Source organism: Amphiura filiformis, chromosome 2, assembly GCF_039555335.1.
Source record: "Amphiura filiformis chromosome 2, Afil_fr2py, whole genome shotgun sequence".
Classification (NCBI taxonomy): domain Eukaryota; kingdom Metazoa; phylum Echinodermata; class Ophiuroidea; order Amphilepidida; family Amphiuridae; genus Amphiura; species Amphiura filiformis.
In genome coordinates this window covers 51900037-51957149 of record NC_092629.1, presented here as the reverse complement: position 1 = coordinate 51957149, position 57113 = coordinate 51900037, and the positions used below count along the sequence as shown (strand labels likewise).

Below are 57113 nucleotides of genomic sequence, written 5' to 3'. Positions count from 1 at the left end.
CTTTCTTTCTTTCTTTCTTTCTTTCTTTCTTTCTTTCTTTCTTTTCTTTCTTTCTTTCTTTCTTTCCTTTCTTCTTTCTTTCATTATTTAATACGGGCCTATAATTATATTTATTTTATCTATAATTATTTATGTTTTAATTATTAATGTGTATTCATTCATTTATTCCTTTATATATTTAGTTGTTTTATTATTCATTTATTTATTTTCTATTCGTTGATTGATTTATATATTGCCATTTGTCAGGTTTATATTTTTATTCAGTTTATTCGAAGTTTTTATTACATGGTACATGCATGCATAAGGTCCAAAGGTCAAATATACAGTGGCGTAGCTGCCGGGGAACATACCAAAGGGTAGTTCGCGGCTGACGAACAATATTCCCCTGGTAAGATAAACTGTATCATTGTGTGTTTGTTTTGCAGGTTGATAGATCCTAAAGAAGTAGGCGCAATTGGAAATGATTTATTTCCGATTGAGCTTGCAAATTAGGAAATAAAAAGGTCAAATATACAGTGGCGTAGCTGCCGGGGGGCAAGGGCAATTCCCCGGCAAAATTGTCCATTTGGGCCCCCGCCCCCAAGCGCTATTTGGGCCCTCTAGCGCTATTTGGGCCCCGCACCCTAGCGCAAGGAAAAAAGAGGAAAAAGGAGAGATAGAGAGAGAGAGAGAGAGGAAGAAAGAGAGGGAGAGGAGGGGAAAAGATATAAATAAAGGAACAAATCAAAAGGTCGACGACGTATAAAACGAATTTGCTTTCTTTTGGAGGCTGGTCCCTCCGTCCGTAAAGGTGAAATATTGAGAATTCCAGACCGAAAGATCAATTTTGACCGATATTTGACCCCAAAATTATGGTTTTATAAACTGCTAAATGGAAAAAATCGATTATATAACGTCATCGAACTTTTGGTTTGTTCCCTAAATAATAGCTTATATCGAGAAATTATGATTTCTTTTATTTTTGCTTGCTTACTTTTTGGTTAAGAGATTTTTAGATCAAAGACTAATTATATCAGAACCAGAGTATTAAAATTGCTCGAGTTGTCATTCCATTGATGATTAATCAGTCAATGAATGAATATCATGCATATGAATTGTAAACGAATCCAATTTGTAATTGAATTAACGAATGAATGATTGATAGATTGGTTGATTGAGAGACTGATTAATTTGAGATTTATGAATTTATGAGCGATCAGTGACTATTTGGCTGACTGATTGAGATTTCCAGATCTAAGACCATGAAGCCCTATACCAATTGAGAGACTGATTATAAGTTGAGTGGTTGCTTGACTCGATTACTTGATTGATTGATATTTTAACACCAAGATACGGTACATTAATTGCGAGACTATAATTTGTTAATAATTTAATAATTTAATAATTGATCGATTGATCAAACGAATAATTATTGATTGATGATTGATTGATGAGTAGTTTATTGATTGACTGACTATTAATTCATCGATATATCAATCTAATCTAAGTTATTGTGATTATAAAAAGTGTGATTGATTGATTGATTGGGTGACCATATCAATTAAATGATTAATCAATCAATTCATTAAATGATTCTGATTGTTTTCTTGATTGTTTGTTGAATGCTTATTGTGCGGATGTTGGTCGAATGAACCAACGATTGAACTTGAAAAACAGTTTGCATCCATTTTTCGAAAATCGGAGCAACTTTAATTTTCACCCCTAGCATGCAAATTGATCTTGGACTTGTCGAGCCTCATAACTTGGTAACTATGTCCTACGTGCAAATATGTTACATTTGTTTGAATTCCTTAGACCCAGACAAATAATATGACATGTTTTGGTGAATTTGGAGCATCTTTATTTTTTTCCCTATATGACTATGAGCAATGAGCATGTAGGGTGTTTGAGGGTCTTTATTGAGGGTCACGGAGTTCCAATATAGCTTGGTAGACAACAGTTTTTAATTCAGCATACCCGAATTAAACAAAACAATTTTACGCGAACTTGCCACTTCATGACTTGATGCTTAAATAAGACATTTCCAAAATAGAACCAGACTAATATCATAGATGAACTCCTGGATGGGGCAGCTTTAATTAGCATGAGGCCGCATTGATATGTAAATAGCGTATTGTTATTTAAATTTGCGCCCAGACGTATTGAGGGCGACAGTCATGTTATCCAGACGGAGAATGGCTGCATATGCCGGGCATGTCAATTTGCTGAGTGAAGGCTGATAATCACCTTTCTGTATAGGTAATAAGCTAGTATATTTCGTGTACCAGTTGGTTATAACAAAAAATTAGTATCATATTAAATATATTAAATGTATAAACTTTGAAATTTACATGAATTTGAAGAGCAGAGCTTCGAAATGTAGCTAAGTCAGGTGATGTGAAATTCTGCTGCGTGACCCCCTCTGCGTGGTAGAATTATATTCATAAAACATTGAATTTAACAGATATCATGAGTAGCCAACCACGATTTATCAGCATTTAAAATATATGTTAATTAACAAAGATAAATAATAAAGAGTACAAATGGCAATTAACTAGTAAACAAGCCTCAAATATTAAAATGTTGCCACGTGATTTCCCGAACACATGATATGTTAACATGTGACCACTATTCAGATTTACCGTAAATATTTGGAGTATGCTTGCACATCATGCACATACACTGTGCATTTCTTTACTTCCGTATAAAATCAATAATTCATGCTGGGATCCAAGTAACATTGTCTGCTCAGAGCAGATTGGTATTTTATTTTACTTGAGAGCATAATAGAAATACATAAAGACGAATAAGGCGCCATGGTGGAAGGTCAGGTCGGGTATCAAAGGTTATTATAACTTAAATACTACTTGTATTTCCCACCTTGCCTCTGTCACATAATTTCCTTCATATTATTGACAGCAAGTCCTAATTTTGACTTTGCTATTGCAAAATGTCATTTCATATCAAATTAGTAGACTTTCTTTGAAAAAACATATCACTGGTGCCTGATGGGAATACCCGTCCGCCATTTCATTAAACTGGATCGTTTTCGCCTGTTTTGTGCCCAGATGTATTGGGGGCGCGCTATACTCTCATTGAACAGGCAAAGTTCGCAAAACTAACAACGTTGTTATTTGCCAAACTCAATTAACATGATCCAAGGGGTCGAACATGAATTATTCATAACGAGCTATAACGGATCGATAACTGGCCTCACTTTCTAGCTAGTAAACCAGCTGAATTTTTCATAGATTTTGCGTTGCTAATAGAACAACCGTAAATTTAGTGTCACCCCCTTGCTAATATACCCGGCTAAGGCCAAAAAAAAAAAAGGTTTGTCTCAAAGCTGACGAGAAATGCGATTTTTTTTTTTTTTTTTTTTTTATTCCCGACTTTTTTCATGGTATTTTGTAGGCACAAGAAGCTTTAAAAACGCCCGAAAATACGAAAATAATATAAAAAAAAAATATAAAAAAAAATATTGCCTACCTGGCCCTCTGTTGATCAGATTAGGTCAGTTTAGATTGTCATGTAATTTGTGAACAACTCACTGAACTGCCGGCCCGGCGTGAGTCGAAGAAAAAGTTACACAAATTTGACCATGAATTATGTTTTATAGTCAAAATATTCCACTAATTCGATTAATATAATGATATTTGGCCTAAACTTGAACTCATTTGAAATGAAATGTCAGATTTTATTGAGTTTTTACACTCATCCATGTGCTTGCAATGCTGTTGAATTCTGCACTTTGGCGATGTTGGAACTGCATTTTATTGAATTCGGCGAACTTTTATGGCATAAAGCAACATTTTTATAGTAAGTGCACTGCTTGGAAACTTTCTTAAAAAGCGAGACAGTTGGTTTAGAATCACGGCGAGAAAATTTGGAGAAAAAAGTCTGATTTTCGCCGATTTTTTTCTGGAAAAAACTAAAAAAAAATTTTTTTTGAAATAAAAAAAATTTCCGCATTTGTTTTTTGTCAAATCGTGGGATTTTACAAACGCGCGCGTCAGCTTTGAGACGAACCTTTTTTTTTTTTTTTAATATAATTATGTGAACACTGCTTTTACAAAATAATTCAACATGGTATCACGATTTAGGCCTCTATCGAAACTCATCAGCGACTTCAAAAGTGTGAAGTGTTTTGATCCATAAAATCTCAAAATCAATCGATTGAGATGATTAGCGTACTCGTCCCAGTTACATAACAGATGTGGTTAAATGATGGGGCGGGGTTACCAACCATATTTGGAGTCATTGCGTTGTCATCAACTGGGTTGGTTCAGGTCACTGCTTATGGTATTCGAGTGCGCTGCTGGGGGTAGAGATCGAATCTATAAGGACCAACGCCTGACGGCGTTGATTATTGTGCTAAATATTGCGTTGGTCCTGTATGGACTAACCGCAGGGGGTGACACTAAATTCACGGTTTTTGTTTAGCCACGTAAACCTATGGCAAATTTTGTTGGCTTGCTCTCAACAAAGTGAGGCAAGGTATTGATCGGTTATGAATAATTCGCATCAAATACTCAGCCCATGTGATTGAGGTCACCACATAAAGGTGTCGTAAGTTTAGCGAATCGAACCTGTTGAAGATAGTAAAAAGCACCCCCAAGCAAGGTTAGACCGGGCGGAAGTGGGTCAACTACTATGATCCCATCAGGCCACAGTGATTTGTTTCTGCAAGAAAGTCTTTTAATTTGATAAGGGAATGTCTTGTTGATATAGTAATGTCGAAATTGAGACTAACTATCGATAATACAAAGGAAATATACGACAAGCATAAGATATGAAATACATTGAGTCTTTAAAGTCAAAAAATCATTTGACACTTCACGTGACATCCAAAATGGCGCCCGCGGCAATAGTTTTTGCCATGTGCTTCCTCCATGTGGAAAAGTATCCCGAAAAATATCAATCTGCACTAATACACTTATTGTTGAAAAGTAGAATAGCACCGTAATTTTGACATTTAATTGTATACCGCCACTAATAATCCAAAAATCCAGATCTTTATTCATCACGTCTATTGGCTCATTTTCTTACATTGAACTATTATAGGCACATCGATGATAACCAGCGTACACCACAAGACCCCAGAAAACAAAAATCATAGGCTCACGCAGGAATAATAGACAAAGGGATAGGCATCCTAGTCTGCTGCCCTCTTTCGAAATATGTATCCTAGGTCTCACAATAGGCGGATTAGCGGCCATTTTGTCTTCGACATCACGTGTCCTTATATTTTAGTACACAAATATATAAGTTAACAGGTTTACTATTTTAAAATTATATTTTGAGTATACAATATATTCTGTGAGTAAATAGATCAAATGACGATGATTGTTTAGGTATTATATGCTTGATAGAATTAAACTGTTTGACCAGCTAGTATTCTCCTCCGCCGTCAGTGTGATTCCAGTCACTCCACGTACCGTGTTGCGAAGGTGGAGGAGTCTAAAGCTGTATTGACGAACACGCATGCGTTAAAAATATGTAGCCTAGGTCGAACAATAGCGTGACGTAGTTTCCGGCATTGTTCCTATGCACTTTCACCCTCCTGGCTCACGTCATGCTCACGTCAAGCCGTCTGAACACCTGTGTTCAATCATATAATAGATTGAATACAATACCGTTCTTTTCAAAGAGACTAATCTTACAGGTGCAAGTGATTAGCATTTCTTTGACATCTATGGTTCAATGCATCGGTAGGTCCTACCGCATGAACGTGAGTGCGGGCGATATAGTCAAAATTGTATTCATCTATTGTTATGGTAGTTAATCCGATATAAGTACGTCACTTCGCCAGCGTGCGTATAAACGTATTCTGTTAGGGAGTAGCCTACATTAAACAATAATACAATTTCAAACTTTGTGATTGGCAATAGGCCCCTACCGGTAGGCCTACATTAAAAAGTATGCATGGGTGACACCCAGGAGCGATTATAGTATTTGTTTCCTAGCTATATCATATTTTGACTGTTTCCGTTGCCATAATTTAACACGGAATAAAAGCAAAACTCACTGAAAAATAACATTTGCTGAAAAATCAACTAAGTTTAGGGAGTGTTCAGAATATTTTGGTGGGGGACAATATATTTTCGTGTTATAAATTTTAACCCCCCTATCCCCTCTTCGTGAACCCAAAACTTTGTTGACCCCCGGTCTCACAAGTTAATGGACCTAAAACTGTTATGACCCCACCGTCATATTAAGTACAAAACTATTTTGCCCCCCCCCCCCCCAACCTGTACCATTGTACATCAAACGATAAAGGAAATAATATTATTAAATAATACTAAAACTTGTATTCATGTCAGTGTTGTGAGTCGGTAAATTATCGGTTAATTTACATGGTAATTTACCGCCATCTTAATTTACCGTAGTAAAATAGGGTATTTTTTTTAAATTAAAACTTCAAATAATATTGTTTTTGTTTGTTTGTTTTAGATGACAATTACAGTTTCATGCAAAAGAGTATACTTTAAAATGTACGTTCGGCACATAGGCCTACGCGTCATGGCCTACCCTGCCTGGCAAAGCTAGTCTGGTCGGAATGTGCATAATAATTATGTAGCCGATACAAACGGAAACTACTCTGTCCCTTGATCAAACGTCTATTATATTAACGCCCTCTGGCCAGGTCAGACCATCATTTTAATAACAATATGCTATTGACATATGAATTGGACACATGCAAATTACGGAGTGTCACATCCTGATTTAATAATCCTTGCTTACCGGCTGGTTTCACACTACCACAGAAAACCTATTCTCGAGAGGGCACTCTATTCACGTGTTTTCTTTTCCAACGCTAAAAGATCACGAATGTTGGTGGTTTGCAAATGCAAAGTGTCCGCACTATCGATTGATTACGTAATTGTTATGAATAATTTATTAGGTTTTTCAATGCAATCGCCTCGACCCATTAATACATATTATCTGTATTATCAAAGTACTTGGAATAACAATCCGGTGAGTTCACTGAACTACGCCCTAATACTGATGGAGTTTTAATGGCGTTTGCGTTTCTCCTCTCCATACACAGATGAACAAATACAATAGATGAAGGTCAACACGTATGACCTCCTATGTGACATGTTATATATATATGTGATGTACAAAAACCTGAATATCATAAAGATCGGTATTCGTTTGTGCATATGAACTGCACATTTACGTTGGTAAATATTACTCATTATATATTATGACAAATATTGGTATTATGACAATACGGTATACACATTGTATATAAAACGACTAATAGATCCTACTATCATGGCGTCAGGTCAATGTTCATCATATCCCGTATGTTTCTTAAAATTCATTCATATCTTGAGACAAATTGCTGTGCCCATTTTATAGGTGCGTGTTTTTTTTTAATTTTAATTTCTTTTTAATGAAAGAATTAAGGTTTTCCACTGCACGGAGGCCACAAGGGTGATACTAATTTTAATGCTATATTTTCAAAACGAATATGTGTTCCCGGTTGGCTCTATAGCGATTTCACAGAAAAGGTATTTCTAGTACAATGCAGCGTCGGTCTCTAGCTGAGAGCGTAGCCTAAGTCATTATAGACTCCAAGAATGACTCTCCATACACAAATGAACAAACACAAGGAGGTAGTCTCCTCCGTGGCCAGCTTGATTTCGATGGAGCAAAACCAAATTGGCTGCGGAGGAGACGGGTCATTTTGCTATGCAAATGAGCCAGTGTCGTAGCCCTGCCTGCACTACAAGCAGATTGCATTAATTACCTGTGTATGTCAGCAAACATATATTGAATACAATACCGCTCTTTTCAAAATACTAATCTTACAGATCCCCTACTCCAATTTCACATCTTCCCATGCCCCACCCCCCTGACGAAATCAAATCGTTCTTACTATTTTTAATGGGGTTTTCAGAAAACATGTGTACCTTTGGCATGGATAACCTCAAATGTGTCGTTGGCCCTTGAACACGTCAAAGCAAAACCTCTTTATGTAACCTCATGGCAGTTTTTTTTAAATCATGTTCAGGGGCCATAAGTGCATAGGAGGATTTTTCTGCCCAACTTCAATAGTGTAGTAGTTACGACGTGAACATTTTGATATGCAAATACAATATTTCATCTTGACAAAACCAATTTGTTTTACTGACCTGACAGTTTCGACCATCTTGGACAATGGTCATCTTCAGAGTGATGTTTTTTCCGACTTCTGTACACCAACAGAGGGCGCTCCAGCGCTCAGAAGTGGATCGTACACATGACTAAGGTAATGGGCCCCCTCGTCTCTGTTCATGGTGTTCGGTGCTCTCCTCCTTATCCAGATTGCTTCACGAATACGGCGGGCTCCCGAATTACATTCTTTCTCGAGGACTTGGCCATCTTTCCAATTGATAACATGATTCTGTTGTACGGCAGGGTCCGGAATTGCTGATTTGTTTGTCGAGTAAAATTTATGAGCTACTTTATCTGTTTCTTTCTTAAGTTCTTTCAGTCTTGTTTTGAAGCGACGCCCAGTTTCTCCAACATAAGTACTGTCAGTACTTTTACTCGACAAACAAGGAATTCGGGAGCCCGTCGTATCCGTGAAGCAATCTGGATATAGAAGAGAGCACCGAACACCATGAACAGAGACGACGGGGCCCATTACCTTAGTCATGTGTACGATCCACTTCTGGGCGCTGGAGCGCCCTCTGTTGGTGTACAGAAGTCAGAAAAACATCACTCTGAAGATGACCATCGTCCAAGATGGTCGAAACTGTCAGGTCAGTAAAATAAATTGGTTTTGTCAAGATGAAATATTGTATTTGAGTTTCTACAAACCTAACGCACCTCTTCAAGAACATTTTGATATGATTATTATACATACAAAAATACATTCTATTCTATTTTATTAATATCATACACATAAAATATATTACTGGTAAATATAAATAGTATGTTATAATGTAAATTGAACATGGGCATTGCGTGTGTTTTATTATTTCAGAAAATATATATTTTACTCTTGACTTAAACATCATGGCATTGGGTACATTCATTAATGCAACAATACACATTGCTTTTGAAAGCAAGAGAGCAAGGCGCTTAGGCTAAAAAATTGTGTATGTCTTAATATTTGGAATAAAGGTAACTTTTATTCGATACTCGCATTGTTTAGGTATAAAACAATTGGTATTTGTACTTGAATTAACTGTGTAAATCAACCACAACTTTATGCTGTTTACTTTTGAACACTCGAAAATGACATCTTCAAAATTGCGTTTTTAAAAATCTTTTAAAAAAACATTCCGCATTTATTTTTGAAACTGTCACGGGCTTTGAGACATATTATTTTTAGCCCGAATGGTGCTGCAGCTATATTGCAACATTTCGCCCTCAAGATTTTTCTTCAAAGTTCTGATTTTTACAGGAACTAACATACTTTTTAGATAATGTACTTGTGCCAAAATCTGATGATGTAAATACACAATTTTGATACCATACATGGCATACGGGATGTCATAACACATTAACAGGACCGACCTCAATGCACGATCAATGGAGTGACACATGCGACATCAGTGCTGGAATGAATTAAATTGCGATTTTCTCCGGTGTTTTGCTCAAAATTAAATGCGGATAACTGATACATTTTGTAGAAAAGATATGCAAATCTATCTTTATAAAATCTCAAAATATGTTAAGACAGTCAATAGGAATAGAGCTTTTTAACCTCAATGTGTTGTTTTCATTTCTCATTTTTTGAGGCCCATAGCAAATACATATATTGGGCTATTCCAGAAGAAGTTGAAATCCACACAAGGGGTGCAAATTTTAATTGGGTGTCACCCATTCACACTCCATGTGGGGAAGTTATGTCTTCCATGGGGTGTGTGGATTTCAACTGGAATAACCCATTGTTTTCGCCATTGGGTCCATGGGGTCCATTGTTTTAGAAGGCAACACGTTGCCAAATACTCCATTTTTATTGGCTTATGTAATGGTATTACAGATATGGGTATGTGCGGTCAAGTCACCCTTTTCAGGCTCTCTGTCAGTTCCAAAAATCCACATTTGGGGATCATGCTGCAAACAGCTCTTTAGCCCAATTTAGGGTAAACTTTGTTAGCTTCACAGCCCTTACTTTTGTCCAATTATTTGATGATAAATAACCCATCACATCGAAACACGTCAGCTGTCGTCAAAAATGAACTTGTAGATTTCTTTACTTTGGAAAGGACTGTTTTCAAGCTTTAAAATGACACCTCTTCCATTAATATCGCATGTAGAATGGCTATTTTATGTGACAAAAACAGTTCAAATTTCTTATTATTTTCTTTATTTTTCAGGGCACATTTTCTTTATTATCTTTAAAATGTGGGTTTCCGACAACTGCCGTGTTTCGATGTGATGGGTTAGCTCGAAATTATTTTTGTTGATGAAATTTCAGTTCAGAAGTCTCTGTTTTATTTACCACACACCCAACCAAAATTAAAGTTGAGCCATACCATATATGAATAAGGCAGCTATTTTGTTATGCATGGTTGTTAACATACAAAAAAAGACTGCTGCCTTATGCATCTATTATCATGCACCATTCATCACTACTCAAAATCCACTGTCAGGCCTGATCCTTGCATTTTCTCTTGGTAGATCTTGTCAAATTTGGCATTGACTTCTACGCTGAAAAGCTCTTTCCACTGACCAACTTTGCCTGAGGAAGAAAGTGTAAATATCATTATCATAAATATCATAATTTAGAGGTTTAAACCTTTGATCACAACACAAAAATTTGCGTACCTGGGATTTTCAGTCGACACTTCGACTTTCATCAGCAGACTGGCAACCCAATTCAGAGGTCAGCGACCTTTCGGACACTTGACCCCAAAATCGGGTCGTACACTCTAGGTAGCTTGTATCGGCCCCCGTCTCTGTTCAGCGATGGCTGGTTCACTCGAAGTGTCGACTGAAAATTCCAGGTACGCAAATTTTGTGTTGTGATCAAAGGTTTAAACCTCTAAATTATGTTTACTACCAACACATATCATCAATTTAAACTTAATTTGTATTGATCTACCAGAATAATTGTTAGCATTTGGTCAAACACGTACAGTGATGATATTGGGCCATTCCAGTCGAATTGCAAACATTCTTATGGAAGACATGGCCTTATTCTCCCACAGGTATTATTAAAGAAGAAAATTGTCTTTTTCAGATGCGAGTAATCTGGTACTCACTCACTAGGATCCATAACACGTTCATCCATCACGTCACAGTTCTTTAACCCCAATACATTTGTACATTCATTGAATGACCCAAAAACTACATACAACTTGAGGTCAAATTTTGCACTACCGGTATTTAATTGAGGTTATTGAACTATGCCATTGGGATGAGGCCATTGTGTCCATAGTGACTCAGATGCTCAGAAACATTTCAATTCTTATCAGGAATCTTCATCACTCTGTTGTGGTGTTTTTAGATGTTTGATGAAACGACAACACTGTTGTTTGGTCTTTTGTTTTATAATCGATGTATGATTTGATTGTAGATCTTGTCTAGTTTGTAAGCACCCTCGTCTTTGTTCACGATGTTAGGCCCTCTACTTCTAATCCAGATTGCTTCTTTCAGCCAACGAGTTGTTTTGTCAGCTACTTGGTCTGTGATCTGTGCCTCCTCCCACCCATCAATTATGTGATTTTGAGCTGCTACATGCTCTGCGATAAACCGATAACCGGTTTGTGAATTTCTGATGTTGAAGCTTTTCTTTCGGCCTTTGCACTACTTTTCTCAGTTTCTGATTTGTGTTATGTAAGCTGTGTGCCGAACGAACGACCCAAGGGCTCTTGTAAATTGCCTCAGCAGTTTCTAGTGGGTCAAAATGGTCAAGATCGAGTTTGTATTCGCCACTTGCACGGTTCCGCCATTATGCACTATATGCGGGGAGAGCCTCGAACTGGCAGCATATATGAAAGGAAGAATTACGTAACCTTACACAGAATGTTATATGACTGGTTCAATTCCCATTCATGTATGCTGCCAGTTCGAGGCTCTCCCACATAGTGCATAATGGCGGAACCGTGCAAGTGGCGAATAGTGCAGTGGTCAAGATTCCGGATATTTCTGAGTGAGTACCAGATTACTTGGATCTGAAACTAATGAACTGTGAAAGATTGTGATGAATTTGTTTCAAGAAAAAAAAATCACAGGTATTAGTTATGATCGAGTACGATGATAGTTTTTAGGTCAATAAAATAATAGTTATAGACTGGGACTATAGTACTACTTGGAATTACTTGATGTGTATGGAGCAATTGGAGTGTGGTTTTAAATGCAGGTATACGGCGGCATCTACTATACTCAAAATATTGAACCTGCCTGTCGTAGAGGATAGTAAATACAAAAATTCCTCAGTATCGTTTATTTAGAGAATAAAGGTATTGTTTTTAGCCGCTGTCGTGCATCTATCGTCTCATATAACACGGGCGACATTATTTTAAGTAATAACGAGGCGCCAAAAATAATAAGAAACACTTCAATTCAAGTAAAAATATGATAAGTATTACACATTTTGATCAAAAAAGTAAATCCTACATTTTGCAAGGAATTATACCTAGGGCTTAAAATCGATCAGTCCCGTTGTTGCTATGCGCCTACGATTGGTTCAAATTGCGAGTACGCGTCTCGCGTCGATGCACACGCGCTGACCCGTGTGATATCGTGTCATATCACACGGGTAAGAACCAATAAGATTGCAGGAAAACAACTACAATGCAAAGAAAGTCAAGAAACTCAAAATGTCTGACCCGAGAGGGTGGCACAGGGAGGTTAGAAACCTGGCTAATATGAAGAAAGCTGATCCAACCATTCATGTTTCTGGTGTTGATACAACAAACCTTGCTGGTGTGGCAAATGCTATCAACACACACCTTGCTAGTTTTCCTAATTCTCAGGAACCTCGGGACATGAGCGAGCTCCCTTCATAGCTTCCAAGCCCTGAGCCACCTCCCCGGGTACAGACATGGGAGATATATGATGATTTGAGCAAACTCTCGGCATCAAAAGCAGGGGGCCAGATAATATTCCTCCGAAGCTATTAAAAGAGTTTGCTTATGAGTTAAGTAGGCCTGTGACGAATATTATCAATGCCTCACTGAGTCAGAGTAAGGTTCCTACCCCATCATCCCCATCCCAAAACAAACTCCTCCCTCCATCGACAAATTGCGCCCAGTGTCTCTGACGTCATGTTTGGCCAAAGTCGCAGAGGGCAGGGTTTGTAAGTGGATTACAGATCAAATTCAACCTAACATTGACAGTAGGCAGTATGGTAATCAAAAAGGTGTCTCAACCACCCACTGTTTAGTTGATGCCTACCATCATATGATATCTGGTGCTGAAAAACAGGGGAATATCAGTACCCTAGTGCTTACTGATTTCTCCAAGGCCTTTGATCTGATAAATCATAAGATTGTTGTTATCAAATTACTGAAATTAGGTGCTCCTCCCATTTTGGTACGTTCAATGGGTGGTTGATTTTCTTACAAATAGAAAACAAAGAGTCAAGTACAAAGATACATATTCAGACTGGGTCTTGCTTAATGGTGGTGTCCCTCAAGGCACCGTCATTGGCCCTCTCTCCTTCCTCGGCATGATCAATGATGCCTTGGATGTTCCAAACCACAAAGTGTGGAAGTATGTGGATGATCTTACTATTGGTGAGAACAGGGCCTATGGTGAAGCCAGCACCGTGCAAGACAGTCTGGATTCTCTGAGTACCTGGGCTGATGAAAACAAATTGAGGCTGAACCCAGCTAAGTGTCAGGCTTTACAAGTGTATTTTGGCAGGAGGTTGACCTGCATATTTCAAATCACCAACTTGCAGTTGTTGATAAAGTCAAATTACTTGGTGCCATGATCCAAAATGACTTAAAATGGGATAGCCAAGTCGATAGCATGTGCACTAAAGCAAACCGCAAAATGTTTATGATGCGCAAATTAAAAGAAGCAGGGTTCAGCCCCAGTGAGCTACTCACAGTATATAAGGGATACATGAGACCAGTATTGGAATATGCTGCCCCTCTTTGGCATGCTGGCCTTACTCAAAGTCAAGTGAACCAGGTGGAGAACATCCAGAAACGTGTTTGTAAGCACATCCAAGGCAGGGAGTACATATCTTACTCCAAATCTCTAGCAGATCTTGAGCTGGATCCACTCCGCAACCGGAGGGAAAAAATATGCAGAGATTTTGCCACAAAGACAACTACCTCTGAGAGGTTCTCCACCTGGTTCCCGCCGGCTGAGTATAGGTCTGTGGTCTGTCATGACCCTTAGAAACATGAGAAAATACAAGAACTTCAAGTGCAAAACAAAAAGATTCCAGGATAGCCCCATGCCATACATGGCTGACCTTTTAAACAAATAATTTGGTGTTTTTGAGTGCAATTGTATTATTGTATTTTTTCAACTCATTTTGCTGCCAGGTTTTTGAATATTATCTTGTCTTTGAATATTATCTTGTGTTAATTTGGTTGACCCCCCCCTGTTATCAGGTATTCAAACTTTTTAGCAGCTGGTCTGCTCAGTGCAATTTTGTCTGTGATAGCTATTTCATTTTCATTTGTATCTATTTTTTTTTCCAAATATTTAAATCCAATTTATTTTCTTGCAAGCAGCTGGTCTGCTCATTATGTATCCCCCTTCCAAATTTTGCCCCCTTTAAAACAGCTGGTCTGTTCTGTGTAATCCCCCATGGTCTAAATTTTTTGTTTGGTATTATTAATTACATGTATTTCTAATGTGCAATATTTGATGTTTTTTTATATATATTTAAATGTTTCTCGTGTGCAATTATTCTAAATGTAATTTGATGTTTTTACAATTTCTAAATGTGTCTTTAAAATGTTATTTGATGTTTTTATACTATTTAAATCAAATTGTAAAATCCATGTAATTCAGCCATTTGGCTGCAATGTGTTTTAATAAATATACTATACTATAGGAACATTCTCAAGTGTTTAAGAATGTTTAATTAAACAGTAAATCGGTATCCACATGGTCCACATGTACACCCAAATTATGTGTCCGGGGAAGTATATGTAAATAATGGGCGAGGCGCAGGACACATTATTTGCTAAATCCTTTACTTATACTAATTACTCTATTACCATAAAATAGTGCAATTCAAAGAGGAAATATCACCTTTTTTTTTGCCCAAATATTTTGGGTTGTTCATTTCAAGGTGCATCGCATATGCTTACAGCGCATATCCCAGAAATACGTAGTATCCCAGAAATACGTAGTATGCATGCGTAATGTGCTATGTGTGTGTAGAATGTTACAGCGCTTGACCCGTTATTACGACCCATTATTTTGAATAATGGGTCGTGAGGGTAATAGAATAATGAAATAATATTATTTAGTGTTAGGATAGCTATAGGGTTAGATTCGACATTTAACGAACCTTAAGGCCTTTTTGGGGCTCCCTCTACGGAGGCGTCCCACAATATAGGCATGAGTTTGTGAGTAGCTTCTAATTTCACTCTTACTAGATTTACTCCGCAATTGTTTTGCTAAAATTATGCCTTGCTCAGAAATAAAACCACAATATGCTTGGATTTTATTTTATTATTGTTTTCTGTTATGCACGGGATAAAATGGTGTGCGTATATTCTTTGTTTAAAACACAAAATTAATGGATTTGTAAAAACACCAAATAATCCGTGACCTTTGTACCTTTGTAAGGCTTTTAAACTGGTTTAAAAACCAGTTTACCGCCTCTTAGAACCCGATAGACGGTGACCAACACCATGGACCACAATAGCCTAATCTCAATGGCATAGTCCAATAACCTCAATTAAACAATCATAGTGCAAAATTTGACCTAAGTTGCAGAGTATGAGTTTTTGTACCCAAAGTTTCAAAGTCATTCAATGAATGTACAAATGTATTGGGGTTAAACCGATGGCCTTTGTTTGTTAATTACCATAAAATCCATATAGTGGTTATTGTCAAACTACAGTTGCCAAACTTACAATATGGTGACCCAATAATATGATTTTTATTTGTGGATGAATTTTGCTGTAATCAACGGAATCTGGCGAATGATTCCATTTCAGTCCAGATTGATACCAAACACATTAAAAGTTGGTACATTTTGATGAAAATGTGATATTTTCTTTTGAAATAATGCTGGGCTTTTCTTCTTACCAACAAGAAATGATCACCACCACTACATATGCATTATTTTTGTGATGTCCTTCAAGATAAATTGGCTATCAGAAACAGAGATAAGGTTGTTTATTCTACCAGAAGAATTTAGGCAGATATGAAATATGTTCGAAGTTTTATAATACTAGTCAACAGTCGTTATCAGGTGTTAATTCTAATGATATACATTTTGCAGACATGCTGGATCAGGAATAGATCCATTGTCCATAGGGGAAGTCTTATAGATAATATTATATCCTGAATTTAAATGCTATGAATGATATAATTAAGATCTTAGACATCAATATTGTCTTTTCAACAGAAACAAGAACTACCTTTAAACAAGAATTTGTCTTTAAATAAAATTCCTTTAAAAGGGAAAGCCAGCTTCAATGGAGAAGAGATCTTGTAATTAGTTTGGGTGGAAGGCATTTTAGGATCACTCTTTTTATGATCCATCATGTTTCATGACAGTCCACCAAACCATCAATGATGAGAACATGCACACAGAAACAGCAAACCAAACATTAACTCCCTATAACTTCCTGTCAACTCTTTAATTAATTACTCCAAATTGTTTTTTGTCTTTTTGTCTTTTCTGCCTTTTAGGCTACCCTAAGCTCATTATTAATATAAAGAAACACTGCAGTTTTTAGTTAATTGGCTAAAAACTGCCATCCTATACTTGCCTTATACATGCACATTAATTTTATATTAATTTTTATATTAATTCGCAATTTATACTTAAATATAGCACATTATAAAATGTATAAAGACTGATATTGTTCAATAGGCCTACACGTAGGCCTATATAAATTATACCCATATCAAAAATAGGCCCTGAAATTTAATCAAATTTTTCCCGTTGAAAAGACAAAACTGATGTTTAAGATCAATTATTTCATAATGACATTTTGAATCATTTTTATCCATAAAACGATACAGGATATAGGATATTTTTAAGAGTTCACAGGTTTGCTGTTTCTGTGTGCATGTTCTCATCATTGATGGTTTGGTGGACTGTCATGAAACATGATGGATTATAAAAAGAGTGATCCTAAAATGCCTTCCACCAAGACTTCTTCTGCATTGAAGCTGGCTTTCCCTTTTAAAGGGAATTTTTTATTTTACTATGACTTTAACATCCATAATCAAGAAATGTCTTTAAAAAAGACAATGCCTCCAAGATACCAGTGGGCACCTTTTGTTATTAGTTAAGGAGACACTTATAATGCTAGCTTTAAGGTAACGCTATTGGATATAGATTTTTGTCTGATTGAAATATGTGAGTCCATTCTCTCCTGATTACAAGACTGAAAATTTTATTTTAATAGGATATTCGGTTACCAAAATATATGGCCTGTCAAAATGGCGCGAAACCAAGAAGTTGGCAACAAATTTCTTTTATTTTTGATATGCAATGATGTCAGGTAGGCCTTATTTTCTAATTATATATGCAAGAATTGTACAAAGTAGAATGTTCAGATCGGCTACAAAATAAGATATAAAACCCATGAATGTTTTTCCATGCAAATTTCCATTTGCATAATTAATTAGGGCCCTAATCAACTTTTCTAATAAGTGGCCCAAATTAATTATGCAAATTGAAATTTGCCAAAACGCAACCGTAATTTTGTAGTAGGCCTAGGTCTACAGTGTGTGTTCTACCCATGTACCATGCCTCAGTAGGCCTACTATAGCTCTTTTAATTGTATCTGAAATCTTTACTTTGCATAATTCATACATGTAATTAGAAAATCATCTGAAAACTAGACTTGAAAAAAATAAAAAAAATAAAAAGAAAGTTGTTGCCAATTTTTTGTTTTGGGTTCGCACCATTTTGACAGGCCATATCTCAAGAACCGAATGTAATCTACAGGGCATAAGCTTTAACATATTATTTAAATAGAAAGAAAATCTAAATTTGTGCATTAGCCAATAGGGCCACGGTCACCTAAAGCCATCTAGCAATTCTGATGTATGAAATAAGACCTTCAAACTTTCAGATATGAAGAGTTCCAGATGCAGGCAGCCGTTTCTGTTTTTTAAATGCATATATGCCCAAGTTGTATCAAGAGTCATTTCTCGTGGATTTTTTGACTGAAAATTACGATTGTAACGTTTCAGATTTTTTTAATGCTTGTTTATTATATTTTGTATTCAGGACTAAAATAATATTAATATTATTATATTTAGGGGGTCTTTTTATAGGTCATTACTCTTTTGTATGTGTAATTGAATAAAAAATCAAAAACATTATTGTTTTGTTTTGTTTCCTTCATTTGTGCTTTGTCTTGCATCGAAAGGGCCAATATCAACACCTTGTTTGTAAGAAGTATTGTGTGGGGAAAGATGATTCTTGCATTTTATTTTATTTTATCTTAACAAACAAAAAGCAAATTTCTCAGTCAAAGTCTTGAAACGGTCATGGGTATGCATGCAAAAATATTGCAACAGTACTCAGTAGAACATAAAACACAACCACGCATGGGAATTGGGGAAGCAAATACTTTAAAACGAATTATTCCGAATTATATCAACGCAATAAAATTGCAATACTTTAGTACATGTATTTGAACAGCAATGCCCGGGCAGCAATGAAGCCGGCCATAGGCGCGGCTAGGCGTATCATACCATACATTGCAGTTCAAATGCATCGGATCATGATTGTGGCCTAGTCGAGCCTAGCATGCATGCCAGTCGGTCTGCTGACTCGCCGTGGCACAAAAATACCTCCAATTTTGCACAAAACAATCCATGATGTCAAATTATCACATCCAAAGTGTCGCCATGAACGTTAGCTTCAACTTCTCCAGCCAAAGTTTTTGCATTAATAATCAGGTTTCATGTAATCATGAAATTAAACCTTGTTTGAGGTGTATTCCCATTGCCACAGCATAACGGTTTTCCAACTTGTCTTCAACGATAAAGCTGCTGATCACACCGAAGGCATTGAGGTGGTGTGGCTGCTGATGAGCGCTGAGGTTACAACCTATAATTAAAGACCGAATTAAAAAAGACTAGTTTGCGTCTGACGTCATGACAAAGGCGCGCCGTGATTGGTTGCTGACCTGCGCAGTATGGCATTTTTGGTCTGGTTTACAGGACGGCATACACAAGCTAGTCTTTTTAATTCGGTCTTCAATTATACAACATATGAGTTTGAAAATATTCTAATGCATAATTCATTAACTTGATAGACCCACGCCATTGGCGCCACGTGCTAGGCGTTTCTAGAATCCCTATAGAATAAGATTAATTTTAATGCTAATTTATTGCACATGCTGAGGAAGCGTGATTACCTTTTTGAACATTCGGAAATGGCGATAGGCGAATTTATGTATGGCGCAAAGAGGTGGGGGATATATATTGGGCTCTCGATATTGGGCGGAAATTAGAGTACTTGTCAGAATATAAATTTGTACAATCGGCCTACATGCCGCGCAATGTGCGGCATTTTAGGTGTAAATTTCAAAGCATACTACCTCCTGCGGAGGCAGAAAAATGATTTTCATTCTGTTATCAATACACTCACATCTCATGCTGTGTTGGTCTCCAGGAGGTCTGCAAATGTAAATCTAAAAACGCCTGATAACAAGGATACTATAATTTTCTTTCGTTGATATGCTGTGGTAACTATTTAGGCCTGGCATATAACATTTAATGTCATATTTCCTTCAAACCATAACTCTTGAAATTCTCACTCGTTTTCATTCGTTGAAACGGCAAAACATACTTTCTTTTTCTTACAAATCAAATAGTAGGCCTTACATTATATTTTCACTATAAAAAGGTCCGCAAAGTAATTCAAACCAATGCTAGTAGGCCCCCTACCCTGTAATCTCTTTAGCAAACAGAGACGATCTCCGAATTAGATAGCCAGCTGTTAGCTGGCGAAAAGACAAGTTCACGGATCAGGTGTATAGTACATGTGCTTTGAGCTACTTTGGTCTAACATTTAATATTCATATCTAACCTACTCTGCACTTATTCGACAATAAATAAGTGATATGAGGCTTAATAATGATACCTGCGTCTTGACTCTGCAAAACAATATTTTTAAAAACCTCATTTTGCATTTAGTTTTTAAGCCCCATCGGGAGCCACCTACAGGATCTCATTTTGCATTTAAGTTTTTATTGTGTTGCAAAGTAGCAAAACTTTCTTTATATATGGTGCAATTTGTGCCTGGAAAAGGCTATCCCTCTTACAACCTATCAACAGGTCTGATTTCTATAATGAGGTGTCACCGGGTTTGCAAGAGATAATAATACCATATCTAAACACCATGAAATTCACCACATCACGACCAAGCTCACATTGGGCGCCCCATTCCTTTTTTAAAGGAATTTTTATTCTTATTTGACATCTAGCGAACCTTCGACAAAGCAAACATATACGGGCTATTCCAGTTAAAATCCATAAACCCCCTGTGGAAGACATGACCTTAATCACCCATTCATGAAACTAATTTGCCATTCACATACCTCCCTCCACATTGAGCATGTAGAGAGCCAATTCAAGGTTTTGCAGCCCTATGAGTTCAAATGGGCTATTCCAGTTGAAATGCATACACCCCTGTGGACGACCTAAATCTCCCACACAGGGGATGTTGATTTCAAATGGTGTCCCTCATTAAGGGAGTCCCCCATTAAGGTAACCGTATTTGAAATTCACACTCCCTGTGTGGAAGATTAAAGGTCAGGTCCAGTGGCGTAGCATGGGTCATCTGATTGGAGGGGGCACCGACCATGATTGGGGGATACCGAACCTGATGGCAATTTTCCTATGGGTTTTTCTTATTTTGCAATCGATTGGGGCACGTGTCCCCCCCCCGTGCCCCTATGACGCTACGCCATTGGTCAGGTCTTCTATAGGGGGTGTGGATTTCAAATGGAATAGCCTTAATGATCTCATACCTGATGGCATAGTTCAATGACCTCATAAACAAGCTAAACATATTTACCTCAAGTTGTGGTCGCAAAAAATAATCGCTATATTGGGGGTTTTCATTAAACTGAAAGGGGTGGGGGCATGGTATTTCAGACTTTCGAAAAATAAGAACCACCCTATTGTAAAATTAATCAGTGTTATACTCGGCAGTTTCAGTGTCTCAATATAACAGTGAATGTTCATTTATTAGCCACAGTTACCTTTATTGAGGTAGGGTGTAGTGCCCACAACTTTTGATGAAGTATAGGCCTATCTAATAGCAACAGTTACCTTTATTGAGGTAGGATGTAGTCCCTGCAACTTTTGATGGAGTGTAATCCTGTCCTTTCTCTGCTGCTTTTCTGTCCGCCTCGGCGTAACTCTTCTGCATCCCTGAAAACCATTCGGTATATAAAATAAATATTGACTGCTTTATATTCGGGGCATGGTTAAAATTATAGGCCCGCGGTGATCTCATAGCATGGTTTTGAGATCAATTTGTATAATGCGCAACTAGCCTATAAAGTGCTGTTTAGTCCCAACTGCATGCACGCCATTCTATATCAATTAATAAACGATGTTACGAGTCTCATTTTGTCGCATATTATATAGACTTCTCCGTAGTTGCCCATTTTGCATAGGGCCTACTCTGGCCATTACATTTAAGCATAAAACTGATTTATATTGATTTGTGTGCAGCTGATAGATTTTCACATCTGTATCTGATCTTTTCAGTCACCGCACTCCCTCTGTTTGTTAGCTTCCCAAGTGGGATTTTCGGGGTTCGCTATCAATAAACTGGTAGATTCCAAAATCAGAATTGTTCAGTATTAAAGTGAGCCATTATAATTATGCAAGATAATGTTGCATTCAGTTACTTTTATTGTCACTAATTATCTGATATTGTTAACTCTTTATGACCATTTTACTATTGAATACTTTAATTTTAATAAACATCAGTATAATTTTGAGTTCAACGAAATGGGTTCATCATGACTAATAATAACATATTTTTAATAAAATTCGACTATGGCATAGTCTACATATTAGAAGACAAAACAAACTTTTACGGGCTGTTAATTCCCCTTTAACCAGCATGAAATTTCTCAAGAAATAATTTGACCCCCCCCCCGGGCCTGGAAAACCATGACCTTAATCTCCTATGCAGGGAGTGAAGATTTCAAATGGAGTCATCCATTCACCATAACCCCATTTGAAATTCACACTCCCTGTGTGGGAGATTAGGGTCATGTCTTCCATAGGGGTTTTTTTTTGTTCGGGTTTTTACAACCCTGGATAACCCAAGAAAGCCTCTATTGAAGCTTATTTCCATTGGGGTCCATTTGAACACCGGGACGGGTTGGGAACAGTCAGGGGTTAACACCCTACTCTTTTCGAAACTGGCTGCGAAATACATGTACAGGTATGGCTCTCTGCACACGGGACCGACGGCTTAACGTCCCCTCCGAAGGACGGTGTGTGGAATACCCATTACATACCTGAGAAGGTAGATAGTTGTGCAACTTGGTCCAATTTATCCTGAGGTAGAGGGCGTCCTAAATGGTCATTGATTCGTACTAATTGTCCCTTCAGATCCTGTGAAACAAAAACATAATTATTATGATATCAAAGTGGAAATTCAATCCACTGTCGGAAAATGAAATTTTGTGAAGACATTCCATAAACCATCGATGCTTGGTAGATCCCTATTATTTATGAAATCAATTAAGGGGGTACTATACACCCTGTGGTATATTTGTGACTGTTTTTGCATTTTTCTCAAAAAATAATAACACACTGGTAACAAAAGTTATGTATAATTTTGGGGCAAGGAATCCAATTACTACACTGAAATTTCAGTGACTCAAGACAAGAGGTTCAGTATATATGATAGGAAACGAGGTACATCCTAGCGGTACCTTATTTCTTATCATAAATAACAAACCGCGTGTCTTGGGTCACTGAAATTCCAGTGTAGTCATTGGATTTCTTGCCCTATAATATACATAACTTTTGTTACCACTGTGTTATTAGTTTTGAGAAAAATGCAAAAATAGACACAAATTTATCGAGGGTGTAGTACCCCTTAAATAAATAAACAAATAAAGCAATTTATATTGCGCATTCCATTATGCCAGGCCTCAATGCACTGATTAATTGACTATTGTTAATTGTGATAACTCACGTAATGCTTGACCAATACATATTTACCATGAATTCTGATTAATTATTTTTAACAACAAGCATCTGAGCAAAGATCAAACAAATTTGACTTTTGCGCCTAATAACAATTAGCAAGGCCTAATAAAATTGTTTGATTGGAGTAACCCGACCTACCCCAAAAATAAGCCCGACCTAATTCCAAGGCCTTTATCAAATACGGTTTTCAGCTTTAACAGGTAAAAAAAAATCCCAGAGGATGATTTAAGGAAGCCCCATCATGCACTGCAAACGTGTTATCACCAGAGTTTCAACTGCAACTTTACTTTTCAAATCCCATTGAATTCTGTGCAAAAGATGTTGTTTAAGAATTGTGCGTGTGTCATTATTACTTGGTCGATTTCAGATCTAAAGTGATGTATGCATAAAGGATAATTCACACCTTCTGTAGGTAACATAGAATGTGAAATCGACTAGCATTGTGAATGCGTTTTTATTGTAAATATATCAGTCCAAATTCAAATTTAACCATGGCCGTCAATGCAATGTGCGAGCAGTGTGGTGTCATGTTCACTCACACAGCTGAGCTAACCGCAAGTCAACACAGTGGCGTGGTGGGAAGTGCTTAAATCATCCTCTGAAAAAATCCCTACCTAGCAACCCGATTGTTTTTAATATTACGCCAATCAAACAATTTTCTTTAGGCCTAATTGACTCTGAACAGTTAGGCCTACCACATTTATCATCTGTTCAAAGAAAATGGGCTATTCCATGAATTTCACACCCCCTATGGAAGACATCACTTTATTTTTCCACAGAGGGGGGAGGGTGTAGATTTCAAACAGAGTTGCCCATTCAGCTAACCCCATTTGCAATTCACACATCCTGTGTGGAAGATTATAGGTCGTGTCTTTCACAGGGGGTGTATGGATTTCAAATCGAATAGCGGTTTAACAAAATAAATCAATATAATATTCTGACCTTTTGTAAATCTTCATATTTAACCAGTAAGAAGTTGTCATCATTCTCGTGTGGTAAATAACCGAGCACGTGTTTGAACCAATCACAGCCTATATCTGCATTATGAAGAAATCACAAACGTATGTTTCAGATGGACATTATTTTTATTTGTGTAGAGACCATATACAATACATAAAAAATCATTTGTATAGCCCCCATCAAGAACTAGTGCATTGCATACGTAGGCCTACTTGCTCAAACAAACTTTATTACAAACTATTCTCTTCTGATGGACCTTTTCATTTTACATGTAAAGTCTATGAAGATGAAGATTAGAAAAGGCTGCAAAGGGTAATGTTGCCTAATTTTGGGCCATTTTAGGCACTTAAAGGCTCATACATAAAAAGACAACCGCATACAAATATTGTGCAACAAAATTTGCATCGAATGTTACTTGAGCAAGTACGAATATAATTAATTACTTCTGAAGAGGGGGATATAGTCAAAACAAAATCGGTGTCAATTTAAGGCGCGGCGCGTTAGGTTGTCAGGCCGCAGAGAATGACTCTCAATTTGCCCAATTTCCAAGCTTCCAAAGAAGCGCCCAATGCAAAGTGAGTGGTTTATTTTTTGATGGGGTACACCACCTGAGCTTCAAAACTCTACCTCCATTGCTAAGGGTAATAACTGCCCCCATCTTACTTACTATCATCACTGATAACGTTTTCTGTATAAGCATTCACGTCTCTTATGAATGGAGGTAGGACTTGCTTGAGAAAATTAAATCCCGAGACGGCCACATCCTTAGGGTTACGTACCATGTAGATTACCTGTGTAAAGGTTGAATCAAAGCAAAAATAATGAACAAAAATTAAGTTCACAAAATAACTTCCTGAAATATCCCATTTTTTTTAAATCTTATTTTACAAGATTTAAAAACATACTTCTTGAAACATGTTAATAAATATGTGATGCGATCAAGCAAAATCAGTCGGAACTCGGAAATATTGATTTTGAGATATAGCCAAACAAAGGAAATATTTTCTTTTGGTTCCTTTTGTTTTGGAAACTCTTTAATTGCTCATATCTTTGGAACTGGTTGTTCAATTTCAATGGGGTTTTCTGCAAAATCCAGCTTTGTAAATGCCTTTTACTATCCTGTAAGAAACAAACTGAAAATTTATTATTGCCGAGTTCCGACTGATTTTGCTTCATCGCATCACATATTTCCATGATTGCTCCTTGCTTTGGTCTTCAAAAGTCAACTCCTAAGTGTCCCGGGGACTACGCTCAGCCTCTTATTTTGGGAGCAGGTCACATTCAAGTTGCTATTGCTACTATATAGATGATGATTCCAAATATGGGTAGATAATTCATGTAGTGCTTCACTACATTTGCATCTTAGCAGTGTAGCTACAATAGTGGATGTAGTTAAGTTTGCTATCAGCAGTAGATAAAGTAGTTTGCTATCAAAATTTCTTACCAGCAGTAGATAGTTGATGAAGTTATGTGCTATCAGCAGAAGGCCTAGATAGTTTAAAGTAATTTGCTATCAGCAGTAGATAGCTGATGAAGTAGTGCGCTATCAGCAGTAGATAGCTGATGAAGTAATGATATCAGCAGTAGATCATTGATAAAGTAGTTTGCTATCAGCAGGAGATAGTTGATGAAGTAGTTTGCTATCAGCATGCAGTAGATACCGTAATTGAAGTAGTTGCTATCAACAGAAGATGGTTGATGAAGTAGTTTGCTATCAGCAGTAGATAGTTAATAAAGTAGTTTGCTATCAGCAGCAGATAGTTGATGAAGTAGTGTGCTATCAGCAGTAGATAGTTGATGAAGTAATGTGATATCAGCAGTAGATCGTTGATGAAGTAGTTTGCTATCAGCAGTAGTTAGTTGATCAAGTAGTTTGCTATCGGCAGTAGATAGTTGATGAAGTAGTGTGCTATCAGCAGTAGATATAGTTGATGAAGTAGTTTGCTATCATTTCAGCAGTAGATAGTTGAAGTAGTGTGCTATCAGCAGTAGATAGTTGATAAAGTAGTTTCCTATCAGCAGTAGATAGTTTGTAAAGTAGTTTGTTATCAGCAGGAGATAGTTGATGAAGAAGTGTGCTATCAGCAGTAGATAACTGATGAAGTAGTGTGCTATCAGCAGTAGATCGTTGATGAAGTAGTTTGCTATCAGCAGTAGTTAGTTCAGTGGAGCTACAATAGTGGATGTAGTTAAGTTTACTATCAGCAGTAGATAAAGTAGTTCGCTATCAACAACAATTGTTACCAGCAGCAGATAGTTGATGAAGTAGTGTGCTATCAGTAGTAGATAGTTGATAAAGTAGTTTGCTATCAGCAGTAGATAGTTGCCAAAGTAATTTGCTATCAACAGAAGATGGTTGATGAAGTAGTTTGCTATCGCCAGTAGATAGTTGAAGTGGTGTGCTATCAGCAGTAGATAGTTGATAAAGTAGTTTGCTATCAGCAGTAGATAGTTGCCAAAGTAATTTGCTATCAACAGAAGATGGTTGATGAAGTAGTTTGCTATCGCCAGTAGATAGTTGAAGTAGTGTGCTATCAGCAGTAGATAGTTGATAAAGTAGATTGCTATCATCAGGAGATAGTTGATGAAGTAGTTTGTTATCAGCAGTAGATCGTTGATGAAGTAGTTTGCTATCAGCAGTAGTTAGTTGATCAAGTAGTTTGCTATCGGCAGTAGATAGTTGATGAAGCAGGTTGCTATCATTTCAGCAGTAGATAGTTGATGAAGTAGGTTGCTCTCGGCAGTAGATAGTTGAAGTATTGTGCTATCAGCAGTAGATAGTTCATAAAGTAGTTTGCTATCAGCAGTAGATAGTTGATAAAGTAGTTTGTTATCAGTAGGAGATATGAAGTAGTGTGCAATCAGCAGTAGATAACTGATGAAGTAGTGTGCTATCAGCAGTAGATCGTTGATGAAGTAGTTTGCTATCAGCAGTAGTTAGTTCATCAAGTAGTTTGCTGTCGGCAGTAGATAGTTGATGAAGTAGTTTGCTATCAGCAGTATATAGATAGCCGATGAAGTAGTATGCTATCAGCAGCAGATACAAGATGAAGTATTTAATGTGCTATCAGCAGTAGATAGTTGACGCATTATGATAGTGACGAAATGTGCCTCAACGAACAGAGCACATCTAGAGCTTGCCAAACATGTTTTTTCTTGACTATTGACCCATGTTTATGAGCCAGTACTCAACATGAAAACAAAGGGACCCTATACAAAGTAATGGGAGTGTCATTTCAAATGAGAGGATATCATGTTGCAAAGGATTCTGGGAAGGGTATTTTATCTTCTCTGGTATAAACATGTACGAAGTGTGCTGAAAGCAGCAGCAAATACTGAGGATTTGGGGCGTGATTGGCAGTCCTGTTTAATCATTGCAAGTTAAACCCAATATATTTAAAAGCAATCAACAATGCCCAAAATACATATAGAAGAAATGTATGTTGCATTGTTTGTTACGAATCAATAGCTGTCTTATTATACAACTGACAACTGCATTCTATATTGCACACGTCAGAAAATATGACACCAGGCAGCTATTACAAATACGGCTTCTTGCACTGTAATACCTCAAAAATAAGACTGAATTTATACTCGATCGCTTTAGTTTTCAGAACGTCGAGCTAATCAATCGATACAACACTCGCTGAGGCAAAAATGATGTCACTTTTGTGAGTTGAATAAATCTTAACTCCCGAGCGATGTCGCTTGTCACGTGAACGCATCAGCCAATCATTTCCTACCAACTGGATGTATTATTTGGCTAATTAATTTACCTTTCTCGATCATGAACTTTCAGAGATGAATTAATTCAAAGCAATAATTGTTGACAGCAATGAATGTACTCAATAAACTATTTTGTGACCTTTTGAATGTTTTACTTTTCGTCTGCAATCATAGCCGTGATTTAAAAAGCATAGATGTAAAACAGATGAACGAAAAAGTGGTGCATCGCAATCACTCAGCGAGCAAGTATAAATTCAGCTTAACACTAGCATTGGGCTATTCTAACTGAAATCCACACCCCTGTGGAAGATTTTGGAGTATGTTTTTCAAATGTAATTGGTCAGGGTTAATCATTTTGAAATCCATATTCCTCCTGTATTATGGCTTTATCTATATCTTCCACAACTGGAGCGAGTATTTCAAATGGAAGTTACCCAATTGTCTATTCTATTTGAAACCCATACTCCCTCTGTGGAAGTCTTTAGCTAAATCTTCCACAGGGGTAGTGTGGATTTTAAATGGAACGGTCCATTTACCTTTGGTTTCTTTTGCCAGACTTGACGGGGAAGCAGGTGCGCATGACAGTGACTCAAAATAACCCGCGGTGAGTTCCAACTCACTGCTTTCTTGTAACCAGGTAAGGTCCCTTCACCAAGTCGTGTCTCCAACGCTGTGTCTAGGTTAGAACGATCCACTTTATCGGCTTGAGCATCGTTGTGTAAGAGTTGGACAATTTCTATCATCCAATGGGAGCCTATGGTATATAAATTTAAAATATTTGTGAAATGTACACAAATTGTTTATAAAATAAAAGGGGTATTGTACAGAAGGGCTTTCTTTTTCCATGCTCTTATTTTCTAGAGGTGTAAACTTACACCTCCATCCATAGGATGTGCTTTTCATAAATGGAAAGGTTTCTATACAAAAACGATTCTCTTATAAACCATCATATTATGCGCACAGTTTCCACCTCGATACACCTGAGCACACATTTTCGTCCAAGAGCTCTCTAGCAAGCAGTGAATTGTCTCCGCACATTCTTCTAGCTGAAAAATGGGCCTCTTTGATTGGTTTTTGTCGAAACCTCAAGTGTTCCCTTCATCCAATCAGATTCTTTTTATATCAAACGAAAGCTAACACTCCCCCCCTAAGAACACTTTTCGTCACTAGGTCAACAGACAACGCAATTCAATTTTATAGCAAGGAGAATGTGGAAAATTTGTTGAAAACGACCAAAATGTAGGTTTTAAAGGTCAAAACCTCAAGTGTTCCTTACAATATTTTTCAAATTGTATGTCATTAAATGAAGAAGCACACTTATATTGTCCATATATATTAGCGTCAAAAGAATGAGCAATGGCCAATTCTCTTGAAATTGCAAATCTTGTGCAAAACGTTACTATTTTCGCCTGTTTTTGTCATACGGTTGTAAATTCAATGAACTATGACTTTTGTTTTTTGTTAAGAGCGCTTACAAATTGATATGCAATTGAATTGATGCAATTGGTAATTAGGCTACGACACCTGATTAACCCAAAATTGAGGGTGCAGTCTCAATGCCCCTCACTGGTGTAGCATGTGTCATCCTACTGGGGGCACCGACCATGATTAGGGGGCACCGATCTTGATTTGGGGGAGGGGACACAAGCCGTTTATCAGCAATTTTCCAATGGCATTTTCTTTATTTTTAAATCCATTGTCCCCCCTATGATGCTACGCCACTTATGTCACTTTCAAACCAATCATACCTGATTTCGGCACACTGATGATGAACACGTCGTCATCTCGCACTTCAAATTCTTGTAATTCTGTCCATGTCTCTGGTGGTGTCAGATATGGGACAAACTTGATCCCCTCATGCTCATAAGCACCCATCATTATATTGTACTCCTTCGCGGTCTTGATTTGGTCCATGGTTATGTGTTTCTATTCTTTAGTCACTGATGTTTTGAGGCACTATAGTAAAATGTCTTCTTTTTAGAATTCTAAGACAAAAGACAACGCTGCTGAGGACAAAATGAGAGAGAAAGAGTAACCTAGCTAAACTGGGCAAATAATTATGAGGTTAATTTGGTCAGAAACCCACATACAGGCGTCAACATTGATTGTATGGACCATCCCCTGGCAAAATATTGGGGATTTATCCCCCCGGATCTGCGCCTATGGTTTCTGTCCATGTTAAGGGATCGGAATCCGAATTGCATTATGAATACAAGGAATGCCCTTCTGATATCAAATAATTTCATATTTTGACACTTGCGATATAGTTAATACAAATTTTATCGCAAATGATTAAAAATGGTTATTTTTGACACTTAACATTCCTCAAGCTAAACTTATATTGTCCATATACTAGCGTCACTAGAATGAGCAATGGTCAATTCTCTTTGAATTGCAAATCTTGTGCAAAAATTAACTATTTTCGCCTGTTTTGTCATACGCTTGTAAATTCAATGAACTGTGACTTTTAAAAAAGAGCGCTTATACAAATTGATATATGAAAGTCATTTATTTTGCTCCAAAAAAATGCGCGCGAAGCCTGCCGAAATTTCAATTTTGAGGACTAATTATTCGAGAAAGGGGGACATTCAGTGTAGGCTACTGAAAAAACGGGGTCATTGGGTGTAGGATTTGCCAAAATTACCGGGGTCTTTTCATGGGCACATGACGTATGTCAATATAACATTTCCTCTATAGACATTTATTTAGTTTGTAGAATAAAATCAAGTTCAACCAAACTTGGGATGCCGCTTTTCCCATATTGGGACCAGCATGCTCGTTAGCATAATAATTATTAAATGATATAATTAATTAGAATTTAAAACAAATAAAATCATTTCATATTTTGACACTTGCGATATAGTTAATACAAATTTTATCGCAAATGATTAAAAATGGTTATTTTTGACACTTAACATTCCTCAAGCTAAACTTATATTGTCCATATACTAGCGTCACTAGAATGAGCAATGGTCAATTCTCTTTGAATTGCAAATCTTGTGCAAAAATTAACTATTTTCGCCTGTTTTGTCATACGCTTGTAAATTCAATGAACTGTGACTTTTAAAAAAGAGCGCTTATACAAATTGATATATGAAAGTCATTTATTTTGCTCCAAAAAAATGCGCGCGAAGCCTGCCGAAATTTCAATTTTGAGGACTAATTATTCGAGAAAGGGGACATTCAGTGTAGGCTACTGAAAAAACGGGGTCATTGGGTGTAGGATTTGCCAAAATTACCGGGGTCTTTTCATGGGCACATGACGTATGTCAATATAACATTTCCTCTATAGACATTTATTTAGTTTGTAGAATAAAATCAAGTTCAACCAAACTTGGGATGCCGCTTTTCCCATATTGGGACCAGCATGCTCGTTAGCATAATAATTATTAAATGATATAATTAATTAGAATTTAAAACAAATAAAATCATTTCATATTTTGAAGGAAAATGTCACGCCACCCACCATCTATCACGGTAGATTTACTTCCTTTTGTTTATGGAACGGCAATACTATGCAGGATTAAGGGCGCATTACACTATTAAATCACCCGGTATCCTAATTTCCATGCTTTTTTTCGCTCAGGTACACCTGAGTGAATATATACAATTATACATTCAGGTTAGACCTTGGAATAAAAATTAAAAAAATCGACCTCTGAACCTAAGTAGCTTTAAGTCGAGCTTCTTTTGCAAATGCTTTTGCTTTGTAATCACTAAAAATATTTTGCAGAATAATGCATGGTATCTCAGTAATAGAAATGCACTACATGCAGATTAATGCCAGCTCCAAAATTAACCTCACTCCTCATGACATAGTTCATAAATATATGCAGCAGTGAGATTTTAAACAGAGGTGGGGATGAAATATTAGCCTCATTTCCCATGAAATTATTAATAAAACTATGTTCTGTTGCCCTTAGTGGAGGGTTTTGTTACCTGGGAATGATAATCAGTTTCAATAATTATGAGCGTTGACCATGTTGACAGATTGATAGTGGTGTGGAAGTTAGCAAGTTAAATACATATTGGCCATGAACAGATTTTGTTTTATGGACAATGTCAGCAAGCTAGGTCAGCCTGCATGGTATACCAAGTTTACCAAATGTCCGTGAACTTCTTAAATTTGTATTGAGAGGTAAGTAAGTAGTGTTCTGACTGTTCTGTTTTTTTGTGAAAATGATGCATTGGTGATAAAGTGGTGGAACATTTTAATTGAATTGTATTATTCAGATCGTTATAACATGTACAACTTAAAATTTACTTTTCATTTTCATGGGTAACATTCAAGTGCATACATGTCTGTTTCGAATCACTAAATGTGACATGTTAAAGGGGTATTTCACAATCCTAGCATACACTTTTTATGAGATTTGTCAGTAGATTTATATCCACAAGCAAAAACTTAAATCTCACAACTTCAGTTGATCAGATTCCCGGATCAGATTGTTTGTTTGCAAATAAATAAATAAATAAATAAGCATGTATGCTAGCTATTGGTAGCATTTTGATACAGGCTATGTATATTTATATATGGCCCATATACTTAATTGCTGTGTTATTTTGGGAACAAATTTGACCATAGGCTTGTTAAACGAATTAATCGGCAAGAATTATTTTATACAGAAACTATTTTGCCAGAGGTTTCCAGTGGTATAAAATTCTGAATAGGCTGAAGTGCAAATTCGCAGCAGGATCCGCCCAATACAACAACATTCTTAATTATATTGAATTCTAAAACTACCTGTTTCAATATATTTTAGCTTAGGGACGCACCATTAGATATCAAGGGGGGGCTGGGTAGTTGGGGTCGTGACAAATTTTTTTTTTTTAGCACCTCGGTGAAGCAAAATTTTTTTTTTTAGCCCCTTGATGAAGCAAATTTTTTTTTTTCAACACCTCGGAGAGGCAAATTTTTTTTTTTTTGCACTCGTAAAGTCCTATCATTTTCAACAATTTGTTTGTCGAGTTGTAAAAATTTGTCCATATTTTTAATCATTTTTACGTTTTGTAGCAACTAAATTTTGAGTGCCACAAAAAAACATCATTATTTTTATATGTAAAAATTTTCTTGACGTATAATGAACCTCTTTTGGCGAGAAATATTTTGGCATATTAAAGCTAAACTGGTGAAATACGGTACAAATGTGGAATAAATGCGCGCTTCGTGCGCAAAAATAGGTGGTTTTAAGGTTAATTTTGTCAGAAACCCACATACAGGCGTCAACTTTGGGGATGATTGTATGGACCACCCCTAGCAAATATTGGGGGATTTATCCCCTGGGATCTACGCCTATGTTCTCAATTAGTCCTGTGGCACATATTTCTATAATAATTTTGACAATGGGGTGGAATTTGGTGAAAAACTGTGAAGTAGAATGAATCAAGTGTTTTCATTCACAGACCCGGCTCACATAATAACTTTTCACAAACAAATGCGCACAAAATACGTACCAGTTTGAAGCTAAAATAAATATTCTTGATGAAGAAAGGATTAAATTCGCGCGAAGCGCGAAAAATTTTGCAATATAAAAGCTATATGAGGTTAATTTTTCTTCACTATTCTGTGACAAATTTTTTTTCACCCTTGACATCAAATCTTTTTTTTTCTGGTCCGAGGTGGATCAAATTTTTTTTTTTTAGTCTGAAGTGGAGCAAATTTTTTTTTTTGCTCAGATGGCGCAACAATTTTTTTTTCTTCAAAAAACTACCCAGCCCCCCCCCTTGGTATCTAATGGTGCGTCCCTTACTAAGTATCTTCTCCATTATATTGCACACATGCAATACCTGAATAGGTATAGTTCCATAGACCTTCAACTTACTACATGTATCCCTCTCTTGTTGAAATTAACCCCACTGCCAAGGTCCCATTTCCTTCCCATTTATGCAAAATTTGCCAAATCTGTCAATACTTGTGTTTTTAACTAATTGGTAATACACTTTAACCTGGGAATTATACACAGAACAAGCCGACTAACCAGAACCAAATTTATTGTCTTGTGTGTCAGAGAGAAAAGCCCCAAGACAATTTTGGCTATTTAGCTCAATTACTGATCCATACAATTACAAGCATCACACACTGGAGACCTTCACTTTTTATAGCGGAACAGTGGCCACTAATGAACTTCCCAGCACTCACTATACCCCAATGGCCTCATCCCAAAGGCATACTTCAATAATCTCAGTTAAACAATATAGTGTCCAATTCAACCTCCAATTGCCAAGTATGAGTTTGGTATCCAAATTTTCAAAGGTCATCCAATGAACATACAAACATATTGGGGTTGAAGAACAGTGCCCTAATAAATGAGCATGTTGTGGATCGTAATAATTAACCATGGACTGTAGAACAGGCCCAGTTCTATACCTTCAACTTTTACTCACCCACAACTCAGCCCAAATTTATATTTTTATCATCTAACAAGAATGACAGCTGCCTCAAGACTCCTTTCCTCAAAGTTCCTTTACCTAAAAATTAATTGACACTGCCTTTCAACATGAAAGGGAGGGTAACAGTTGAAGGTATGCGAAACTATACCTATGCATGATATTATTAATAATATCATATTGTTTCAGTATTCAAAGGAGCTTAGTGCGGAGGCATGCATCACATTAGTAACGCTATTTAAACAAAAATCATATTCTCATTCAAACATGTGAGCACATGAACAACTACAATAAAACACTGCATATGTTCACATCAAAATGCAGTATCACTAGAAAAAAAATGATCAGTCATCAAATATATTTAATTTCAAACTTTTTCTTGAACAGTTCACCAGTAAAATAATGTCATGAATAGACTTATAGTACACGCTTATAACAGAATAAAATTGCCTTGAATATTACTCTGTCTCCTGCATTCGCATTTAATATTAGTTTCACTTTAAAGAATATTTACCCTGTCCATTCTTCTAGGTAGGTAATTCATACATATTATTATCACTGTATTCTACTTCACTATTGCCTCATATGATACATTGCCTCTTGCTTTACTCTAAAAGACTATGTTATTGTTACCTTATATAATTAAACATTTTACTGCGTCAATATACATAATATCGCCCTAGTAGATAAAAAACAATGTCTCCAACTGTTCATTCAATCTATACCCATTCCAGCTCAAATAAATGCGATGCCTGCACATCCATCATAACAGCCACAAGGGTGCATAAATTCCACACTGACCAACTACCTCCTACCTACAAACGTGAATTACAACCGACCTACATTCCACAACCATGTTTTCCAATCGTGCCTGAGCGCTCCCTTTTAAAGGGTTTTTTATTAAACTTAACACATTTAGTCATTTACTCATATATCCATAATTCCATTTCAAATATTTTAATACTTTTTTATTGATACGTTTAAAGGGGCATTTCGTGATCCACATGCCTCATACCCCACTTTTCTCAAAAAAGATGCAACAGTTTTAGACAAAGGTGCCATGCCAGCCGGGTTAGAATTAATCGTTAGAGTCTCCTCTGTTTAACCCGGCTGGCATTTCTGAAAAGTGACGTGAACTGAGATTTGGGTTCAAAAATGTGTTTTTTGTGACTTTTTTTTTCAATTTTATGTACTAGGCCTATAGGCCCTAAAGATGCAGTTTTTTTTATTAACAGGCCTTTAATGAATATTAAAAATACATGTGATATGATGTATTTCCGGAGAAATCATGAAACACAGCGGTTTTTACAGGCTACCAGTTTGTAAATACTAAAAATTACTTCGGATTTCTGGGCAGGGAATTAATTGCGAATCATCAGTCTCCTCAACAGCTACTTTGGTTTCGCGTCATTCACATTCTGTGAAAGAAGCGAACTACACTAAGTGCTGAAGAGACGGCGCGCCGTATATAGTTTAAACAAATCCTTGCAGATCTCAGTGGGCTAAATGGCGCAATTGGTTAGCGCATCATGTTTTTACCCGAGGGGTACCCGGTTCGAAATCCGGTGGTGGAAGGTTTTTTTTGCTTCCCCATTTTTAACCCAAATTTTTTTATATTCATTTGAAATGTAGGCCTACATGTTGCAAGGGGAAATATATTTTGTTTCCTTTTTTTCTGAAACGGTACGAAAAAGAGTTAAAAACAAATATTTTCCGTTCAATATGGGCCGGGCATTGCAACATTGTCGTCAGATCTTGTTGCTTGCCTGCCCAGAATGCAATTCACGCATACCAAGGTATTGGATTGCAAATTTGGCTTTTTATTCACATTTACGCTGAAAATGCTCTCGTTTTTTTTTCACAAAGCAGCATAAAGAAGGCGATATTTGATATTATTATGTAATTTTAAAGACAATCCATATCCACCAAACCAATAGGGTTATCCCCCTTTAATTAAGACTATATGGTTATAAATTTTAACCCGGCTGGCACCTTTGTCTTTGGCTCTCTATTAGCTTCTATTATAAATAATAATAATTATTATTATGGTCATTTATAATGCTTTTTAAGCTTACCGTATTGTCGTCAGTGCAACGTGCACCACTTCCCTCCTTAAGGCGTTTTATGATGTTTAGGCTATAACGTTATTAACATGTGAACGTAAAAATATCTTCGAGACTTCGTATACACAAAATGTCAAATGGTGGTAAAACGATCGTGATTTTATGTATAAATAATCATCACACACACTACGTGTACCTGTCCTGGTTCATAAACATGTACCGTGACGGTCAGAGTTGGGTCAGAGTTATTTTTAGAATAATGCGTGTACCGTATAATATTATTTATTGCTTTGCTTCAATACATGGTACAAATTTGACCATATATGGAGATACCTGCAAGGTCAAACCCGGCGGTTAATAAACAATAATATTTATGCCCGGACTGATCATAATATCATGGTAAGTTACTTCCTTTTTAATATGGAACGACAATTGATGCGATGCAGGATTAAGGGCGCATTCCACTATAAAATTAAGGTTTTCTAGAAATTAGGAAATGCTTTGAGCGCATGTTTTAAACAGATTAATTGAAATGGGTATTAGTACACTGATAAATATCACCGAAATTATGCCATTAGTTTGAAGGAAATCGGAAATACAGTTTCAATAATACATCAAATTATATTTTCTTTGTATCTTGTTGTTTTATCAATAATCAATAAAGTTAATGAGCTAAAAAGACTGTAAAGGCTCGTTAAGGCCCTTCACAATTGATTCCGAGTTTACTGTTCAAGATTTTAAAAATAGGACGAGGTGACTTTTAATTATTAATGATCTATTATTTTCTTTATTTAGTATTTAACTAGTGCACCTGCAGCTGTGAGAGCCCTGATGCTGTGAGAGCACTGGCATGATAGCGATACTGTTTGATGACCTAAGACCTCGGTGTAATTTTGTTCATGCTCCCCTAATACGAAGGATTCCACCTATCAAGTTTAAGCCCAATAGGGCAAAGTTTAAATTTAGCCCCTGTACATGACCTCAATTTTGTTTTGCGCATATATTCCCCTCGTATCAAGGATTCCACCCACCAAGTTTGAGCCCGATAGGACAAAGTTTGTAATCCATGACCTTTGACCTTTGACCTCATTCTACATTCTACAGGATTTTATGGGTAGACAACCTATGTACAGTTGTATCTTGAACCTAGAGGGTTGAGTGCAGATATCAGAACCGGGGATGATCCCCCTTCTCTTTTCGAATAGCTCTGACACTTTAACGTGCACAGGGATGAATCCTCCTGTAATTTACGTGACTTCCGAATCACGGACATCGCACATAACTACCTATATCTGCACGTGCTAGGCAGTGTATGGGGGCGAGAAGAAATTCTTCAATTAAATTCTGAAATTAAATTACTGAACTTAATTGAAGGATTCCCGACCATATAGGAACTTTTTGGGAGGGAAGAGAATTTTCACCTAAGGCAAGCCCAAGGCTCGAACCCTCGTCGATCGTATCTTCCGGCCGGCAGCGCAATGCCTTAACCGCTCGGCCATCTCGCCTACCTCGGATGACTTCCATATAATGTTTTTCATGCTCCCCTCATACGAAGGTTTCGACCCACCAAGTTTGAGCCCGATCGGACCAAGTTTGAAATTTGACCCGTCCGTAATGACCTTTGACCTCGATTTTATTTCAGGCATTACATTCCCCTCCTATCAAGGAGTCGACCCACCAAGTTTGGGCCCGATCGGACAAAGTTTGAAAGTTTGACCTTTGACCTTGACCTCCGATGACCTTCGAATCTACCCGGTAAACAGCGCCCGCCCGATACCCATCTATGTGTGAAATATCGGGACGATGCGTCGAAGTGCGGCGGAACGCATAGCCGGACAGACACACACACACCAATTATCAACCCGTTTTGACTGGAGCCGGCATTTAATTATTTTATTACTACTAGTGCGCCTGTTGCTGTAATAGCCCTTTAGCTATTAGGGGGTATGTGGGCACTTATTGGGGTATGTGGGCGCTTATTGGGGTAGGGGCGCTTATAGAAATCATTTTCAGCAATGAATGCTGGGAAGACACTATAGCATATTTGCAGCAATGCATTCTGGGTAGACATTTACAGTGCATTTCAAATTGGGCATGTCGCCAAAAGCTGAATGGAATCTATGAATGAATGACCTACAACCCAGGAAAAAAAGGTTGGCACAGTTTGCCTGTCTTTTGGTATATCTCTGCCCCCGCTCCCCCAATTCAATGTTGGACCAAGCCATGTTGTCAACAGGTCCATGCATTTGAATTTGGATTTGGAAGATACCTTCTCTTAAATAACAGTATTGCGAACCACCAGCATACATAACTCGATGTAGAGAGTCTTTCCTATTCAGAGGAAATATTGCAATTACACACCTTATTGCCTTTTAACAATAACCATTGACACTAGCACATATCAGAGAAGATGTAAGAAAAGGATGGAGAACAGAATTATATCCTTGAGATAATCCCGTAGGTAATCCTGTTGCACCTATCATAGTCCTTTATTCTCAAGTGGTGGGTTAACCAACAGTTAACAATGAGAGGAAATTTCTGAACCTAGTTCAGTTGGGGATGATTTGAAGTGACCGCCAATTATGACCATTTGATATTTAATACCAGCAATGTGAAAAAAAAGAAATAATGTAGTGCCAAAATAATGTACCCTTTTACGGAAGGAGCAAAGTTTAACAAGTTATAACTCCGCTTCTGAAGTACGAATGTCAGCGGCGAATGTCAGGTTATTATTTCCCAGTCTTTAAAAAAATTGCAGGCAGAGGTGGGAATCGATCTCGGTACCTCCCGGTTAAACAGCACTGTGCAAGACCACTAGACCAACTAAATATCTGTTGTGAGATGTGTGACATTAATCTTTGATATTGCTTAATGGAACAAATCGCGGAATTAAATCAGTAATAAAAGAAATAGATTCTTATATAGCGGTCAAATTAGATAAAAGGGGAAATATTTGTCCCTGCTCGAAAGAAAATATAGGTTAGAAAATTATCAAATAAATTTAAATTACAAATTGAGATTTTATATTTCTTTCTTTCACGAGGCGACATTATCACAGACAAACACTGTATAAGCTAACAACTCGACTCTCATCACTAGATGCTGTCATTTAGCTCAATGGTAGAGCATCAGACTGCTGATATCAATATCGTTGGTTCGAGTCCTCCTGCCAGCAATGGTTATATTTATGATTTTAATGCTACGCTAAAATTTGTTCAATTTTTTTCGTTTATTTATTTATTTATTTATTTATTTATTTGTTTTTGTTTATTTATGTAAATAATTTGATATATTTGAAAGAGGTATTTGAGCAATTTTATAATCCTATGGGGTCATTTTGAACCCCCACCCTCCCAACTTGCCAAACGCACAACACCTATGAGTTTGCATCATACATGTCATCATTAGTCACGATTATGCACTTTCAGTTTCCCACGCGTTTGAACGGGAATTGGATTGCGTACTTTTTCGATGTCTAGTGAGCAAATTTTTTCATTATTTTGAGAAAATGATGTCAAATTTTCTATTCTATATTGTTTGGTAATAATGTCTTTTGCCAATAGTATGTTTAACAGTACGACAGCAACTTAGCTCACTTCCGGTAATTTTTACCGGCGTGACCTCTGCTGTTACGTAACGCAATGTTGAAAATCAGGTGGCAAATACGGGTTTTCAAAAAACATCAAAAAATGGAATACACGAGTCATTTCTCCCTTCATTTGCATATTGAGCCCATAGATAAGCTATGAAACATGAGTATAGGGCAAAGAATAAAGTGTAAAAGTTGAATTATTGTGGAAAAAATGAATGCTTTTGGTGCGCGAAGTAGCCTAAAAAATGAGAGAAAATGCATGTCACGATCACTAAAATGGTTATATCTACAGCTTGGAGGAAACGCCGGTCTAATGCTTTTCTGTTATGATAAACATTAATTAACCAGAGCTTGTATTAAATTTTCAGCGAAAATGAGCGGTGGAACAACCTAGTCGTAGGTTGAAAAGTTGTGTTCTTTGAGTTCTCGTGTCGTATAGCGCACGTTGCAAGTGTCACGATGCTTCACGAAATGGATCCCAGCCGGCGCTGTCTATTATGCATGCTATATTGATTTAAAAACGTCTATTGTTATATATTTTATTAATGCAAAATACTCTATTGTGTAACAAAATATTGTAGTCGTCAAAGAAGGTAGTATCATATCATTTAACTGAAGTACACGCAGTTTTAAAAAGACTGTTGATGAGTGAGATACTTGAACATGTTGAACGAGAAATAAGATAGCAAAATAATACCCGTTGCAAGAACAAGATGCGATGGCTTAGTGGACAGAGCGAAGGTCTGCAGTGCGGAAGGTTGAGAGTTCGATTCCCATCATGTTATTCTTAGACTTTTTCAGTTCGTTTTTCTTTCTTTTTTTCTTTCCCTTTTGTCTTTAATTTTATAGGCCTAATGAATGCAGCTTGAAGGCCCACCTTTTTCATGATTTATTTCTTGTTGCTAAGTATTTCATATTTAGGCCTAATCCTACATTCGATTTGATCTTTTTTTTAAATTGCATTTAAGTTCAGTAGCTTTCATGAAATAATTTCAAATAAAGCATGTCAAACTTAAGTAATTTTTAGTTCAAGATTATATATAGGCCTATCAAATAAAGGAACATCAACACATATTTTCACGATTTTTAATTGGACTAGACCCTCCCTATCGACAACATATTTTATGAGCTTTTATGCATTCATATTAAATCACGAGATGCACGAATTTCAAACCTAATATTTTGGCATATTTGTCATTTTTACACAATGTCCAACTTACACCTCGGATTACACCTAATTGGAATCAGCAGAAGTTCGTTTTCCAGATAGAGCTTTGATGTCTTATTTAATCCCCCATTATAGAACACCACAGTTAAGCGGTCAAGATATTAGGTGTTTTCTTTCATTTTTATCTCGCTACTCCTGCTTCAAATGTAGGCCTAATGTGAAAACCTTCCTGACAGTTATTTATTAATATTATAAATATTGTTATAATTTTTGGAATTACAAAACTTCAAATTTAATAAAAATATGAAAACTAGGATTTAAAAAAATTAGTTAAAATAAAATCAAAAATCAAAGAGAGGTGCTAGCGGGGTTCGAACCAAGATCGAACTTCCAAATATTTAATTTACCCCCGGTATTTACCACCAAGCCATACCAGTGATTTGATAGATACGGTAATAGGCCTAATAGCAATCTTATTCCCACTCATGGCTCACTCGTATATTCTATTTCTGGAATGAATTAACACCGTCCAAATAATGTAACACAAACCTTTATGCTGACTTTAAAATTGTTTAAACGTTGGGAGTATTATTTTCAAGGTAAATAACCAACAATGAACAATTGACAATGCAAGTTTCTTTGCAGGAAAAACATCGGCCTTACAGTATATCGCGTGACAGTAGTCACGCACAAAGATAAACATTTCAACATGTTCAATATACGACTCGGAATATACCCCAACCAAAATTGATGAAATTTTCAGGCAAGCTCACTTTAGTTATTCTATAACATGACACCCATTTTTGATTCCGGCGCTTTTTCTTGCTTGATGATATGAACATTTTTGTGTTCGTGACATGCAATTTTTCTCATTTTCCGAGCTACTTTGGACATGTTCAAGCTTCTTTATTGTCCATTTAATTCAACTTTTACAAGTTATTTGTTGCTTTACACAATGTTTGATATCTTATCTGTGGTTAGGGTACATAAATGGAGCAATATACGACCCGTGTCTTCCATTTCTGGAGCTATTTTGATAAAACGTGTTTGCCGGCTAAAATTTCAACATTGCGTTACGTAACTCGTGTTCACCAACCCGTATAAATTTTCTGTCGAACAAAAGAGGTCACGAAGTTGCCGTCGTACTGTTAAAGTTGTAATTTTGTGTTTTTGATCGCAAAGATCGGATATTTTCGTTCCCGATTCGAATTCTGAACCCTTCGCAAGGGTGCCGATTTCGGCAGAACTTTGACGATAATTTTGCCTTTTGGACACCTAAATGCTTTCGATCCTTAATTTTGTTTCAACCGAGTCTTAAATTATCAAGCACAATACAGTTGGTACCACATTTATATACATTGATGAAATTTTAAAGATTTTTTTTCAAGTTTCTAACCGGCGCAAATCGTTAAGTGTGTATTTCCCATTGACATCCAAAATGGCGTAAGCCAGTCATCAATATACATTGGTACGTCGTATATAGGACTGGCAAGCGAGTCTATGTCATCATCATAAAAATTTAAAATCCAGGTCCCACATAAATACAGTAATTGTGCAAAAGAGGACATAAATAATTTCTTTCTGCAACCATAATGGGCCGCAATATATCACTAACCGCATAGTCCGAGGCAAGGTTCATTATTGTCAGGGTTAGGGTCTTAGGGTTAGGGTCTTATGGTTAGGGTTAGGGGTTAGGGTTAGGGGTTAGGGTTAGGGTTAGGGTTAGGGTTAGGGTTAGGGTAAGGGTTAGGGTTAGGGATTAGGGTTAGGGTTAGGATTATATTCGTATTTATTATACTAGTAATAGTATATTGTGTGTATGCAGTTTATTCCGTAATCAATAAGTATCATAAACAAACACCTTGCTGGCACAACGAATCATAGCACAGTCGTGTAGGCATTAGACTATGGATACAAAGGTTGTGGGTTCGAACCCCAGGTAAACCGTTATAGAATTTTAATTCTATCGATTTCTTTTTTATTTTATTAAGTAAGAGGAAATAATAATGGTAATAAACTCGTGTTATATCTAGCCTCATAGGCCTATTAATTACATGTATGTACTATGTGTTATCGCATTGTGGCCCATTATGGTTGCAGAAAGAAATAACGCACGCCGGCAACTAGACTACTATACAAAAAAATAGTATCAAATCTTTCCTGCTCAATCAATATAATACTTGCAAATAGATCATAGTTTACTAATCTAATCCTGTAATATAGACCTGTTATATCACCTAACACCTATCCGACTTCGCCATTACTGCGGTGTCCCCGATGTAAAACTGCGGTGTCCCGATGTCGGGGGTTCCATCCATTATTTATTGTGTGCTATACAGAATTGTACCCGGGAATTGTACACAACAGTGATATTCAATACACAATCATGAGTATTGAATTACGAATTAAATCTCCCGCTCTGGTACATCTGTGTTGCCGTCAATAGAGGGCCAAATACAGTAAACCACCTGAGTAAACGCTTCTCGGATTGGTGTATATGTCCGATCTCTGTAATGTAATGTAAATGAAGCATATTGATATGCAGGAAGAATCGATCAGGGCGCTATCTATTAGGGAAAGATAAACACTATTCAAAATATCAATAGACAAGAAGAAAGGGATGTAGATATTTGTAATTGAGTCATGCATGATTTAACAGAAGGTTCTTTCCAATTCCCAAACGTAATGTGAGACCCTCCAACATTGAATGATGGGGAGTGGGGAAGGATGAGATATAGGGGGGAGTCTGTACAACACATATATTGTATGCATGTTTTCCTCGCCTCCCCAATTTTAATAGGGCTCGCATTTCCATTGTTTAGTGCATATGTGCCAACTATTAATTTCCCGGGTTGTCCGAATCAATTCCAAAAATATGCATCTAATTTCATATTTTGGCTTGTAAAATAAAAACCGTTAAAGGTATGGCCACCAAATTTTCAGGAAATAATCCTCACATTCATATCAATATATGAAATTAATATAAACAAAAAATATTGTGAAATAAGGTATAAGTCAAACGAATATTATATAATTGCCGATTATTTTCGAAGTTTAAAGCTATGATAACTCGTCCAAAATATGCATCTAACTTCATATTTTGGTTTATAAACTAAAACCATAAAAGGTATGAGCACCAAATTTTCAGGGAGTAATCCTCACATTCATATCAATATGTAAAGTTCATATTGATAAAAAAGATTGTGAAATAAGGAATAAGTCAAAAGAATATTATATGATTGCCGATTATTTTCGTAGTTTAAAGCTATGATAACTCGTCCAAAATGTGACCGTCCACGGCGAATGAGCCGTAAATTCCTCCCCCGATCAATTTTGTTTTATTTCGTGTTTAAAAATAAACATCATAAACTTAAAAATGGTATATCATTTGACTTCAAACGATATCCAGAAGCGGAGTTATGGTTAGTTAAACTTTGCTCCTTCAACAAAATTATAGCTTTTTTGGTTTCTATGTGTGTCTCTTTTTTCCACATTGCTGGCAATAAATATCAAACAGTCATAATTGGCGGTCATTTCAAATAATCCCCAAGTCAACGAGGTTTAAGAAGGTTCTCTCATTGTTAATTGTTGGTTATGCATACCTATACAAATAACCCACCACTTGAAAAGGATTTAGCAAAAGCAAACAAAGAGCAGAGCTATTAAAAGTTCTATAGCCATCTAAGGTAGAAGCTTATTATCCACTTCAATAATAGGATTATTGATTGGTGTTGTGACTATTCAAATAAGACAGATGTCGCGCCAGCTTACGTGACCGGTGAATACGACCTTCGTACACATTTTACACCATAACTCAGAATACAATTTAGGGAATTTACGGCTCGTTTGTGCTGCCGAGTCACAAATATGCATCTAACTTCATATTTTGGTTTATAAACTAAAAACCATAAAAGGTATGAGCACCAAATTTTCAGGGAGTAATCCTCACATTCATATCAATATGTAAAGTTCATATTGATAAAAAATATTGTGAAATAAGGAATAAGTCAAAAGAATATTATATGATTGCCGATTATTTTCGTAGTTTAAAGCTATGATAACTCGTCCAAAATATGCATCTAACTTCATATTTTGGTTTATAAACTAAAAACCATAAAAGGTATGAGCACCAAATTTTCAGGGAGTAATCCTCACATTCATATCAATATGTAAAGTTCATATTGATAAAAAATATTGTGAAATAAGGAATAAGTCAAAAGAATATTATATGATTGCCGATTATTTTCGTAGTTTAAAGCTATGATAATTCTTCCAAAAATGCATCTAATTTCATATTTTGGCTTATAAAATATAAAGCATTAAGCATATGGCCACCAAATGTTCATGGATTAATCCCCATATTCGTTTCAATATGCAAAAATTAAAATTAATCAAAAATATTATCGATAATCAATTATTATCGATTATCGATAATCAATCAATCCTTTTTTAATATTCAATGTTTAAAAATGTATAGGCCTACGCAACCAACAAAACTGTATATCTGCAGTAATTTGAAAATATGACTTTCTCCTAAGTGCTATAAAAGCATAATTTTTTTACCATTTATATGCACATCATATCTCATGCAACCTGAAGGAACGAAACTTGTTTCCGGTTTGGATTGTAACACCTTAAAATTCACATTTTTCGTAAAAAACGGTTCAAATATTTTTTTCTGAATTGAAAAATCTCTCATGGTATATAATGGCCATATTAGGCATTGTGATTGGCAATTTCAAACTTTTTTTAGTTCAAACATCATGGCCGTGGACACGTGATGCTCTGTTTTGAAAGCCATCCGAGTTTCCATTTTGACAAACAACTCGGTGCCGCAATTATGGTGATATTTGTACAGTGCCGTAAAATAAAGGTAAAAAAAAAAAAAAAAAGAAGGACGGACATTGGCAAAAATTAATAGAATGATGAATATAATATGATGAAGGATATTGTAAAATAATAACAAAAAAGAAAAAAAAAATTAAATATATTCAGGGGCTCGACCCCGTGTTCCAATGGGACTGTGGCAGATGCCGTATCCATTGAACCACAGAGCTGTGTAACTTTGGGACAAAATAGCAGGTGTTGAACATTGTGTACACTTTTGGGTCAGTATAAATAAAAAAACGATGTACACTAAAAAAGTAATATTATATTAAAATTTTTACTCTTTAAAGACGTGTATACCGTCCGATTTTGCCCCGTAGTCATTTATCCCGGACAAAAACTGAACTAAATGTGAAGCACAATGTCAGCCAACACCTGCTATATGATAAATATTCAGTTAATGAAACAAATGCCGTAAAAAGTAATTTTTGGACTGTATACCGTATGTAGAGCGTATATTTATATACATGCATCTTGAATAGCATTATATTATAGTTGAAGCCTGTTGAAGTTACACAGCTCTGTGGCGCAATTGATACGGCATCTGCCTCAGGCGCAGTGGAACACGGGTTCGAGCCCCTGAATGTATTTAGATTTCTTTTTCATTTTTATTTTACAATATTCTTCATCATATTATATTTGTCATAAGCCAATGTCCGTCTTTTTTCTGTATGTCTACCTATATTTTACGGCACTGTACAAATATCATCGTAATTTCCGCACTGATGATGTTTTTATATAAACATACATAAAATTGCCCTATCTATGATACGGGTGCAATTACATTAATTTGATGTAATAATAGCTGATTGAAAATTGCTCATTCAGTTCTTTTTATTTATCATTTGAATTAGAAGCAATTCGATGTAATACTGCATTTAAAAATCATTCTTTCTTTTTTTGTCAGTTTTCGCGTAATTCAGACCCAAGCCAAGACGCAAAACCACGCATTAGCGATGTTTTTAATGACCACTCCCTAAAGAAACAAATACATTTTTTCAATTTTTTCTATTTATCGTAAAGCCCTATCACTTATATGTTTTTGTGTGAAATATGAAGATAATTCAACATTCCGTTGCAAAGTTATTGAGTAAAAACGGAAAACAGATGCAATATTTAGGATTTGACTCGGACAACCCAGGAAAAAAAAGGTTGGCACAGTTTGCCTGTCTTTTGGTATATCTCTGCCCCTCCCCCAATTCAATGTTGGACCAAGCCATGTTGTCAACAGGTCCATGAGACCCTCCAACATTGAATGATGGGGAGTGGTGAAGGATGAGATATAGGGGGAGTCTGTACAACACATATATTGTATGCATGTTTTCCTCGCCTCCCCAATTTTAATAGGGCTCGCATTTCCATTGTTTAGTGCATATGTGCCAACTATTAATTTCCCGGGTTGTAGCTTGTTCACCGGCTTGGGCAGCTTGAGACTTGTTGTAGATCGTCTACTGGATTCTTTTTATCCATGTGCACTTGCTGCTTTGTATCCACGTGGGGTATTTTCCCCCATGACCTTTGACCTTGACCTCCGATGACCTTCGAAACTACCCGGTAAACAGCGCACGCCCGATACCCATCTATGTGTGAAATATCGGAACGATGCGTCGAAGCGCGGCGGAACGCATAGCCGGACAGACACACACACGGACAGACAACGGCTATTATTTTAGTAGTACTAGTGCACCTGCGGCTGTGAGAGCCCAGATGCTGTGAGAGCACTGGCATGATAGCGATAGCAGCAATGCATTCTGGGTAGACATTTACAGTGCATTTCAAATTGGGCATGTAGCCAAAAGCTGAATGGAATCTATGAATGAATGACCTTGTTCACCGGCTTGGGCAGCTTGAAACTTGTTGTAGATCGTCTACTGGATTCTTTTTATCCATGTGCACTTGCTGCTTTGTATCCACGTGGGGTATTTTCCCCCATGACCTTTGACCTTGACCTCCGATGACCTTCAAAACTACCCGGTAAACAGCGCCCGCCCGATACCCATATATGTGTGAAATATCGGAACGATGCGTCGAAGCGCAGCGGAACGCATAGCCGGACAGACACACAGACAGACAGACAGAGCTTATGATTATTATAGTACTAGTGCACCTGCTGCTGTAATAGCCCTGTAGCTATAATAAGGGCACCATCTGCATGATAGAGATACTTTTTGACCCCAGATGATGATAGAGATACGTTTTGACCCCAGATGACCTTTGAACTCAGATGATGAAGTTTGAGCCCGATTAGACAAAGTTTGAAATCCATGACCTTTGACCTTTGACCTTGGATGACCTCCATATAATGTTTTTCATGCTCCCCTCATACCAAGAATTCCACCCACCAAGTTTGAGCCCGATCGGGCAAAGTTTGAAATTTGACCCCCTCCATAATGACCTTTGACCTCCGTTGACCTCGATTTTATTTCGGGCATATATTCCCCTCGTATCAAGGATCCCACCCACCAAGTTTGAGCCCCATCGGACAAAGTTTGAAATTTGACCCCTCCGTAATGACCTTTGACCTCGGTTGACCTCAACTTTATTTCGCGCATATATTCCCCTCGTATCAAGGATTCCATCCACCAAATTTGAGCTTGATCGGACAAAGTTTAAAATTTGACCCCTCCGTAATGACCTTTGACCTCGGTTGACCTAGATTTTATTTCGGTCATATATTCCCCTCGTATCAAGGATCCCACCCACCAAGTTTGAGCCCGATCGGACAAAGTCTGAAATTTGACCCCCTCCGAAATGACCTTTGACCTCCGTTGACCTCGATTTCATTTCGGGCATATATTCCCCTCGTATAAAGGATCCCACCCACCAAGTTTGAGCCCCATCGGACAAAGTTTGCAATTTGACCCCTCCGTAATGACCTTTGACCTCGGTTGACCTCGCTGTTATTTTGGACATATATTACCGTCCTATCAAGGATCCCACCCACCAAGTTTGGGCCCGATCGGACAAAGTTTGAAATCTGTGACCTTTGACCTTGACCTCCGATGACCTTCAAAACTACCCGGTAAACAGCGCACGCCTGGTACCCATCTATGTCCGAAATATCGGAATGATGCGTCGAAGCGCGGAGAAACGCATTGCCATCGAACACACAGAGCTCATTATTTTCTTAATGCTAGTGCACCTGTAGCTTTGCAGCAATGCATTCTGGGTAGACATTACAGTGCATTTCAAATTGGGCAAACAGCCAAAAGCTGAATGAAACTTGTCCAGAGTTGCCCATTACACATCTTTGTATCCACTTGCTGCTGCTTTTGCTATCCAGTTGGGGTATTTTCCCCCCTAGATGACCTTTGACCTCGAGGGGCCCTTCGAAAACCACCCGGTTAACTTGCTTTTCCCGTCACCTATCCATATCCGAAATTTCGGCTCGATGCGTCGAAGCGCGGCGGAACGCATAGCCGGACAGACAGACAGATAGATAGATAGATACACAGATAGACAGATAGAGACCGCTTATTATTTTATTAGTACTAGTTCACCCGTAGCGGTGAGAGTAATTTCGCACATATATTCCCCTCATATCAAGGATTCCACCCACCAAGTTTGAGCCCGATCGGACAAAGTTTGAAATTTGAACCCTCCGTGATGATCTTTGACCTTGGTTGACCTCAGTTTTATTTCGGGCATATATTCCCCTCGTATCTAGGATCCCACCCACCAAGTTTGAGCCTGATCGGACAAAGTTAGAAATTTGAACCCTCCGTGATGACCTTTGACCTTGGTTGACCGCAATTTTATTTCGGGCATGTATTCCCCTCCTATCAAGGATTCCACCCACCAAGTTTGAGCCCGATCGGACAAAGTTTGAAATTTTGACCTTTGACCTTTACCTCCGATGACCTCGAAAACCACGCGGTCAACATGCTTTTTGCGATACCTATCCATATCCGAAATATTGGATCGATGCGTCGAAGCGTGGCGAAACGCATAGCCGGACAGACAGAGAGACAGACACACACACAGACTTCGCTCATTATTTTAGTATAGTAGACTAGTGCACCTGCAGCTGTGAGAGCCCTGATGCTGTGAGAGCACTGGCATGATAGCCTTTCTGTTTGACCCCAGATGACCTTGGTGTAATTTTTTCATGCCCCCCTCATACAAAGGATTCCACCTATCAAGTTTAAGCCCAATAGGGTAAAGTTTAAATTTAGCCCCTACATGACCTTTGACCTTGGTTGACCTCAATTTTATTTTGCGCATATATTCCCCTCGCATCAAGGATTCCACCCACCAATTTTGAGCCCGATAGGACAAAGTTTGAAATCCATGACCTTTGACCTCGGATGACCTCCATATAATGTTTTTCATGCTCCCCTCGTACGAAGGTTTCGACCCACCAAGTTTGAGCCCGATTGGACAAAGTTTGAAATTTGACCCCTCCGTAATGACCTTTGACCTCGGTTGACCTTGATTTTATTTCGCGCATTATATTCCCCTCCTATCAAGGATTCCACCCACCAAATTTGGGCCTGATTGGACAAAGTTTGAAATTTTGACCTTTGACCTTGACCTCCGATGACCCTCAAAACCACATGGCCAACATGCTTTTCCCAATACCTACCTATATCCAAAATTTCAGCACGATGCGTCGAAGTGCGGCGAAACGCATAGTCGGACAGACAGACAGACAGATAGATACACAGATAGACAGATAGACAGATAGAGACCGCTTATTATTTCATTAGTATAGATAGATAGATAGATAGATATATGCTTACTTTTACACATAGTATAAGGTGCAGTTATGCTGTTTGTTTATTCATCATTATTGTTAGCAAGTAAAAGTCATTAAAAGCAATTTTAAAGGACAAAATGCAAAATATAAATAAAATAATTAAACATTTTGCAATTTTCAATTGTGGACGCGGGCGGTTTAACAGTAAACTAAGAATTGATTGTGAAGAGCCTATGTTATTTTTGCCAATAATATTTTGCTAAAATCAATGCATAAATGTTCATGGTACTTTTACTTTGCATACTTTTACCCTGACACTTGGTCGAAGTGTTTCTAATATGCTCTAATGTATTATATGTGACCGTACACCACGAATGAGCCGTAAATGTCCTCAATTGTATTCTGAGTTACAGTGTAAAATGGGCATGAAGGTCGTATTCATAGGAACCTCAATTTGGTGCTACGTGTATGACGTGCGATCGCTGCCATAAATGGACAAATTGACATATGTCAATTTCTTTCAGTGAAATCGACATATGTTGATTTTATCCAATAGCAGAACTTGTAATCGACATAAGTAAGCTAATTTACTTAAAATGTACATATGTCAATTACCTTGCGAGAAATCGCCATATGCTCATTATTTGAAAACTAGTGTCGAATTTATTACTGTTCATTGGTTGCTGCAACCGGCCTTCCGCCTCATTGGCTGAAATTACCTCCAGAAAAATTCAAAATGTAATCGACATAATATGCCAATTATTTAGAAATTGACATATGTCAATTTCCAAATCACTACGCTACGAATGCACCAAAAATACACCTCGGAGTACGAGCGAGCTCTATCACGGTTTATGACCCTCATCAATCATTATATCATTATATGTTTTATTACAACCGGTCGCTTGTTACATTTTCTTATATTATTCTACAACTATTTCAATGTGTATTCCGTTCTAAAATGAGTAAATATTGTTTCTGTATTGAGTATTTATAGCTGGTATTGTTAGAAAGTAAATGGCTTAAATAAGAAGACTTGTTTAAAAAAAATACAATGTACGACATAACATGTACATAGTGTAAGAGTCTACATGGATGGAAGATTATTTCCTGTGCAGGTCTTGGGGTGGTACAATAATGATGTGTACTTGGAGGGGGAGGGATTTATAGGGGTGGCAAAGATTTTTGGGTTGACCAAAAGCGGTCAACGTACGTATATCGACAGCTTGTAGCATTATGCATCAACACCTGTTGGGCGCATTGGATGTCGTTTTGGGAGTATTCTTTTCTGCAACCAATCACATGTCTTGAAATTGACATATGTCGATTTATACCTCAAAATGGTTGAGAACAATTTTAACCATCAGGTATAGTGAAGCAGTCACGCAGCCAATTACACAACATAAAATTGATGCAAACAGCACAAGTGGTTTTAAATAATGGACATATGTCAATTTCCACCCTTGGAAATGACATATGTCGATTTTATGTAAATTAGCTTACTTATGGCAATTACAAGTTCTCCTATTGGACAAAATCAACATATGTCAATTTCTTTCAGCGAAATTGACATATGTCAATTTGCCTATTTATGGCAGGGATCGCACGTCATATACGTGTACCTCATTTAATGAGATACACGTAGCACCAAATTGAAATACCTATGAATATGACCTTCATGCCCATTTTACACTGTAACTCAGAATACAATTGAGGACATTTACGGCTCATTCGTGGTGTACGGTCACATATAGTGAAGCCGCCCCCTAATTTGCATATTTGCATAATTACTGAACTAATTTGCATAATTGCTAATTAATTATGCAAATTAGGGCGGCTAGCTAATTAATTATGCATAAATTATCTGGAATTCAAGTTTTAAAAATAAAAATTTTAAAAATAAAAATGTTACGAACATTTATGCCCCGGTGGGGCACTTAACACAAATGACCATAGGTTTATGTTCTCCCGGAAATACCCCCCTTTTGGATTCCGAAAGACCCCCTATATTTGACCAAAACAAATCTCCGAAAAACCCTTGATTTTGATCATTTCAGCTCTAAAAGACCCCAAAATTGCTTATTCCTTATGATTTCTGGGGTTTTTTGGGAGGATTTTTCAACCAAAAAGCCAAGAAAGACCCTTGATTTTGACTGTTCGCAACTCCAAAAGTCCCCATTTTACTTGTTCGCAGCTCCAAAATACCCCCTTTTACCGGTACGCCGTCAGCTCCCAAAGACCCACCACCTCAAAATTGCGGGGGAACATACCCAGCAAAATATTTTGATGTGCCCCCCGGATTTATGCATTGAATTTTAACAAAATATTGGCAAACATTATATATTAATGAGCATTTTCAAGTCATATTAGCTCATTAACTGCATTGATTATCGATAAAAACAATACAATGCAAAGAAATTTGAAATACTAGAGAACCTGCAGCTGCGAGGGCACTGTAGCTGTACGTGAGAGCACCACCAGCATGAGAGCGATACAGTTTGACTCCCAATGACCCCATATAACATCTGACCCTAGATGTCCTTCGCTTGATGACCTTTGATGACCTCAGCCTGATTGAACAAAGTTTGAAATTTGACCCCCTCCGTAATGGCCTTTGACCTCAGTTGACCTCAATTTTATTTCGTGCATATATTGCCCTCGTATCAAGTATTCCACCACCAACTTTGAGCCCGATCGGACAAAGTTTGAAATTTGACCCCTCCGTAATGACCTTTGACCTCCGTTGACCTTAATGATATTTCGTGCATATATTCCCCTTGTGGCAACGATTGCACCCACCAAGTTTGAGCCCGATCGGACAAAATTTGAAATTTGACACCTCGGTAATGACCTTTGACCTCGGTTGACCTCAATTTTATTTCAGGCATATATTCCCGTTGTATCAAGGATTCCACCCACCAAATTTGAGCCCGATCGGACAAAGTTTGAAATTTGACCCCTCCATAATGACCTTTGACCTCGGTTGACCTCGATTTTATTTTGGGCATATATTCCCTACGTATCAAGGATCCCACTAACCAAGTTTGGGCCCGATCAGACAAAGTTTGAAATCCATGACCTTTGACCTTGACCTCCGATGACCTTTAAAACTACCCGATAAACAGCGCACGCCCGGTACCCATCTATGTCTGAAATATCGGAACGATGCGTCGAAGCGCGGCGAAACGCATAGCCGGACAGACTGACAGACAGACACACATAGCTCATTATTTTATTAGTACTAGTGCACCTGCAGCTGTGAGAGCCCTGATGCTGTGAGAGCACTGGCATGATAGCATTTCTGTTTGACCCCAGATGACCATGGTGTAATTTTTTTCATGCCCCCTCATACAAAGGATTCCACCTATCAAGTTTAAGCCCAATAGGGCAAAGTTTAAATTTAGCCCCTACATGACCTTTGACCTCGGTTGACCTCAATTTTATTTTGCGCGAATATTCCCCTCGCATCAAGGATTCCACCCACCAATTTTGAGCCTGATAGGACAAAGTTTGAAATCCATGACCTTTGACCTTTGACCTCGGATGACCTCCATATAATGTTTTTCATGCTCCCCTCATACGAAGGTTTCGACCCACCAAGTTTGAGCCTGATCGGACAAAGTTTGAAATTTGACCCCTCCGTAATGACCTTTGACCTCGGTTGACCTTGATTTTATTTCGCGCATTATATTCCCCTCCTATCAAGGATTCCACCCACCAAATTTGGGCCCGATCGGACAAAGTTTGAAATTTTGACCTTTGACCTTGACCTCCGATGACCCTCAAAACCACATGGCCAACATGCTTTTCCCAATACCTACCTATATCCAAAATGTCAGCACGATGCGTCGAAGTGCGGCGAAACGCATAGCCGGACAGACAGACAGACAGACAGATAGATAGATAGATAGATACACAGATAGACAGATAGAGACCGCTTGTTATTTTATTAGTACTAGTGCACCTGCAGCTATAATGACCCTAATGGCCCTTTAGCTATTATTGGGGTATGTGGGCGCTTATTGGGTTTATTAGTATAGATACGTAGGGCCTATTATGAAAACTGTACGGTCCGATTAGCTTCAAACAAAAGACATATTGATCAGTGTTCTCTGCCCTTCTCAAATAATAAGAGCACTTCCAAAATGCCACAATACCACCTTAACTTATTATGATGGTTACAATATAATTCCTTGTACGCCGGGAGCCGGGGGGGGGGGTCTCAAGGACCCATGCTAGATCCGGGGTTCCTGGAGCATGGAGGTAACCCCAACCGGGAGGCTGAAATTTTTTTCACCAATTTTTTTTAAACGTACAATTTAACAGGTGTTACACCCCCTAATCACCACAACCCAAAACCGCCCCTAGCCGCCCCTTAAGTACCGCCCTTTTTTACTTTAGTTATTCTTTTTGCCGCCCCTTTATCTTCCGCCGCCCCTTCTTTTTTGCCGCCCCTGCTTTTACCCCGGGGGGCTGGTGCCCCAAAGCCCACCACCACAAAAAAAAATATATATACGCGCATGTATACAGCATACAAACATAATTATTATCTATATATACATGTATGATAAAATTCTAGAGCGCGTCTCTTTTGAAATGCCTCATTTTCTCGTGCTGGGTCACTTAATTATATTGTCTCGATAATTATTTGCTTGCGCCACATTACACGTGAACTTTGATCTTTGTTTTGTTTGGTAATCGCTAGATCAATAATCATTACGCCTAATCAATAACCTAGAATGGTTAGTTTCCGGCAAAGTTAAATTCCTTTCATTCACAAGTGCTGATAGGTGAAAATTGACGTAGAGTGCATGCCAATGAGTTTTCGTATCACTGAGATCGACATCGTAGCATACATCGATTTTTTTTCTGTTTCTCAAACGCCGTGTCTTCGTGCAGTGAGCATATTCGGGTGTCCGAATAGTGTCGAGCCTGTGGAATTTCAAAGCATCTGCTTGTTAGCTCTTGTTCAAGGTAGGCCTATAATAATTTATTTTTATTTATAATTATTGTCTTCTCTATTTATAATACCATAATTATCTAAGAGGCGCAGTTATAAGGTAGCACATGGTAATTTGCCGTGTGTATCCTTTAAATAGTTGTAGCACCGAGAACACAAAACGTTTTAAATGCATGCGTTACACATTTTAGGTTTTAGTTTTGGTAAAAAGTTTTGATTATAACAGTAAATGTCTGGTTTTATCAGAGAAGATCATCTTCTCGGGTTTTATAAAGATCATGAAAACGGTTTAAAAGGTTTTGTATTAGGCCGTATAAAACTAATATTTTGGTTCTCGTCCAGAGGATTTTCATGAATTGATGAGGGAGGGAGGTGTTTTTTTGTTTGTTTTTGTTTTTGTTTTTTCAGTGTAAAATCAGCATTGTCTGTAGTTTTCGGTCTTTTCCAACAGTGCTCGAGGAAACGATGAGGCACTTTTTTTTTTCAAATGTGAGATTCTGAGGGATAAACCCCTAGAGTACTACAAAAAGACTTGGAAGTGGTCCTTGTTCTCTAATAAACTTATTTATATGTATGAAAAATCATTCCAAAGTCTAAAATAATTGAAAAATATAAAAAATATTTAAAAAATCTGACAAATCCCAGAAATTGAGGAGGGAGGGGACGAGAACCAAAACATTAATATGGCCTTATGAGTACACAAGAACATTTTTATAATGCTAATATTGTAAAATATTTTTGCAAACAGTTTTCGCCTAATATTTTGCAACACTTAAATAACATTAGGCTATGTTAGAATATTTTGCAGTAGATTTTCAAAAAAGAATGTTCACTGTGTCTCAAACCATTGTACCCTTTATATAAACCCGATATTTAACATTTCAACATTTTCTAAACCTTTATCTTCAGCGAATCATGTCGAAAACGTTTTGTGTTTGTTGGGGACTACAAACATTAAAACTTCGAAAGGAATGGGCTCCATTGTTCAGGTCTTGCTGTCCGCACTTTCTCTGTGAACATTTCTTACTTTAGGATGTGGCTACTTCAGGCTATACATGTACTACCCATACACAAACAAACTTAAACATTTTTAAACATTTTAAACATGTTATATTTTGGGTTTTGGTTTAGATAAAAACGTTTTAATAACATTAAATGTCGGTTATATAAAGGTCATGAAAATGTTTTAAAACGTTTCGTATGAAAAAACACATCTAAAATGTTTACAAAATGTTATTGTACAATATTTTTTGCAAACATTTTTTGCCAAATATTTGTCAAGACTTTGTGTTAGATTATTTTCAGTAGGTTATCATAAAAATGTTTTTGAATGTTATGAAAACGTCCTATACCCTTCATATGATCCGGTACCGACATTTAAA

The 57113-nt window shown here is 37.2% G+C and overlaps 2 protein-coding genes across 3 annotated transcripts in view; one reads left to right on the top strand and one right to left on the bottom strand.

Annotated features, from left to right (window-relative positions):
- Positions 1-8251: 8251 nt before the first annotated feature.
- On the bottom strand, positions 8252-36632 carry LOC140146354 (sulfotransferase 2A1-like). 2 transcript variants are annotated; one of them, XM_072168171.1, is made up of 8 exons: positions 36438-36632; positions 29724-29981; positions 28512-28729; positions 24917-25040; positions 24232-24326; positions 22590-22686; positions 21382-21483; positions 8252-10666 (listed from the first exon to the last, which is right to left on the bottom strand). In XM_072168171.1, the coding sequence occupies exons 2-8, from the start codon at positions 29887-29889 to the stop codon at positions 10557-10559; spliced, it is 912 nt and encodes a 303-aa protein (XP_072024272.1). In that variant the 5' UTR covers positions 29890-29981; positions 36438-36632; the 3' UTR covers positions 8252-10556. The 2 variants fall into 2 exon arrangements, with proteins under 2 accessions (XP_072024272.1, XP_072024271.1); XM_072168170.1 differs by having other exon boundaries at positions 29724-29978.
- An 18966-nt stretch (positions 36633-55598) lies between these two features.
- The window catches only part of LOC140136244 (uncharacterized), a 10497-nt gene continuing 8982 nt past the window's right edge, over positions 55599-57113 (top strand). Inside the window, exon 1 of the mRNA XM_072157970.1 lies at positions 55599-55745. The gene's annotated coding sequence lies outside the window, so the exon portion shown is untranslated. The remainder of the gene's footprint in view (positions 55746-57113) is intronic.

What these genes read in the sequence shown, in the direction of transcription:
- LOC140146354 (XM_072168171.1), bottom strand. Translation starts at nt 29,889, where the DNA reads ATGGACCAAATCAAGACCGCGAAGGAGTACAATATAATGATGGGTGCT. An exon ending in AAACGTTATCAGTGATGATA is followed by an intron (nt 24,327 to 24,916) that starts GTAAGTAAGATG and finishes TTCATAATGCAG; the next exon opens with ATATAGGCTGTGATTGGTTC. An exon ending in TACATCCTACCTCAATAAAG is followed by an intron (nt 10,667 to 21,381) that starts GTAACTGTTGCT and finishes TTTCTTCCTCAG; the next exon opens with GCAAAGTTGGTCAGTGGAAA.